Source organism: Neltuma alba, unplaced genomic scaffold (genome assembly GCF_004799145.2).
Source record: "Neltuma alba isolate B1F8T4 unplaced genomic scaffold, ASM479914v2 tig00013172_pilon, whole genome shotgun sequence".
Taxonomy (NCBI): domain Eukaryota; kingdom Viridiplantae; phylum Streptophyta; class Magnoliopsida; order Fabales; family Fabaceae; genus Neltuma; species Neltuma alba.
Genome location: NW_021637483.1, coordinates 1 through 56,533, shown reverse-complemented (window position 1 = coordinate 56,533; position 56,533 = coordinate 1). Strand labels below are relative to the sequence as shown.

The 56,533-nt window shown below is 32.4% G+C and overlaps 1 protein-coding gene and 3 pseudogenes across 1 annotated transcript; 3 read left to right on the top strand and 1 right to left on the bottom strand.

The window, feature by feature from the left end:
* Positions 1-5,435: 5,435 nt before the first annotated feature.
* LOC114735032 (putative receptor-like protein kinase At4g00960) lies at positions 5,436-11,032 on the top strand (annotated as a pseudogene).
* Positions 11,033-11,948: 916 nt separating this feature from the next.
* Positions 11,949-13,086, bottom strand: LOC114735031 (probable xyloglucan endotransglucosylase/hydrolase protein 16). Its single transcript, XM_028922683.1, has 2 exons — positions 13,010-13,086; positions 11,949-12,342 (listed from the first exon to the last, which is right to left on the bottom strand). The coding sequence occupies exons 1-2, from the start codon at positions 13,084-13,086 to the stop codon at positions 11,949-11,951; spliced, it is 471 nt and encodes a 156-aa protein (XP_028778516.1).
* A 7,099-nt stretch (positions 13,087-20,185) lies between these two features.
* LOC114735030 (cysteine-rich receptor-like protein kinase 26) lies at positions 20,186-23,322 on the top strand (annotated as a pseudogene).
* A 6,958-nt stretch (positions 23,323-30,280) lies between these two features.
* Positions 30,281-56,271, top strand: LOC114735033 (uncharacterized; annotated as a pseudogene).
* Positions 56,272-56,533: the final 262 nt, after the last annotated feature.

Sequence of the window (56,533 nt, the reverse complement as noted above, 5' to 3'; positions counted from 1 at the left end):
TTTCCTTAGCATTTCATAAAAACTATAATTAGCTTCCCTTTAATTTATTTGTATAATGCAATTATTGCTAAATTAACTCAAGACTCTAATTTTTTTTGGGCCAAACTCAAGGCTCTAATTACTTGTTAATACCTTTTCAATCATTTATAGTTAAATAAATTAAAGAGTGTTTATACAAATAAGTTAGAACATGTGAATTAGAGTTTTATATATTAAGTAGCTTCTTATGAAATGTTAAGAGAAAAAATTGCATTGAGAAACCTTTCACTACTTATAATTGAGTCTAGAACTTGATTTTTATTCCCCCCCCCCCAAAATATAGCTTAGCATTTGGTAATATTTTATTAGCATTCAAAGGCTTAATGTTATTATTTTTTTGTTAATAATTTTGTAGTTAAAGGACTAAAAGTATACTTTTGAAAGTTAAGGAATCAAACTGAAACCTTACGTAAAGTTAAAAGACTAAATATATATATTTTAAACAATAATAATGCCAGCATCCTGGAAAGAAATGTCAAGAAGGTGATAATCTGGAAATGAGCATTATCTTCGAAGGTAGATGAGACTCTTTTCCTCTCCTTTCATGTCAATTTCCACAACAAAATTGACAGCTAATTAAATATAAATGGAGAAATCTCGTGCGTCTTTTAAAAAGATAATCAGAAATATAATTATCAAAAAATATTTTAACAATTGAATGACAAATTCTGGGATAAAAATAGGAAAAATTGCAATTAGGTCCCATCCAAGAAAATTAAATATAAAAAAGTCTCTTAAAATCATGAAATTATTCTGAAGACCTTATTGTAATAAATTTATTTGTTCAGTTACCAAATTACCTTTTTTCCCCCTAAAGTTTGCATTGACAACTGAAAGAGCAGTGGTTGGCAACTTAGGGTGTAAGGATTGACAACTATTGAGGAAGGTATTGACAACTCATATATTAGATTTTGTGATATGTTAAAAAAATGTATTGTCAATACTTGCAGTGATAATTGTTAATCCATACATTTTAAGTTGCTAACGACTGCTTTTTCAATTATTAATGCAAACTTTAAAAAAAAGAAAGATAATTTGGTAATTAAACAAATAAAATTTATTGCAAAAAAGTTTCTTGGGACTTTATAAAATAATTTCATGATTTAAAGAGACTTGTTTGTATGTAATTCCCTTGGGTAGAACCTAATTGTAATTTTTCCTAACAAATAAAGACAAGATTCAAACTATTCTCTTCTATTTGAAATTTTTAATAGGACAATACTTACATTAAGTTTTTTTTTTCTTATGTCCATTATGTGAAGTTTTTCAATCAAATTTAGCCATGTCTACTTTTTTTTAAAATATTATCATTAAACTATTTTTTTACCAGCATTTTCATTAAACTATTAAACCCATATGAAAACATATATACGATACAGATTATGTCCATTAAAAACTTGGTATAATGGATATAACATAAAGAATTTGATGTAATTATTTTCTTTTTTTATAATGATATATAATATGTATGTATATTTTCTTCTATCATCTCACAGTGATTCTTCCAATATATGAAAATACATGTTGATGAGATGAGACAGCTCCCTTAGACGTAGGACGCAAGGCATAATGGTTTTTCCATCTAAGAAAATTGACTTCACAAATCAAAACGGAAACATTGTGCCTCCGCATACCTGTAATGGGTCCACCAAGCTTAATTTCTTCCCATAAATTAATTAGTCTTTTTACCCTACTAATGCTGGGACAATGATATATGAAGACCTGAGGAATGAATTGATATAAGCAAGGTAGCGTAATTTTTCATCTCAGAGAGATTCTTCCAATATGAAAATACATGGTGATGAGATGAGACAGCTCCCTTAGACGTAGGACGCAAGGCATAATGGTTTTTCCATCTAAGAAAATTGACTTCACAAATCAAAACGGAAACATTGTGCCCCCGCATACCTGTAATGGGTCCACCAAGCTTAATTTCTTCCCATTAAATTAATGTAGTCTTTTTACCCTACTAATGCTGGGACAATGATATATGAAGACCTGAGGAATGAATTGATATAAGCAAGGTAGCGTAATTTTTCATCTCAGAGAGATTCTTCCGATATGAAAATACATGTTGATGAGATGAGACAGCTCCCTTAGACGTAGGACGCAAGGCATAATGGTTTTCCATCTAAGAAAATTGACATCACAAATCAAAACGGAAACACTGTACCTCCACATACCCGTAATGGTCCACCAAACTAAATTTCTTCCCATGAAATTAATGTAGTCCTTTTACCTTACTAATGTTGGAAAAATGCATGATATGTAGATCAGGGGATGAATTAATTAAAGCGCAATTTTTCAGATGATAATGAAAGCAATAAGGCAATTAGTCAACGAAATTGTTGTGATTGTTATCATTTTTTCTTGAAGTGTTTGGTATTTAGTATTTAGTATGATAGAATGAGTTGTTACTAAATTTTTTATATTGGCAGTAATACTCGAACTTATTTACTCCATCCCGTCATTATGGCAAACTTCAAATAATGTATAACCAAAAAAATTGCTAAAATTAGTTAAAAACAATAAATAAGTAAGAAATAAACTTTTATTTTCAAATATAGCCTTATAATAAATAAGAAAAATGATGAGAGAGAATATATAGAGATAATGAGAGAAAGTATGACAAATGAGAGATAATAAATAATTAAGTGTAAAACTAAAAAAAAATACATTACATGTTGAGATAAACCCAAATTGAAATTTATAAAATAGGCTAAATATTTTTTCAAATTCAAAGCTTATAAATAGGAGCATACATAGTATAAAATATTAGTTCATTATAGCTACATTCATTTATTTTCAAGGCATAGTTAACGAGCTATTATTATTGTTGTTGTTGTTGTTATTACTATTATTTTTGTTTTGATGAAACGTGTTGGAAGTGATTAACTTATAAATAAAGCAAGAGAAGTTAATTATTTATATTATAAAAGAATAAACTTGAAATGATTGAATTAAGGTCGCTATAAGTAATTTAATTAATTTGTCGAACTCCCCAACCACTCCCTCATTTTTTTTCTTGCACCCACTGAAGTGTTGAAAATGTAATCCTTTTAGAGATTGTATATGATTTGAACTGATGGAGTATATAAGTGGAAGAGCCAAGACATGAAAAAGAATTCTAGTGGCACCCTTTCTGTATTAAGCCACAGAGACATGGTCTCTGTACGGCTAAAACAAGAACCCACACAACCTTTGCAATAAGTCAAGGCTCAGTGAAAAGTGACAAGTCCATCCAATTAGGTAATTTGGACTTAGTCATCCCATTAATTAATAATTGGTGGCATCTTTTCTTCCACCCATTAATTAATAATTAAACCACCCAATCGGGAACTGTATAGTCTCTATGAGAAGACTCAAATGTCAAGTCTCTAAACCTAATCACGAATTATTGATTGAGTTTTAATCTTATGTTGTATAATGACAAAAAGAAAAAAATTGTACTATGAGATTTTCGTTTCCCTTATATACAAAGGCCAGCCACCACGCACTCTCTTTGTACGTCTCTTTCAATTGTAGTGAAGAAGAGGCTGAAAAAACGCAAGGCTTGAATTTATTAATTACCCCAAGTGCTTGCTATCTTTGCGCCTCTCTTTCAATAGTGAAGAAGACTTTAAAAGTGCGTAAACATCATATTGTGCCGTATTTCTCACAGTGAGGCATCTATTTTTTCCTACCCTTTTATTCTTATAGACTAATGTGGAAGTAACGAATTATTTAATTACCCGAAAGGAATCTAAACTCAAAATGACTAGTAAAAGTCGCATTAATTAAGTTTGGAACTTTGTCATTATCCCTAACCACACTTTAGTTTACTTCTGACCAACAAGTCATCATTTTGCTAAATGACAATTCTCAAACATCATATCCCACTGCCCTTTTTTTTTTTAATGGAAAGGAAAATATCATTCAAAGAAACGAAGCAAGGACAGTCAACGGTACTAGATTAAAGGCCAAAAAAAAAAAACAAGAAGAGAACAGTAAGCAATACACACGAGACATGGCAAAACAAATCATAGGCAAAATTAAGTTTACATATCAATTGAAGTAATAAGATTAATGGTTTTCAGAGTATGATTTTTTTTTTTATCTGAGTTTTCAGAGTATGATTAACTATCGCTTCAGTAGGTGCATAGAAAATATGCACAATCATCATCATATTAACCCAGGTTGCTTAGTCTGACTAGTGAACTAATAAACTAGTTTTTTTGACTAACCTCCCCAAATTTTGGATAGATCGATCAGCTTAGATTTTATGTCTTTTATTAAGCTTGAAATGGCATTTGTTGGATCATGCATAATTTATACACGGATATTCTATATACTTATGGATTAATGTTCTTGATATGAATATTATTTTAATTATGATTGGTCTAATTCTGGTAAATCATCATAATTTAAATTACTGTCTTCATGAGTTTATTAATATTAATCGATTTTGTTTTTAGTACCTTGACCTTAACAATTACCATGGCTAAGCCTAGTTCCTTTATTTTACTTTATTTTTCCTCACCCTAATTCTGGCACCAAGACCAACAAGGCTTCCCAAAAATCTTCTGTCGCTACGGCTCCCCATAGGACATAGTCCTCAACGCCCAAACGCCATGGTTTTACGTCGGAGAGAGGCAATCGTAAATGATTTTTTCTCCATGGCTTGGGACGGTTCGAACCTCTCCTATTTTCTTCCCATCTTCTTCCCTTCTCTTTCGTTGACTTAATATTTTAACAGTTCACATTTAATTTTGTTAAAACTATTATTAAAATATAAAAAAATAAATAATAAATTACAAACTATGTTAAAATTTAATTCTAATGGTTTTTCAATGCACTAAATGTTTTCAAATTTTTTTTTATAAATGGTTTATAAAAAATTAAAATCTAAACTATTAAATATTAATCCAATGAAAGAGGAGGGAAGAGGATACACACACAGGGCTACAAGGCTAGCAAATTGGGCAATGTAATAGGGTGAGTATAGGGCTATTCATGATTGTGACTAAAGGTTTCTTTTTTAAATAAATCAATGCCATCTTTGTTTCAACAAGAATTTAAACGTCCAGAAAAATCATTATAGCCTACTATTTCTAATTTAGTGGGGGCGTCTTCATTTTCATATCTCCTTCTCATAACGCTTTGTGTGATAAATTAATTACCCTGAAAAATCTAGACTCAAGAGATTTTTTTTTTTGATAAGACGGAAAGAAGTCTAGACTCAAGAGATGACTACAAGTCGTTCTAAGTAAAGTTTGGGCATTGTCACTCTCAATTCCCAAATTACACTTGGTACCATCTTCTAACCTAAATACAAAGAAAAGAAAAGATTACAGACCTCAGTTAGACAATTCTCAAACCTACCTTTACTAGGCACAGAGAAAACAAGTACAATAACCATGCATAGGGTTCCCTTTCTCTTCTTTCTCCTTTACCTAACCCTAATTTCTCATCATGGCACTATCGCCCAGCAAGGCTTCTCAAACAATTTTTGTGGTGAAGGCCCTGCGGACAGCAATAGTTCCTTCCGATCCAACCTCATGAACCTTTTACAAAACATGTCTTTCAACACACAAATCGACTATGGTTTCTACAACTTCTCCTCCGGCAACAACTCCGACAAAGTTTACGTCATCGGACTATGCCGAGGAGACATTACTGTACAAGATTGCCGCAGTTGCATCCAAGATTCGAGGGTGATTATTCTCCAAGTATGTGCACCTAATGCGAGGGAAGCAATCGGGTGGTATGACAAGTGCTTTCTGAGATACTCCTTGAAGTTAACTTGCCCTTAATTGTCGCTTTGGGGTTACTCCAAAAATTAACCGAATTAATGCAATATAGTGCACAATCCGGGTCGTATTTACTTTGAGGAGCCGAAAATGAAATTAAACCCTAGCAAATAAATGCAAGTAACCTAAACTATAAAAAGGATTTTTGATTTTTGAGGAATTGCTAACTAAATGCCTTGAATTAAACTGAAATTAAAATATATTTTTTGTGTGTTATTTTTATATAAAAAAATGATTGAAATAAATGAAGATGAAAGAAATGAAAATGAAACACACAAATAACAATGATAATACTCAATTCTCCAATTCAACAACTCAGGCAATCATCACTCTAAAAGATGCGGGAGTTAAAACAATGAATTAAGAATTATAATTAAGCTTTTAATCCAACAACCGAGCCACCTCGAATTGCCTCAAAATATTTTCCCAAAAATTCAAATTACTAATTGCAACCAGAATAGTAAAATGAAATTAAGGATACTAAAAACCAATGCTTAATTAATTTCTTAAATCCACAACAATAGACTTAAAGCTAGCAAGAGACAATATGATCCAAGATTCCAAGCCACCTTAGAAAATCACAATATATTAACTCCAAAATCAATACAAATGTCATAACCACAACATCATAATTGAAATCAAAGCTATAAACAACCCAATGTCAAATGCTAAACAATAATCCAGCCACAATAATTTCCACAAATAATCAGATTTAACAATACAAATTTTTTTAATAATTAGAATAACTATCCTAAGACTTAGGAATTGTTAAACAATTATAGACAGGAAATTAAAGCAACTAAAACTCCCCTTTGATGATCTAAGCTCCTGCTATTGTTGTTGAATTAGAGAATTATTAAGCTCTAGCCACGGATTGCCATAAGAAATGCCATAATCAGAGCTCTGTTACGGTTTGCCATGGAAGCTCGACGGTGACGGAACTGATTTCGTTGTCTCACTCCTTCTGGTTCCCTCGGCAACGGCGTGTTCGTGCTTCCGTCTCCAGCTCGTGTTTAGCTTGCTCTGTTTCGTATGCGTCTCGTGTTCAGCTTCGGTCCCCTGTTTTCATTTTATTTTCTCTGCCGCCCCCAAGCTCCTCGGCGTGTTCTCCCTCCAGCGCCGCTTTATGAAGATGATGAATAGTGCTTCCTCGGCGTGTTGCGTCTGCTCATTCTGTCCGCCGCACCTCAGCTCTGTTTTCAGCGCCGCTTGCGTCCTCTCCTCTGTTTTCGTCTCAGCCGCCGTCCAAAGCTTGCTCCCAACGCTTGCTCCGCCTCCCCGCGTCTTCTCCCTCCGCGCCGTCGGCCCTCTGCTCCCTGGTTCGTGCGTGCGCCTCCTCTGCTGCCAGCCAACCCGTTCGGTCTCCGCCTCAGCTCGTGTGTGTCCGTGGATGAAGAAGATGAATAATAGTATATTAGGTTGGAGGGCAAAACGCAACATTTTGCTCCCTTTTTTTTAAATTATTTTTTTATTATATTTTTTTCTTTTTCTTTTTTTTATTTTCATTTTTATTTTTAAATCTTCTAAAAAACCTGCAAACAAAATTCAAAGATAAGGTAGGATTAATTGTCCTCAAAAATCAATTAGTCACAATTAAACTAAAATATGACAATTTTGCCCCTATAAAATAATAATTCAAAATAAAATATATTAAATCAATTAATAATCAATAAAAGCCAAAAGGACTAATTAAGTTGACAAAACACATATAAAAGATATCAAAATATATAAAAATAATTGAGTTTGTCAATACTCCAACCGATCGATATTTGGTGTGATGGAAACATTTGGGGGTTACACTTCGTCAGACAGCTCTGATGCTTTGGAGAAAGATGGGTTCAAGAATGTGTTGATGCAGATGATGAGTTATCTAAGAGAAAGGGCTGCTTCTGGCGACTCGCTTCGGAAGTTTGCGGTGGCGAATGCTAGTGGCCCGGGAATCAAACCATATACGGCCTTGCACAGTGCACACCGGACTTGTCGAACAAGGACTGTGACATTCGCCTGAGTGGGGCAATCTCTAATATTTCTAAATGTTGTGATGGAAAGAGAGGTGGTCAGGTCGTCCGACCCAGTTGCTACATTAGATTTGGAGCCAATAGCTTCTTTGAGGCTTCTGCGTACAATAATACACAACCATTTGTGCAGTCACCGTTGCCTCATCCCACCTTCAAACAAGGTAAACTTATATGATCAAGGCTTTTTTTTTTAAAAAATAAACTAGATCAGGAGAATATAATTCTAAAATTGCAAATTACTGCCTATAGTTTTTGTTTGGTGAGAAAACTTAACCAACATCTTATATTATAGACCGGAGGGAGTATGTAAGGCCCAAAATTAAAATTCTCCTCTCTTTCTCTTGCATTTAAAGCTCTCCCCTCTATGTAATATAATGAGAGGTAAAAGTAAAAAACTATTATTAATTACTTTGTCAACATCTTATATTTTGGATTAAAATTTTCTTCTAGAAGACTTCTTATATTATGAACAAGAAAAAGTGTGTGAAAATAATTTTGTCTCACTTAAAGAGGGTTGAGTTTAGCAGAAGAGATTAATCTCTTACAATATAGCGAACCAATATTAGAATCCCCATTTTAAAAAAAGTTCACAACTAATACTAAATAGTGTCTCAAACAGGTTTCCAACGAGAATGAGAATATGCCTGTGCAGTGGCGTTTGTTACCCGTCATAATTCACGGTTGTTACCCCTTATAATTCACGGGGACTTGCATTTCAAAATATCGTAACGCTTTTAAAAGACATATATCAAAGCTTTTTTTTTTCTTTTTTTATTTCCTTTTGGAAAATTTATTGAATTTAACTTATCAGGATCAACTTGTCGCAAATATAAGTGCAAATTTTGCTTTGTGCAGGAAAGAGAAACAAGTCATCAAGGATTGCCGCGGTTGTTGCCTTCACCGCAGGACTCACCTTACTCGTCTTCATGGTTGTAATATATTTAAAACCAATGAGGAGACCCAATAAAATTGGAAGTAAGTCAACGTCTCATGTTTATAATATTATACTCCTCCGTTCCTAAATACAAGACCCTTTTTGTACTATAATTTATACTACAAAAAGGGTCTTATATTTAGGGCTGTAGGAGTAACATGAAACATATGAAAATATTTCTATACAAGTATATATCGTCTTAACTAAATACACGGTTGCCAACAATTTGATTAAATTATATTTATATATTAATTATTTATATTTTATTGAAAAGTCAAATCACCAATTTTTTTATTAATGCTATTTTTGTCAAAAATTTAAATTTAGATTAAAATATATACTTTGAAAGTAAATAAAAATGTATGTATATTCTGCAGAAATAATTCAAAATACATAATTTATTTTTTTTAATTGAATTTTAAGATTGAATGATAATTATTGTCCAAGTTCAAGGTCGAAAAATTATTATTCATTTTTCAAATTAGTTATTAGAGGAAAATATTTTCATATGTAGTTGATATATAGTTATTAATAATTAATCATAACTCCCTGTACTATACTACCGTCCATGCTTATATAACTGAAGCTAAGGATGCTGCTGACTCATTGCGAATGGACTTTGAAACCATCAGAATGGCAACAAATGATTTTGCTGATGCAAATAAGCTTGGACAAGGTGGATTTGGCGCTGTTTACTTGGTGAGATACTAAATTGTGTGTGTATTAAGTGAGACTACTCCGGTCTTAAATACAAAACCCATTTTATAATATAAATTACATTATAAAATTGGTCTTATTTAAGAGCGGTGGAGTATATGATTAAGATGTTTTTATAAGAAATAACAATAAAGTCAGATTCCCCCCATGCATTGCATTACTCAAACTCAATGGTCTAGTTTCGTGTGTGCGCTTTTTTCTTTTAATATATAATTCCAGGGTAGGTTGTGTAATGGACAAGAGATTGCCGTAAAAAGGTTGAGCAGGAATTCTGGGCAAGGTGATGTGGAGTTTAAGAATGAAGTGTTTCTAATGGCCGAGCTACAGCATCGGAATTTAGTCAAGCTACTTGGTTTTTGTCATAAGAAAGAAGAAAGGCTTCTTGTTTATGAGTTCCTTCCTAACAAAAGCCTTGATTACTTCATTTTTGGTATGTTAACTAATGCTAATCTTCCATGTCTTCCTGTCTTTTAATTTCTAGATCATAATAATCGATATATATTCGAAGAGGTTAAATTTCTAAAATATTCGTATCAAGGTTCTCACGTGGGTAAGTTTACTTCAATGGATTATTACTTTAAATCATGGAATTTGTTGTCCATGACTTAATGCAGACCCAATCAAGAGATCATATTTAAATTGGCAAAAAACGTGTCAAAATCATAGAAGGCATTTCTCGAGGTCTTCTTTATCTCCATCAAGATTCTTGAGTACGGATCATTCACCGTGATTTGAAGCCAAACAATATACTTTTAGATGAAGACATGGATGCTAAGATCTCAGATTTTGGTATGGCAAGGTTATTTGCAATCGATCAAACTCAAAGCAACACAAGTAAAATTGTTGGGACTTAGTAAATTTATATATATTCTGGATTATATACTATCGCTAGAGCTATAATTAGGTTAATTAAGTTTAAATACTAATTCTCTTTTGACATGCACATGCAGTGGATACATGGCACTAGAATATGTAAAACATGGAATCTTTTCAACAAAATCAGATGTTTTTAGTTTTGGAGTATTGGTTTTAGAAATTATAAGTGGCCAAAAGAATGGTGAATTCCACAATGGGGAGAACATAGAGCATATAGGAACTGTTGTAAGTATTTCCCTCTATCAATACTTGAATCATCTTTGAATAATCATTCTTTTTTTTTTTTGGGTTCCACAACTCTACAACTAAAAAAATAATTCTTGCAGGCTTGGAAAAGTTGGAGAAAAGGAATATTGGCAAATATTGTAGATCCAACATTATTGATTGAAGAAGGAGACTCTTCAAGAAGTAAAATGATGAGATGCATCCAAATAGGGTTACTGTGCCTTCAAGTAAACACAGCTCATAGGCCATCAATGGCTTCCACTGTTACGTTGCTAAGTAGCTCTTCCTGTACCATCCCAGTTCCTTCAGAACCATCCTTTTATAATTGGACAAGCATGCCAAGCATTGATATTATTCCATCATCATCATCTGGAGATCAATCTGCTGAAGAATCAAGAAATGAACTTACTTTTACAGAGCAATTTCCTCGCTAGCTAGGATCACTTGCAAGTATATATGGGGGCCAGGGGATTTGAGAATTTTCGTTATACTACTCATAAATATACAACTAGCTTTTTAAAGCTTTGTGTTAGAGAAGAAAATGTGCAGGAGATAAATTAGTTGTAAAGTGGTTTCAAAATGCGGGTGGAAATCTTGAGCACGCTACTTAAAGCAAGATTTTTCTGCACAAAATATGGCAGTGACAATTATTTAAAAAAATGGTGAAAAATTCTGTTTAAAATTTTTATTGTGGTTAGAAGGACTCTAAGAAGACTTTCATTGATCTTTTATAATTAAAAAAATTCCTGAACCAACGCTCATGTTTTTCTTTCATGCAAGGCTGCGATCCCTCAGGAATAATTTAGTAAGAAACAGTTTAAAAAATTGATCACAATACACACACACACACACACACACATATATATGGATCTCAGTATTTAAAAAATGTATGTAAAATACAGCAAAGTGAACTTTTGGTTCTCTAATTTTATATAAAATTTTAATTTGATTCTTTAATTTAAAAAAAAGCATACTTTTATAGTCATTTAACTTTAGCACAGTTAATTTTAAATAATAATCTTTTGGTACATTCATTATTATTTTAAAAATTAAATTTAACATGTCTGTATTTGAGATTTTTTTTCTCAATATATATTTTAAATTTTGATGTCCGTTTTTTTTATTAACATTATTAAGATTAAAAAAACTAAAAAAATACGTATAAAATTAAGGAATTAAAATGAGAAATTTTTTCATGTAAAATTAAACAACTAAATATACACTCCTTAAGTAACAATTAACAAATACTCCTCCGGTTCTAAATATAAAATCTAATTTTTAATGTACATTATAATATAAAGTGGGTTTTATATTTAAGATCAGATGAATAGTTTGCAATAAGGTATGTGTTTATCGAGGTATTAGATTGGCTTTGCGGCATTCCCAGGGAAGCCCATGAGCATAACGTCTAAAGTCATGGCAATAATCATAAACCACCCATTTTTGCTGCACTTGTTGCATCTTCATCTTGTTCTCCGGATCTATGTCTTTGGTCTGTTTGGCTACACTGAATCCCCGGCATGACGGCTCTGGGCTCACCGTGCAGGCCCCGGCGGTGAAGTTCCGGAAGGACGCAATGAACGGAGCATTGGACATGTCGATCTTCACCTGCCCCCACCTAGTAGCCCACGAGTCTCCATTCCAAAGAGTTGCGAAAACCCTCATGGGTTGCCTTGTAGGGAAATGCACTTCAATCTCATGTCTGTTTCGCATCACTCTTATGGGAGTATTATCCACTAGTATTCTGCATTCAAATTCAATTCAAAAATTATACACTTGCACATGAAAATCCAGACACACCCGAATTCGATGCTTAGAATGGAAGGAAGAAAGAATGATTGGTATACTTTCTCCGGTTTTAAATATAAGAATTGATCATAGTATTTGTTTTGGTTCTAAATATAAAACCTCAATCTTTATGGTTTCTCAAATTTATAATTTTTTTGCAAACAATCTTAATAACTACACATGAAAAGAGCAAGGTTTTCATTAATTGGGTGGTTATTAATACAAAATGATTAGAGAATTGACTTCTATTATTAACAGGTCATTAATAATATGGCTAAAATATAAAACTTCCCTAAATTTAAAACCATGTACAAATAACTTCTTTATCCTTTACAACTTGATCATTAATCTCAAACTAATCAATTTTACACTTCTTAAACTTTATTTTTGTATGCATATACAATCCACGCAAACTTTGAGTTATACGCAATACCCCTTAAATTTCAACTCATTTGCAAATAATTAAACAATATGAAGTTATTTGCATAAATATAATGTAAATGTTCAGAAAAGTTTATTGTGAAATTTCAAAGATTAAGAATGTTATTTACGTATGACATGAAACTCTATGCAATGTTTGAACCTATTGTGATGGATATGGGAGCACTAATAATGTAACTTACATGATACGTTGAGAGTTCCAATCAATAGAGTAAGTGTGGAAGTCCTCAGTGGGATCAAACCAAAGGTAGAGTTGCATTTCTCGACCACCTTCGCCACATGCAAAAATATTAGCGGACAACAGATAAGGATCTCCCGACAAGTTTCCTAGGAACTGTGTCTATCTCGCCGTGGTGTGGCCCCTCCGAGCTTAACTTCGTACATTACACATGCACACAACATTAATCACACCAAAATTAATTAGCCTCCCAAACCAATCCCAATCCATAAAACATATAGGCGCATACATATACATACATACATAAACATCTTCATGTTACGAAGTAAAACATCGTATCATTATAATTATGCATACATAAAAAGCAGTGACGGTTCCTGCTGAGTTTCCTGGGACGAGTTTGATTTGCACATCAAATCTTCCGAACAAAAACTCACTCTTGGAAACGACGTCGGAGCCAGAATATTGATCCAACGTTTGGAATAAGCTTTTGCCTTCATCTTCGATTCTGGCTCTATTCTCTCCGAAAAGAGTGTCAATATTCTCTGAAATTCCCATCCACACCAATACTCGTACCAACAAACGCTAGAAACACACAAACAAAAACAAGATTGGAACTACAAGACAACATGGATGAAGATAAATCTCTTGTCCTTTAGATGAAGTGAAGGTTTCAGATTGCTTCGCAGGAACAAAACAACAACAACGTTCTTGTTGGGGTGAGATTAATAATGTGAATGTTATAGATCCATGGGGATGTAATTTTTTTATCAGAAGCTGTTGTGAAGACAACGGCCATATGGCTTAGGGTGATTGATTGGGATCATTATGATGATGATAATATTTTGTCACAAACTGAATATCATCTAAGCCTTAGACTTTTACTTTTTCTGGGAAAAATTAATTGGAGACGGATGGACGAAAAGGAGAATCAGTTTTGATCCATGGATGATAAGAAGAATAATGGTTTAGGAAGTTAGGTCAATGGATACGGATGTGTTTTTGGAATTTGAGGTTGAACGATAGTCGAAGAGCTGAATTTGGGATTGTTTTATTCTAATACTAGGAATCCTAAAAATATACGAAGACTGGACCAGAAACTTAACCCCTCCATATTCTAAGGATACTGTCTTTTTTTTTTATTTTAAACAGGATAAGAATTTAGGTGCCTTGGATAAACGCAAATTCAAAACTCAAAAGAATGTTTGGAGAAGTAATTGCAGAATACCTATCACTGAGATTCTGACATTCGCAATGAAATTTATACTCTTATGAGCTTTTTTTTTTTTTGGGCCCGATATACTCTTCTGAGCTATTAATCGTACTTTTATCGATTACTCCTGACCATATTCGGTATTTATTCGCTATTTTATAAACATATTCGGTGCTACTTTAATGTGTGTTAGATTATTTTTTTCAAAAAAAATTCAGAGGTTTGAACTCTTGACCATTGTATATTTATATCTACACCTCACCTCACTCTGACCACTTGAGTTAACCCCACGTAGCATGCGTCAGATCATGTGGAGGTATCTTTTTAATGCGTATAAATGTTATTTGATTTCACGAATTTGGATCCCTGAATAGAGGCTTTCGCAGGTGAAACAATTAATTGATAGATATTAATCATCATATATATCATGATATCTAATAGTGTTGAGGGGGGATCATTGCTGTTAAACTCAAAGAATTGACTATCCGAGTTTAATATTTTAAAATTTTCAGCTTATAAAGTTATATCGACTTGCTCTTAAACTCATGATAATTATAAACTAGGTTAAACTTAAGAGTTTGCTTACTGAGTTTACTGTTTTTACGTTTCCAGCTTATAAAATCATGTCACCTTACACTTAAATTTGTGTTAATTTTTTAATTTGGTTATGTTTAATAACTTTATATATATATGAATTTGTAAAAAAATTTTTTGTTAAATATGGCATATTGTGAACGTTAATAAATTTAATTTCAATTATTTGGATTTAAAATATATGTAAATAATATTGTTGTTATTTTTTATATTTTAATTATTTAATTTTATATTTTTAATACTAATTTATTAATAAAAGTAAATTTTTACAATTTTATGATTCGAGTTTATAATTTGAGTTCACATATTTATCACAAGTGTATTTAAACTCATGAATTTGATAACTTTGGAGGGAATTACAAATTTATTTTTTTTTTAAAAAAATAAATAAAGATCTTTATGTCAACACTATTAGAGGGCATCTAATAGTTAATATCCGTTAATTGAGACTTAAATGAGAAAGCTCAACTAAAGGGTTCCAATCCTCATTTCACATGGTCCTTTTGGCTGAAATTAGCTCGCATAATCTATACCTCTTATGGCTGGCAATTGATATTTAAAAAGAAATTGATAGGAGTTTTTTGGTTGGCCAAAGATGAGAGTACTGTTATAATATTTAAACAAACATTTACCATATTTATTAAGGTTATAATTTTACTTCAAAATGGTATAAGTGTGTTCTATTTTAATTATTACCCTAGAATAAAAACAGTACTCTTATCTTATTAGAAAAATAGGCAATAATAATAAGAAAAAGGATATCAGTATTACTATTAGTCTTAATACATTTTTATAATATTTGATCAAACTATTCTTAACATTTTAGGTATTAACATTATGAACTATATAATCTCCGGTCTTAATTATAAAATCTCGTTTATAGTTTATAAATGATATCTTATAATTAAGACTGAAGGTAGTATATAAATCTTAAGTATTGTTTATTCTTGTCTTCAAGATTTGGTTTTATTTTAATACCAGTATTAATTATCTGTCATGTGAGCTCATTAATTATGCACACTAGATGTTTCCGTGGCTTGCTCTCCTTTTCACTATAAACAATACACTTTTTCTGTTATATAAATGGAAGCACCTTGAAATGGGACCCAATTTCGGTGCTAAGCAAGACGGTGAGCACTGAGAGCTCATCATTTATGCGCACCGTTTTAACAAAGTCAAGGACGAGTTCCCTCTATTTAATTGCCATGCGACGTCGTTCTCTGAGATAAAGTCAACGAAGTTCCCTCCATTCAAGGCAAGTTCTATTTTTTTCTATTTTAATAATATGCAAGTTCCAAATTTTCGCTTCTCTTCCTCATCGAAGAAAAATACCAGGGCCAGTCTTCGATCGAAGTCCCCTGGGGAAAGCTCGAATGTTTCAACAGAAACCTCCTCCGCTGTTGTTTAAGGGCAGGTTTGGTTTGGATACCAACTCTCCTTTTCAGGAGGCAGCCATTCAAAAAAAAAAGGGATATTTTCTCAATCAAAAAGCAAGTCTCAATCTGCCGCAAAGCACAATCACGGGATGTTATCGTCTCGGACTTTCTGCAGCTCTTAGACTTTTACTTTTGATCTTTTTAAAGTAGCTGCTTCGGTTAGTCCTGTTTTTTTCTAGTGTAGTGAACCTTTAAATCTGTATCTCTATTTAATTAATGCATTTTGCCTTTTCATTAAAAAAAAAAAGGAAAAATACCAATGGCGACTGTCTCAGCAGAAGCAGGAGCTAAATTAAAAAAAACAAATGTCTCTAAAAGATCAAGGCAATGAATTTTTCAAGTCAGAGAAGTCAAAGTCGCAGCACTTTACACCCCAACTATCAAGCAAGATCCTTCAAAACCTACTCTTTATAGGCACCTCCTGAAGCATCTTGCTGAGATTATTGATCAGGTGTTTACCTGCACATGAAGATGATGCCGAAGAAGAAGGGGGAACGAAGAGAGAGGATTGAAATCGCCCACACCTTCAGCATTTTATGTTGCTCATCATCCAACGGTGAAGATCAATTCGAACTTTAATGAAACGGTGCGTTGCGGTGATGAGCTCCTTGTGCTTATCAAGCCGCTTCGCACTGAAACTCGTTCCGAAAGAATAGATAGACCCTACTGGAAAAAAAAGAAAGTCAAGGGTGATTTTTAGTTGGAAACTACTACCTTCAATTTTTAATATGAGAGTTAGATAACTAATTCATGAATATTAAAAAAAATAGTTAAGTTGGTTATTTGTAATAGATATGTGTTGTTTTTCTTAAAATACTTTTGTTAATCATTTGTATTAGAATAATAAAAATTCTCTAACTTGTATAATCATAATTTTGGTGAGTTGATCAAAAAGTAATCATAATTATTGTGGGAAAAAACACGTAAAATCATAATGGGGACTATTTTGAGAAAATAAATAAATAAATATGGAAAATAAAATAGATTAAGTTTTTATATTCAGAACCAAATTAAATCTCAAACTAATTATTATATTTAGTACGAAAAATAGTATTAAGGAACTGTATGTATCTACAATTTTTTTTTTCTAAACTTAATATCATTTAGGAGGAATGGTAAAAAAAAAAAATCACCCAGGAAGAGTAAAAACATAAAAAAAAAAACAATATTGTCACCTTTTCAGTTAAAAAATTGATATTAACTGAAATATGGCGATATCATTCATTTTTCAATACTTTTAGGACCACATTGAATAAATTTTTTAATATATTTATAATTTTTGTGTGTGAATATTTTGAGAACAAAATTACCTTTCACCCAGAAAATGATTTTTTCTTTTGGAAAAAAAAAAAAACTAGATAGACTTGTGCAGATTCCTCATATGGCGTGTAAGACGGGGCCGTCCTTACCCTTGTCTTTTTCTCATGGATTATGGATTATTGACTACTGACTAGGTCGTCCTTGTCCGTCAAAAGCGCAATAAATTGGGAAGGTCACATAGGAGACAATTTTATCGGAAAGAAAAGTCACTGAATAACAAATAATTAATTAAAATTAGTTAAAAATAATAACTGAATTAGAAATATATTTTTATAATAAATAAGAAAAATAATGAAATAGAATGTATGAGAAATCAAAATATGACAAGAGAAAAATAATTTAGAATAACATTAAAAAATACATTAAATATTGAAACAAATTCAAATTGAAACTTATAAAATGGATTATACTCCTTCCTAAATTTGGAACTTATAAATAAGACAGAAGTAGCACTTACAATCAACATTGGAAACCTTTCAACTTCCCTCCCCCTCCACTTTTTATCTCTGTCATTAGATGAAATTTAAATACTTCCTCATGTCGTTTTTATAATAGCTTAAAATTTGAATTATCTTGGTTTTTTTTAAAAGATTACACCTATGTTTGTTAAAATGTCTAATGTTTTTTTTAATTTTTTTCCTAATTAATTTTATATATTGCACTAATTAAAATGTTTACTACATTCTCCTCCATATGTTTTATCTCTTGTAATTATAAATAAGGGTATGCTTAAAAAAAGTTCATTTATTACATATTATTACTTTTAACTCAATTTAACTATTTTCTTAAACCAAATAATTTAGTTATCAGGCTCTTATAAAATGATCAGAAGGAGTAATTGAGATCTAATATCTTATAAAAAATATTATATTATGAAATAACAAAAAATATATAAATAAATTTTTTTGATAAAAAATATATATAAATAATTTTATACTGTTAAAATATGATTTTTACGGGTGAATATTTTTGTTGATTTTTTTATCCCTTGTAGTTTTGATAGGTAATATTTTAATAGTTTAATTATATAGATTATTCAATGTTATAATAATGTTTTTACATGATATTAAATTTTGACCGTTTAAATTAATCTAGCAATGAAGATAAGAGGTGAATTGGTTCTCTTTTGAGCAACCTTGGATCTCATTTAGTGGAAGGACAAAAGGAATCTTATTTATTCATACGAATTTATTAATATCACTCGAGTTTGTTTAAGAATTATAAGTGAATTTTATAATTTTTTTCTATACAATTTTACATTTGTTATTATCCTACTTTCCCCCAGTTCGAATAAAGGATATGATGAATTTGTAACCACTCAAATTTCGCCAAATTTTTTCCTTTTTATCTTTTTCTCCTATTTTTACTAGTGACATTTGTGTTTGTTATCAATACATGCGTAAATGGTTACTCATTAATATTTTAAAATATGTAACACTCATTTAATTCTCTAACTCTATATAAGATTTAAGTTTGATCCCTTAATTTTTAAAAAGATTTTTTTCGGTTATCTAAGCCTAACTTCATTAGTCACAAATGTTGATTTTTGTGACAAATAATATTATTTTGAAAATTATAATTAATATGATAATTTTTTTTGAACCTTTTGTTGGTGTTTAAAATTTCAGTATCTGAATATTTTTTGTAAAGTGCATTCGGGTTAAAAAAAATGAAAAGATAGCTTATAGAATTAAGAGATCAAAATGAAATCTCATGTAAAATAAAACATAAAAGGACACTTTTAGTTTTCAAATATGTAGATTAGTCCTAGTTTTTGTGTGACAATGAATATTTGAAATGATTTTAATTTTGATTGTTGATTTATCTTTCACAAGTCAGAACCTCATTTTATTGATGTTTAAAATATTTTTATGTATTATTGAAACAAATAAACAAAATCTTCTGTTAAACATAGCAACCACATGCAATAAATTATAATAATACTAGCTAGATCCCCATACAATAATGTGTGTCCGCGCTTATTATCGAGATTGCTAACATATTTCATAATATAATTAATATATTTGAAATATAATTAATATATTTTGTCTAAAGTATCAATCTTTTACACATTGCATTTCTAACTAATTATAAAACTTGGTGACTAATTAATCAAAGTCTTCATTCTAACTAATAACTTTTACGGATGATAATTTTAAAATTTTGCAAAAAAATCTAATTTTAACTAATTTTATTAATTTATATAAAGTTGTTATTACATGTTTATAATAAGTATCCGGAATTAATACACACAAATATAACATTTAAAAGGAAAATTAAGGTAAACTCTAGAAAGGTTGGACTTAGTCAATGCTTGATCTCCCCAACCACAGGGTTATGTGGAGACAGAGGCATTTACGATATATTGCCTCACGTCCTTAATGTTACCTCCGGTTTTAATTATAAGACCTTATTTATAATTTGCAAATAAGATTTTATAGTTAGAACTAAAGGCAGTATAAGATTTAATTGATTAATTTAGGGCCCAGAGATAATATCTTATAAATAGAAACAACACAACACAAACCTCGTCACCAAATCTCAAACACTTTCACTACTACTCTTAGTTCTTACCATTGTCACAATGAGGCTCTTCTTTCTCCTTGACCTAACGCTAATGTCTCATCACGGCACTATTGCCCAATCAAACTTCTTAAAATTCAACTGTACTGGGACTACTGATGATAGCAACAGTACCTTTCAGACTAATCTCAAAAACCTTTTGATGTATATCTCCAACACGCAAATCGACTATGGCTTCTACAACTTCTCTTCCGGCAGTAAATCTGCAGGGTTAACGCCATCGCACTCTGCCGAGGAGATGTTAAGGAACCAGATTGTCGCAGTTGTCTCGCAGATTCAAGGGTTGTCCTTCTCCAGGTGTGCCCTAATGTGAAGGAGGCGATCGGCTGGTACGATAACTGCTTCCTGCGATAGTCCAACCGAACCATATTCGGTCTCATGGAAACATCGCCATATTTCTACTGGTCGGACACACATGATGTGTTGGAGAAAGACCAGTTCAAGAGCGTGGTGACAAAGATGATGAATCTTTAAGAGACAAGGCTTCTTCAGGCAACTCTATTCGGAAGTTCGCGGTGGCGAATGCGACAGGTCCGAGCAATCAGACGATATATGGTCTAGTACAGTGCACGCCAGACTTGTCACAGAACGCTTGCAGAGCTTGCTTGAATGTAGCAATCTCGGAAATTCCGAAATGTTGCAATGGAATGAAAGGTGGCGGAGTGGTGCGACCCAGTTGCAGCATTGTATATGAGACTTACCTCTTCTTTGATCTTGCGGCTGCACAACCATTCATATCATTACAGTCGTCGCCGTCTCCTCTTCCGCCAATTGCTCCTCCAACGGCACCCAAGAAAGGTATCAATATTTGCATGCAGTTCTCACACACACACACACACACACGGGGGTAAAAGATGATCAGAGTCAATCTCTAGCAACTTACATATCTCTCTAGAATTTGCTTGAATGTGGCAATCTCTGATTTACATGTTATACTTGTGAGCAGAAAATCTTTTTTTTTTTTCCTGTACAGGAAAGAGAAACACAACAGGAATTGTTGTTGCCATAGTTGTGTCAACTGTTGCGTTCATCGCACTGGTCATCTTCATCGTTATCATTAAAGCCAGGAGGTTAAAGAACACTATCCGAAGTAAGTCAACGTATTATAAATTACGAAAAATTAATCTTTTATCTGTTAAATGGGTTCATAGTTTTAGCTTGACTTAGTTTTTATACATTAAATGGGTTCAAGTGACTCCCTAAAGTTTTGACTCGACTGCAACTCAATTCCTGAGTCACAACCATTGCCCTAAACTTCAAGAAATATTAATTTTATTTTTCTAAAATATGTGGACTAATTTTTTAATAAATTGTTAAATTATAGAGATTGAGTAATAACCTAGTCAAAATTATAAGGACTGTGTTACAACTGAGATTGATTTATAATTGAGTTGAAACATTGATTGATTATACGTATAAATCTCAATTCAATATAAAATATTAAAGTATAGAGAAGTGATATTTAATAAAAACATACAAAACAAGGAGTCTTGGAAAATCATGGCCAACATTATTTTAGTTGAAAAATATTTTCTTATGTCGTTTTAACCTTCTTACGTACATATACTTGCGCTGCCATGCGTAACGTAGCTGGAGAAGATGAAGATGAAATCATGACCGTTGAGTCATTGCAAATGGACTTTGAAACCACCAGAGCGGCAACGAATGATTTTTCTGATGCAAATAAGCTTGGACAGGGTGGATTCGGACCTGTTTGCTTGGTAAGAAATTAAATTATACAGCACTAAATTAAATATTATTCAAACGGAATATTCCAGTGCCTGTATTTTATATTATATCAAAACTCATGTATTTGATTTTTTTTTTTAAATACATAATTTCAAGGCAGGTTATATAATGGACAAGAGATCGCTGTAAAAAGGTTGAGTAGAGATTCTGGGCAAGGTGAAATGGAGTTTAAGAATGAAGTGTTGCTGGTGGCCAAGCTACAGCATCGGAATTTAGTGAGGTTACTTGGTTTTTGTCTCAAAAAAAAAGAAAAGCTCCTTATTTACGAGTTTGTTTCCAACAAAAGCCTTGACTGCTTCATGTTTGGTAAGTCAATATTAGTGTTTGATTCTGTAATGTCATCTATTTCTTCTGATTTCAGATTACCCTATTGCCAAGTTTCTTTGACTTCTTTTAGACAAGTCGAATTCAAAGCACCACTAGATATATAGAAGTCACCTTGTAACGTGTGTATTTATGTATATTCCGTCAAACGGGTGAAATTGAATTGGGAAAAGCGCTACAAAATCATAGAAGGCATTGCCAAAGGCCTTGTATACCTTCATCATGATTCTCGAATAAGAATTGTTCATCGTGATCTCAAAGCAAGCAACGTGCTTTTAGATGAAGAGATGAATGCTAAAATATCAGACTTTGGTATGGCAAGATTATTTGTGGTAGATCAAACTCAAGCCAAGACAAGTACAGTTGTTGGGACCTAGTAAGTTTATTGATTTATTAGATTAGTGTTATAACACTGGAGATATAACTTGACCTTGTTTTTTTCTTTGCCAGCGGAGACATCACTTGACTAATCAAATTTAAATATACTCATTATTCTTATAAAATATCTGACAGTGGATACATGGCACCAGAATACGTGATGAATGGAATGTTTTCAACTAAATCAGACGTCTTCAGTTTTGAAGTATTGGTTTTAGAAATTATAAGTGGCCAGAAAAACTGTCGATTTCAGAATGGAGAAAATGAGGAGCACGTAGTAAGCGCGGTAAGTACATGACCTTTATCCATCTAAATCTAATTTTAGTACTAAAGTCAAAACTAGCCATGAATTTCTCAATAATGTTTAACTGAAAAAAAAAAAAAACTGGATGTGGTAGTAGCTAATTATCGAACAAGTTGTTTCAGGTTTGGAAAAACTGGACAAAAGGGACATTGGCAAATATTGTGGATCCAACGTTGATGGAGGATGCTGGGTCAAGAAGTGAAATAATGAGATGCATCCACATAGGGTTACTGTGTGTTCAAGAAAATGCAGAACACAGGCCAACAATGGCTTCCATTGTTCCAATGCTGAGTACTCATTCCATCACTCTTCCTGTTCCTTCAGAACCTTCATTTTATATCTGGAGAAGTTTACCAGGAATCAAATCAGCCGGATCAGTAAATCAGCTTTCAGTTTCAGAGCAATATCCTCGGTAGCTATAGGAAAAATTACTATGTTGTCCCAAAGAGAAAAAATATAATTATGATATATGTATGTGTGTATATTTTGATTTCCTGTGTAACACTACTGTGAGTAAAACATATATGGAGTGGTTTTATATAATTCATGCATCTCAATATACTCATGATTAGCTTTTGTGAATTATGATATGGTTTGCGTGTGTGTGTGTGTCGGATTATAAATATAACTAACGAACAATAGCGTTTTCTTCTCTCACGAAAAGTTTGTTATTCATATAATTGATAAATACCGAAAGTAACGGGGACCCCTTAATTTGAATTAAGCCAAAATAAAAGGATAAATTAAACTAGATAAAAATAACAAAATGAATAACATTCTAAAATAAGAAGTGAAATGTTTGGGGTGATGATTTCCTTAGCATTTCATAAAAGCTATAATCAGCTTCCCTTTTAATTTATTTTTGTAATGCAATTATAATTAACTCAAGACTCTAATTTTTTTGGGCCGAACTCAAGGCTCTAATTACTTGTTAATACCTTTTCAATCATCTGTAATTAAATAAATTAAAGAGTTTTTATACGAATAAGTTACAACATGTGAATTAGAGTTTTATATATTAAGTAGCGTCTTGTGAAATGTTAAGAGAAAAATTGCATCGACGAACCTTTCACTACTTATAATTGAGTTTAGAACTTGATTTCTATCCCCCGGCATAAATAGCTTAGCATTTAATAAAGTTTTATCAGTATTCAAGAAATTAATATCATCATTTTTTTTTTGTTAAAAGTTTTGGAGTTAAAGGACTAAAAATATTTTTTTTAAGGTTACAGAACAAAACTGAAATCTTACATATTAAAAGACCAAATATATACTCTAGCCAATAATAATGTTGACATCATGGAAAGAAAAGTCAAGAAGACGGTAATCTGGACGTCATCAGTTATCTTCAGACGTAGATGAGACTGTCTTTCCTCTCCTTTCATGTCAATTTCCAAACAAAACTGACAACTAATTAAATATAAATGGAGAAATCTTGTGCGTCTTAAAAAAGATAATCAGAAATATAATTATCAAAAGTTATTTTAACAATTGAATGACGAATTGTGGGATAAAAAATAAAGACAAGATTCAAACTATTCTCTTATATTTGAAAATTTTAATAGGACAAGACTTACAATAAGTTTTTTTTTCTTTGGTCCATTATGTGCAGTTTTTCGATCAAATTAAACCGTGTCTACTATTTTTAAAATATTATCATTAAACTATTTTTTTACCAGCATTTTCATTAAATTATTAAACCCATATGAAAAAATATATACGATACATATTCATGTGATTGAAAAACTTGATATAACAAATATAACGTAAAAAATTTGATGTAAGTATTTTCTTTTCTTATAATGATGTAAATATATATGTATATTTTCTTTTATCATCTCACAATGATTCTTCCAATGTGAAAATACATGTTGATGAGATGAGACAGCTCCCTTCGACGTAGGACGGAAGGCATAATGGTTTTTCCATCTAAGAAAATGTACATCACAAATCAAAACGGAAATATTGTACCTCCACGTACCCGTAATTGGTCCACCAAACATAATTTCTTCCCATGAAATTAGTGTAGTCCTTTTACCTTATTAATGTTGGAAAAATGCATGATTTGTGGAGACCAGGGGAATGAATTAATATAAGCAAGGTAGCGTAATTTTGCAGATGATAAAGAAAGCAATGAGGCAATTAGTCAACGAAATTGTTGTGATTATTATCATTTTTTCTTGAACTGCTTGGTATTTACTATTTAGTATGATAGAATGAGTTGTTACTAAATTTTTTATATTGGCAGTAATACTCAAACTTAACTTTTTTACTCTATCCCGTCATTATGACAAACTTCAAATTACGTACAACAAAAATTTGTTAAAATTAGTTAAAAATAATAAATAAGTGAGAAATAAACTTTTGTTTTCAAATATAGCCTTATAATAAATGAGAAAAATGATGAGAGAGAATATATAGAGATAATGAGAGAAAGTATGACAAATGAGAGATAATAGATAATTAAATGTAAAACTAAGAAAATACATTACATGTTAAGACAAACCCAATTTGAAACTTATAAATTAGAATAAATATTTTTTTAAATTTAAAGCTTATAAATAGGACTATACGGGGTATAAAATATTAGTTCATTATAACTACATTTATTTTCAGGCCAAAAAAAAACTACATTCATTTATTTTCATGGCGTAGTTAATGAGGTTTTATTATTGTGAAAATTACACTCAGGTCCTATAGAAGACATTTAATTTAGAAAAAGTTCCTAGAAATCCCAAAATGATTCCTAAGTCCCTAGGGACCTGTGTGTAATAGATTATAATTGTGAAATTATCTATTTCCCCCTATTAATTTGAATCCAATGCAATTCATTTATAATCTCAATAGTGGTTATTGAGAACTCGAGGAGAAGTGGTTAACAACCTCGGCAATGCCCCTGGCATTCCACAGAGTGAGTTGTGAGGGACATTGCCGAGGTTGTCAACAAGTTCTTCTTAAGTTGTCAACAGCCACTATTGAGGTTGTAAATAAATTGCTCCAATAAAATTAATGGGGATAAGTAAGTAATTTCATAATTACAATTTATTACACACAAGTCCCTAGGGACTTAGGAATTATTTTGGGATTTTCAGGGACTTTTTCTCAATTAATTATCTTCTGTAGGACCTGATTGTAATTTTCCCTTTATTATTGTTATTATTATTTCTGTTTTGATGAAACATGTTTGAAGTAATTAACTTATAAATAAAATATAAAAAGCTAAACTTGAAATGATTGAATTAAGGTCGCTATAAGTAATTTAATTAATTTGTCGAACTCCCCAGCCTTTCCCTCATTTTTTTTTGCACCCATTGAAGTGTTGAAAATGTAATCCTTTTAGAGATTGTGTGTGATTTGAACTGATGGAGTATATAAGCGGAAGAGCCAAGACATGAAAAAGAATTCTAGTGGCACCCTTTCTATATCAAGCCAAAGAGACAGGGTCTCTGTACGGCGAAAACAAGACCACATGCAACCTTTGCAATAAGTCAAAGCTCAGTGAAAGGTGACAAGTCCATCCAATTAGGTAATTTGGACTTAGTCATCCCATTGATTAATAATTGGTGACTTCTTTTCTATGAGATTTTCGTTTCCCCTATATGCAAAGGTTGGCCAAGAAGCACTATCTTTGTACGTCTCTTTCAATAGTGAAGAAGACTTTAAAAGTGCGTAAACATCATATTGTGCCGTATTTCTCAGTGAGGCATCTATTTTTTCCTACCCTTTTATTCTTATAGACTAATGTGGAAGTGACGAATTATTTAATTACCCGAAAGGAATCTAAACTCAAAATGACTAGTAAAAGTCGCATTAATTAAGTTTGGAACTTTATCATTATCCCCAACCACACTTTAGTTTACTTCTGACCAACAAGTCATCATTTTGCTAAATGACAATTCTCAAACATCATGATATGAGGGACGGATACGGATCGGCTAGAAACAAGTTAGGGAATTAGACGAACGATCAAAGGTAAGACCTTAAGAGAACCTGTCTCTTACAACCCTAGCCATGGAGACACCACAAGGATGATCAGTCCTTGATACAGTCGAGTATTCCCACGAGAATACGAGGCGGCAAGCAAAGCTCACTCAAGAGAAATAAAATTCTCTAAAATTCATTCATTCAAATCTGATCCCCAATTACAAAAAACGTAGCCTTATATAGGCAACCAAAGAACAATCTAGAATAAAAAAGCCCTAGGTCATAAATGCCATAAATGTGCCTTAATGATGATTGACTATCTTGGTTGGCACCAATTAAGGCTAAAGGAAATAGGAAATTACCTTTTCTTGAAGAAAAAGACTTCTACCTAAAAATAGGAAACTAACCTAAAATATTCTTATGCAATCTTTGACCAAAAGGCCTTATTTAATGCAAATAAAAATGGAAACCTAAAAAAAACGAAATTAAACCATAACTAATACATAAAGATGCCTTCTTGATGCTTCTTGAATATTCTTGGATGTCACTTATGCTCCTCCTCCAAGGCACATGCTTGTCACATGGTATTTTGAGTGAATTCTTCAATCTGGACTGCACATGGGCCTTGTACATCATCTTGTTTGGCTTCTAACAATGTAATCACCATGTTTGGACCCTTGATGGGCTGATTGAGGGATGCTTCTTCCAAATAAATGGGCTCTAACTCTTTAAGATCTTTTATCAAACAATTCAGTGCCTCTTTCATAGATTTGGTCTTTGCTCTTGTCATTGGGCCTACAATGCCTTGTAATGGGTCTTTTAGAATATTGGACTTCCATCTTTTAGCTTGGGCTCCACGCTCCGTGTTTTGGTCTTCCTTTGATGCTTGATCATGCCATGCTCCTCTATCACATTATATCCCACTGCCCTTTCTTTTGAATGGAAAGGAAAATATCATTCAAAGAAACGAAGCAAGGACAGTCAACAGTACTAGATTAAAGGCCAAAAAAAAAAGAGAATAGTAAGCAATACACACGAGACATGGCAAAACAAATCATAAGCAAAATTAAGTTTACATATCAATTGAAATAATAAGATTAATGGTTTTCAGAGTATGATTAACTATCCCTTCAGTAGGTACATAGAAATCTTCATCATATTAAAACCTAACCCAAGTTGCCCAGTCTGACTAGTGAGTCTGATCAAATTTTGGACAGATCGATCATGCATGTTAGATTTTATATCTTTTATTAAGCTTGAAATGACATTTGTTGGATCATGCATTGTTTATACACGAATATTCTATACACTTGTGGATTAATGTTTTTGCTATAAATATTGTCTTAATTATGATTGGTCTGATCCTCAGTAAATCATCGTAATTCAAATTACTATCTTTAATCAGTTTATTAATCGACTTGGTTTTCAGTACTTTGACCTTGAAAATCACCACGGCTAAGCCTAGTTCCTTTCTTTTACTTTCTTTTTCTTTGGCTCACCATAATTTCTTATCATGGCACCAAAACCAATAAGACTTCCCAAAAATCTTCTGTCGCTATGGCTCCCTATGGGACAGAGTCCGCATGAGGTGCTCATCGAATTCATGCACGATCACCTCATGCTCAGTGCCCAAATGGCTTCTTTTTATGTAGGAAAGAGGTAACTTTAAATGATTTTCCCCCCATCCCGCGTGATGCCTCCATTTCCCCATCTCTCCTTTTTTCTTAGGCCATTATTAGCCATACTTTTTCTTAGGCTGTAATTATTTTTATAATTAACACAAGTATATATTACCCTTCCGATCCTTAATATAGGACCTAATTATTGAGTTGATTTTGATCCTAAATATAAGAGCTATTTTTCATATTTATCAATTTTTTCTAAATTATCCTTATGGATATTTCATCAACCATAATCAAATAAGTGAGGAAAGAAGTATATTAAGGAAGATGATTATGGTGTTTTGAAAAAAAATGTCATGTTTTTTATAATTAACTAACTTACTTAACTTCCTTAATTTAATCAAATTAGTTAAATAGGTCTTATATTAAGGACCGGAGGAGTATATGTGTTTAAAAATCATATTTAAACTAAAATTAGGCCTCGTACAATGTTTCACGCAAAAATTCTAACTACCTAGTTTGATTGTCCATAGTTTTTACAGGGATTAAAATGCACCCAACATCTTGAAGTATCTTTTAAGCACTGAAAAATGTTTTAGGGTGTTGAATAAATCACCGATTAATTTAGTATACTAAATACTCCTTAGAAAATACTTGTTTAAGTAGTAAAAAATGTTTTGGGGTGATGGATGAATCACAAATTAATTTAATATACTAAATACTACTGAGAAAATACTTAAGATTTTTGGGTGTGTTTTTCTATACTTAAAAGATACTCAAGATGTTGGATGTATTTTAACTCCTAAAAAATTATGGATAATCAAACCATTTTGTTGGAATTTTTTTGTGAAATATTATAGGAGGCCTAATTTTCGTGTAAATATGATTTTAAAATACATGTAATATATATTTGTGTTAATAATAAAAATAATTGTAATATTTGATTTTTTTTAATTTTTAAAGATGTTAGAAGAAAAACTGGGCGACACTTTAAAAACAAGAGAAAAAATTCCGGAAAAAAAGCCTTGAAATTATTATTTCCCAATTCAAGTATTTAAGAGTTGAAAAATGAGAAAGAATGAAGTGGTATCTGATATGGTATTTTGTAAATATAGTTAAATAACTAAAATACCTTTGTATTAGAAAATATATTAAATTGATAAAGTTTTTTAAATTTTATTTTTATCAATTTTTTTCTCAATTTACAAATCATTTTGATATCTCTTTCTTTTTTTCTTTCTAATAAAAATTAAATAAGATTAAATTAGAAAACAAGCATTAAATATACTATAAGTAACTTATTTAGAACCAAAAGTTTTTTGATAAGTAACTTATATTTAGGATCAAAGTAATACACACACACTGCAGCATAAGTAAAATTGTATGAGAGTTATATATACATATATATACACACACACCTACAAGGCTGTCAAATTGGGCAATGCACTAGGGTGAGTATAGGGCTATTTATGATTGTGACTAAAGTTTTTTTAAAAAAATAAATTAGTGCATTCTTTGTTTCAACAAGACTTTAGAAGTCCAGAAAAATCATTATGGTCTTCTATTTCTAATTTAGCGGGGCGTCTACATTTTCCTATCTCTTTCCCGTAACACTTCGTATGATAAATTATTTACCCTGAAAAATGTAAACTCAAGAGATGACTATAAGTCGTTCTAAGTAAAGTTTGGGCATCGTCACTCTCAATCCCCAATTACTCTTGGCACCATCTTCTAACCTAAATACAAAGAAAAGAAAAGATTACAGACCCCAACTGGACAATTCTCAAACCTACCTTTACTACGCATAGAGAAAACACGTACAATAACCATGCCTAGGGTTTCCTTTCTCTTCTTTCTCCTTTACCTAACCCTAATTTCTCATCATGGCACTATCGCCCAGCAAGACTTCTTAAACCATTTCTTTGGTGAAGGCCCTGCGGACAGCAATAGTTCCTTCCGATCCAACCTCAGAAACCTTTTAGTAAATATCTCTTTCAACACACAAATCGACTATGGTTTCTACAACTTCTCCTCCGGCAACAACTCCAACAAAGTTTACGTCATCGGACTATGCCGAGGAGACATTACTATACAAGATTGCCGCAGTTGCATCCAAGATTCGAGGGTGATTATTCTCCAAGTATGTTTACCTAATGCGAGGGAAGCGATCGGGTGGTACGACGTCTGCTTTCTCCGATACTCAAACCGATCGATATTTGGTGTCATGGAAACATTGTCGGGTTACAATTCGTCAGACAGCTCCGACGCTTTGGAGAAAGACGAGTTCAAGAATGTATTGATGCAGATGATGAGTTATCTGAGAGAAAGGGCTGCTTCCAGAGACTCGCTGCGGAAGTTTGCGATGGCAAATGCTAGTGGTCGGGGCAATCAAACCATATACGGTCTTGCACAGTGCACGCTAGACTTGTCGAACAAGGAATGTGACATTTGCTTGAGTGGGGCATTCTCTGATATTTCTAAATGTTGTGATGGAAAGAGAGGTGGTCGGGTGGTCCGACCTAGTTGCTACATTAGATTTGGAGCCGATAGCTTCTTTGAAGCTTCTGCATACAATAATGCACAACCATTTGTGTAGTCACCGTTGCCTCATCCTGCCTCCAAACAAGGTAAACTTATATGATCAGGGCTTTTTTTTTTTAAATTAAACTAGATCAAGAAAATATAATTCTAAAACTGAAAATTACTGCCTATAGTTTGTGTCTGGATTGGCTGTGGAGAAATAATTTTGGACCGTATATACTCCCTCCGGTCTATAATATAAAATGTTGGTTAAGTCTTCTCACAAAACAAAAAAGTTAGGAAAGTCATTAAATACGTTTTCAATTGATAAAAGTTATTTATTTTATCTTTATTAAAGAAAGTGATTGGAATATTCTCCCCTCTTGCATTTAAAACTCTCCCCTCTATTTAATAAGAGGTAAAAATGAAAAACTATCATTAATTACTTTGTCAACATCTTATCTTTTGGATTAAAATTTTCTTCTGGAAGACTTCTTATATTATGAACAAGAAAAAGTGTGTGAGAAGAATTTTGTCTCAATTAAAGAGGGTTGAGCTTAGCAAAAGAGGTTAATCTTTTATAATATAGCGAATCAATATTAGAATTCCCATTTTTAAAAAAGTTCACAACTAATACTAAATAGTATCTCAAACAGGTTTCCAACGAGAATGAGAATATGCCTGTGCAGTGGCGTTTGTTAACCGTCATAATTCACGGTTGTTACCCCTTATAATTCACGGGGACTTACATTTCAAAATATCTTAACCCTCTTAAAAGGCATATATCAAAGCTATTTCTTTTTTTTTTAATTTCCTTTTGGAAAATTTATTGAATTTAACTTATCAGGATCAACTTGTCATAAATATAAGTGCAAATTTTGCTTTGTGTAGGAAAGAGAAACAAGTCACCCAGGATTGTTGCCGTGGTTGTTGCCTTCACTGCAGGACTCACCTTACTCATCTTCATCGTTGTAATATATTTAAAGCCAATGAGGAGACCCAATAAAAGGGAAAGTAAGTCAACGTCTCATGTTTATCATATTATAACTAAATACAAGGTTGCCAACAATTTGATTAAATTATATATATTAATTATTTATATTTTATTGAAAAGTCAAATCATCAATTTTTTATTAATGCTATTTTTGTCAAAAATTTAAATTTAGATTAAAATATATACTTGGAAAGTAAATAAAAATGTATGTATTTCTGCAGAAATATTCAAAATACATAATTTATTTTTTATATTGAATTTTAAGATTGAATGATAATTATTGTCCAATTTCAAGGTCGAAAAATTATTCATTTTTCAAATTAGTTATTAGAGGAACGTATTTTCATATGTAGTTGATATATAGTTATTAATAATTAATCATAACTCCCTCTACTATACTACCATCCATTTTTATATAGCTGAAGCTAAGGATGCAGCCGACTCATTGCAAGTGGACTTTGAAACCATCAGAATGGCAACAAATGATTTTGCTGATGCAAATAAGCTTGGACAAGGTGGATTTTGAGCTGTTTACTTGGTAAGATACTAGTTGAAGATACCATTTCGATCTTAAATATAAGACCTATTTTATAGTATAAATTATACTATAAAATGGGTTTTATATTTAGGAGCGAAGGAGTATATGATTAAAATGTTTTATAAGAAATAACAATAAAGTTAGGTTCCTCCCATGTATTGGGTTACTCAAACTCAATGGTCTAGTTTTGTGCGTGTGCTTTTTTCTTTTAATATATAATTCCAGGGTAGTTTGTCTAATGGACAAGAGATTGCTGTAAAAAGGTTGAGCAAGAATTCTGGCCAAGGTGATGTGGAGTTTAAGAATGAAATGTTTCTAATGGCCAAGCTACAACATCAGAATTTAGTCAAGTTAGTTGGTTTTTGTCTCAAGAAAGAAGAAAGGCTTCTTGTTTATGAGTTCCTTCCTAACAAAAGCCTTGATTACTTCATTTTTGGTATGTTAGCTAATGTTAATCTTCCATGTCTTCCTTTCTTTTAATTTCTAGATCATGATAAAAGATAAATATTTGGAGAGGTTACATTTCGAAAATATTAGTATCAGGTTAAACTTCAATAGATTATTGCTTTAAATCATGGAATGTGTTGTCCATGACTGAATGCAGATCCAATCAAGAGAGCATGTTTAAATTGGCAAAAACGTGTCAAAATTATAGAAGGCATTTCTCGAGTCTTCTTTATCTCCATCAAGATTCTCCAGTACGGATCATTCACCGTGATTTGAAGCCAAACAATATACTTTTAGATGAAGACATGAATGCTAAGATCTCAGATTTTGGTATGGCAAGGTTGTTTGCAGTCGATCAAACTCAAAGCAACACAAGTACAATTGTTGGGACTTAGTAAGTTTATAAGATTATATACTATTGCTAGAGCTATTATTAGATTAATTAAGTTTAAATACTAATCATCTTTTGATACGCATATGTAGTGGATACATGGCACCAGAATATGTCAAATATGGAATCTTTTCAACGAAGTCAGATGTTTCTAGTTTCGGAGTATTGGTTTTAGAAATTATAAGTGGTCAAGATGAATAATGAATTCCACAATGGGGAGAACATAGAGCATATAGGAACTGCTGTAAGTATTTCCCTCTATCAATACTTGAATCAGCTTTGAAAAATCATTCTTCATTGTTTTTTCGGTTCTGCAACTAAACAAAGTACTCTTACAGGCTTGGAAAAGTTGGAGTGAAGGAATATTGTCAAATGTTGCAAATCCAACATTATTGATTGAAGAAGAAGGCTCTTCAAGAAGTGTAATGGTGAGATGCATCCAAATATGTTTACTGTGTCTTCAAGAAAACGCAGCTCATAGGCCATCAATAGCTTCCACTATTACGTTGCTAAGTAGCTCCTCATGTACCATCCCAGTTCCTTCAGAACCATTCTTTTATAATTAGACAAGCATGCCAAGTATTAAGATTATTCCATCATCATCAACTCGAGATCAATTTGTTGAAGAATCAAGAAATGAACTTACTTTTACAGAGCAATTTCCTCACTAGATCATCATTTTCAAGCATATATAGGGGCCAAGGGACTTGAGAAATTTGTTATACTACTCATAAATATACACCTAGCTTTTTAAAGCTTTGGGTTATTAGGAGATAAATTAGTTGTAAATGGTTTCAAAATGCGTGTGGAAATCTTGAGTACGCCACTTAAAGCAAGATTATTGTACAAAATATTGCAGTGACAACTAATAAAAAAAATTGATGAAAATTTTCTGCTCAAAAATTTTATTGGTTAGAAGGACCCAAAGAAGACTTTCATTGATATTTTTTCCCCCCAAAAAAAGGGTCAAATCTCTGTGTGGATTACTCATGCTATTAGACAGTTGTGTAACAAAAGAAAAAAGGTTGGAATTTGTTTGCACCGCAAGTGCACTGGTCGTCACAAGTAATAAAGTGATAAGTAGAGTATCGTTCTCACGAGGATTTGGTTTCAAAACCTGGTCAAGTATTGATTATCACACTTTCATATAATTTGAGCAATATAAATATCAAGAGTAAAAGCAACTCTTTATAAAATTAAACATTAATAAAAACGAAAAGTGATTTTCAATTCTAATGATTCAAAGGGACCTAGGATTATTTATTCCTCTTATATTTCAAAAGTACTCAATTAAATCCCCATTATAATTGCTTCTTAATTATAGATTATGTTAGCCAAGGATACTAAATTACCTATAAGTGCTTTCTCAAGTCTCCAAATAGGTGTTTAGCTCAATTAATTCCTTAATCTATTAATTAATTAAGCCCCAATTTTAATTGCAAACCTTAGGTAACTATGTGAGGTTAACGAGTATATCTCTATCTCATTAACAAAACCATCCATCCAACTCATGATTTTCAAGTTCTCACACTATTAAGCCCAAGTTCTACACTCAACCTAGCCCTCTCAAGCATCAATCAAGTGAACCCAACAACCTCATTGCTGGCCAATCAAGAAGAAGCTTTAAGCATAGAGTAAAATCAGCACAATCATATAATTAATCACAAATATAAAGGGGAAATGAGTACTTAATCCATACAGGAGTTCAAAATAACCCTAGAATCAAAGTATTTAGCCATACATACTTAGAAAATCCATGTGAACATATATCTATATCAGCACAAACATGAAATAAGAGTAGAGAAAGCAAGATAGAGAGGAAAAACCAAGGAAAGAAACCCAAATCTCTTCAAAGCTCTAACTCCTAGCTCAATCTGCTCGAAGGAGCAAGCCTTAGCACAGCCAAAGACTCCCAAGAACCACCCAGAATTGAAGAATGGCGGCTAAAGTCGAGTTTTGGGGCTTAAAGCCTAGAATTTTTTAGCTTAGTTGAATTGTGAATTTTGCTGTCAGCGACTGCGCTGTGGCCAAGTTTTCCTCTATTTTAGTTGAGCCGCAACCAGGTCAGAGTGCGCCGCAACTCATTTTACCTCTGGAAAATTTTGTACTTCTAGCTCAAATGAGGAGTTCTACCTATGATTTGGCCTCTATTTGTTCTTTTTTTTATCACCATAATGTAATTCCTAAGAAACCTTGATCTTTAATTCCTTTCAAAGTACTTCCAAGTGGCTTGAAACTTTAATTCTTAGACCAAAATAACCTTTCAAAAGTGACAAAATTTATAAGCTCAAAAATAACAAAGATAAATGCCAAAATATGAACAAATACATCTAAGAGTGCATAAAACCCAAAGAAAAAGTGCTGAAATGACATGAAATTCTAGAGATTAACAGAATTCTTCATCTTAACTTCTTCCAGATCCTTGCAAATAGAAGTGAGTTGAGAATTTATGGTTGCTTTATCATTGTCCATTTTCTACAGTACTGAATTCAACGAAGAGGTGCAGAAATTTTTGTCTTTTTTCATTTAATTCAGCAAAGATTGCTTGTCTACAGCCATTTGATTGTTCAACTGAGTCATCAATCCCTTTAGGAGTAGGTTAGTATCCTCATTTCTATTAGGGTTGTCCTGAATAGGTATGAGCTTTTTAGATGACTCAACCAGATTTTGATTTGTGTTTTGAAACTGTGATGGTCCAGCATTGTTGGATGAGAACTTACTACTAAAGTTCCTATTCTCACCACCTCCCACCGTAAATTAGGATGGTCCCTCCATCCTTCATTGTATGTGGGTGAAAAAGGGTCCCTTTTTTGGTATTGGTTAGGCTTGTTTTGGTAGAAGGCATTGACCTCTTCAAAGTTGGAAGGACAAACAGTAGGGAGATGCATCAAAGATCCATAAAAATCATAAGAGGGAGCTACAATTTTGTTGCAAGGTGCTTCTGGTCAAGAGGAAGTATGATAAAGAGTAGAAATTTCAGTTTTCAAACTCTCCATTTGTGCTACCAAACGTTGTAATACAAAATCAGAGGGAGGTCCATGGCTCACTTCTCCCATATCATAAATGTCTCTTGAACTAAATTACTGATTGTTTCTGGCCATTTTCCCGAGAAGATCCCATCCGGGTATAGGTGTTAGATCCAAAATCAAGCGATTGGTAGCAGCATCTGTTGTGGCTTTCATTTGAGGAAGCATGCCCTTATAAAAATATTGGACTACCCATTGTTTTGGTATTTGGTGATGAGGGCAACGAGTTAACATTCCCACAAATCTAGACCAGTAGTCATATAGAGATTCTCCTTTGTTCTGTCTGGCACTATAAATTTCCTTCTTTAATGTTGTTGTTCTAGAGGCTTGCAAATATCTTTACAAAAATAGCTTCTATAATTAGGACCACGTGAGCATAGCATAGTGTTGAGGAAGAGACCTTAACCATTCCTTAGCATCAACCAAAACTGAAAAATGAAATGCCTTTTTCAGAACTTCTTCAATTGACACAGTGGGTGGCTTGAAGGAAGAGCATGCCATATACAAGTCTTGCAAGTATTGATGTGGATCATCCCCTACATAACCACAGAATTTAGAAATTGCATTCGATAAAGAACTCTTAATTTCAAAATCACAGCATTATTCCATAGACCATATGGATCATAATCAACTACAGAATTATTTAACTCCCTAATGCTTCTATTTTTGGCTTTAAGATTAGCATTTAAATGTTCAGGCTTGTTTTCAACTTCCTGTTCTTGAGCATGATTGACATTATTAGGATCATTAGGCTTAGGATGATTAGGATCAAGATGTGGATTCATGATGAAATGATGATCTAGGAAATGCCTAAGGAAGATTCTGTATCAGATATATGCTTTGGGTCAGAGTTGACTGAATTGGTTGACTGAATTAGTAGATGAAGGTATAAGAGGAATAGATGATGTTTCTGGTGAAGCACTAGTTGCCTGAAGCTATTTGGCTTTTTTTAGATTTCTTAAAGTTCTATTAATTTCTATATCCAAGGGATAAAATTCTGCAAAGTCATGGCTCATACAAGAGTATATTATTCAGATGGAAATAAGATAATCACCACAGATTGGAACTATCAAGAGAAAATCAAAACAAAGCAAAAGAACAATGCAACAATCAGAATGAATCTCTAGGAGTTAAAAGGCCGGCAACAATGCCATTTGATTTACCCTTAGTCGTATAGGCAATAAAAAACAATAGAGAAGAGGTATGCACTACAATGATGAAGCCTAGGTGTCAAATCACTTGGTCTAATAACTCTCTGAATTTCTAAGCAAAATTGTCACAACTTACTTGTAAACAATGTAGGGATAGACTAACACTTCAGATTAATGGAAAAGATTCTTTATTGATTTCAAATGCAGTAGCAAAATGGCAATGAATGAATATGTAAATAATGCCTTGGAACTTAAGGGGAAAACAAAAGCAATCAGAGTATTAATTCTCCCAAGAGTTTTGCTTCATCTTCATCGCATTATCTAATTCGGAGCTAAGTACCATTGAATGTGCAAATAACTGATTCTTAATCAAACAGAACTTCCATTCGAATGATTCTCTAAATTGAAACAAGAATCTAATTAATTTCTAACTCAAGAATAAATTACCAAATTCTCCACAACATTGGGTTACATAGCATTCAATTCAATATCTAAACAGAGTACAACTGAACTCTATTCTAATTACTCTACAACTAATAAAGCAATTGAAGAAGATAGATGAATGTAAACTCCCTCTACAATCCAATAGCTCAAATTCGGCATTGCTCTTGGAAGAATCTACAGAATTAGCTACACATGATGTCGACTTCTCCTCTCTCAAACTCAGACTATAGCTTTGCCATGAAAATATCAGATTCGACAGTAATGACCAGTGATTGAGCAGGCATTGTGAGAAGATAGAGATGAATAAGAACCAGTGAACAAAAGATTATCTCAAGTGTATGAGCCTATCCGAGCAATCAAGTAGCCAGAAAATGAAATCGTTCAGTTCTCCCCCACTTCCTCTTCCTCTGCTATTATTAATCTTGTTTTTAGGTTCCAAGTTGCTGTAACTAATTTTTTTTTCTGTTGGCTCCTTGATGGCTTGGAATGAATTTTTAACTATTTTCAGTTTTCCCACTTCTCAATTGAAATTTCTGAAACTAAGTGTAGGTGTTTTCGGTGGGAACTCTTTTCCATTGGTGATAGAAATCAGTTTCTATCAGTGATGGAATTGCTTTTCCTCTGGACTCCCCTTTCATTCCTCACTGGAAATGTGTTTCTGCTACTTTATTTTTACCATTTTGCCCCTGAATTCAGAACAATAAGCCAGAAGTAATATCCAATTGTGGAATTTCATAAAAACTATTAAACTATCACAATTGCTTAATTCTTTTACTCAAGTGTATCAACATTTTATTTATTTATGCAATTAATGGTCAATCTATTCCTTAAAATAGCCTACAATATACATTCTAAGCATATGAAAAACATGATTTATCAAATTCCCCCACACTTAAGTTTTGGCATTCCTAGGACAGAATGATGGAATAAAGCAAAGTCTCAAGCACATTATCAATGAAGAGTGCTAAATCATGCTCAAGAGTGAGATACTTGTATTCATCAACCATTCCCTTTAAATGCCATCAATAAAGAACAAGCGCATGTCAAAAGATCAAATCACAATCAAGCAGTTTAGTCACGGCAAGCAAATAGAAAGATAAGGTTTCTCTTAAGGTAAAGTGTTTTTCTCACTCTCAGAGATCAAGGTAATTTCTCTTAGGACCATCTAGTTTAGGCTTCACCATAGGCTTATAACCATCCTACATCTCCATCATTCACTTGCTACAAGCTTTTGTGAATCAAAGGGGCTTGCTAAAGTTGTAATGTTCGAAAGGCCAAATGCTGGAATGGAAAATGAATGTCAATGATCAATGAACATATGCATTTTACTAAATTGCTTAGCACACGAGAAAATTTTCTGTTCAAAATTCAAGATATGTTCACACATGAATCCAAATATGAATTATATCAGCAAGCTGACATAATCATGAACGAATATATTTCCTCAACCTTGCCAATTCAGCTGCTTATTTATTTCTCTTTCCTTTTTTTCATATATATTTTTTCTTTTCTTCTGTCTTCATTGGTACCTCTTCGTTTATTATTTCTGTTTCTTTTCTTCAAAAAAAAAAATTCATCACTGCAGCAGTGATTGTACGGTCAGACAAGTAGGATTATATCAAGCTTTCTATAATAGATTTTTAACTTCTATCAACACATATACCATCACAGAACTGAACCATCATGTCAGCAACTCATATTCTCACAGTATCCAAAATATGCAATGTTCATCAATCATGCTGAAATTTTTAACGAACAGTGAAAAGCTCAAGGGGTTAAGCAACGGATTAGTGTAAATGGCTGTTGTTTGGTCAAAAGGGTTTTGAATGAAATGCCCTTATCATATTCACAATTCCAAGTGCTAATGTAGTCTTGAATTAAAGATAGAAACAAGTTCTAGGAAGTTACTACACTGGATGGCTTCACACATGATTTAAGACATGAATTAAGGCCCAAAATTCTTCCAACTGGTTTGCTCATCCCGATTCACTTACCATGAACAAATTGTATGAGGATTTGAACTTGATGCATGAGAAGAGTTATTTATAAAATCGCGTCACCTTACACTTAAATTCGTGTAAATTTTTAAATATGGCTATGTTTAATGATTTTATATATATGAATTTGTAAAAAATTTTTTTGTTAAATATGCCATATTATGAACGATAATAAATTTAATTTCAATTATTTGGATTTAAAATATATTTAAATAATATTGTTGTTATTTTTATATTTTAATTATTTAACTATATATTTTTAATACTAATTTATCAATAAAAGTAAATTTTTACAAGTTTACGATTCAAGTTTATAATTTGAGTTCACATATTTATCATAAGTATATTTAAACTCATGAATTTGATAACTTTGGAGGGAATTACAAATTTATTTTTTTAAAAATTAAATAAAGATCTTTATCTCAACACTATTAGAGGGCATCTAATAGTTAATATCCGTTAATTGAGACTTAAATGAGAAAGCTCAACTAAAGGGTTCCATTCCTTATTTCACATGGTACTTTTGGCTGAAATTAGCTCGCATAATCAATACCTCTTATGGCTGGCAATTGATATTTAAGAAGAAATTGATAGGAGTTTTATTGTTGGCCAAAGATAAGAGTACTGTTATAATATTTAAACGAACATTTACCATATCTATTAAAGTTATAATTTTACTTCAAATGGGATAAGTGTGTTCTGATTTAATTATTACCTTAATAAAAACAGTACTCTTATCTTATTAGAAAAATAGGCACTGATAATAAGAAAAAGGATAGCAGCATTAGCATTAGTATTAATAAATTTTTATAATATTTGACCAAATTATTCTTAACATTTTAGGTATTAACATTATGAATTATATAATCTCTGGTCCTAATTATAAAATCTCATTTATAGTTTATAAATGATATCTTATAATTAAGACAGAAGGTAATATATAAATCTTAAGTATGTTTTATTCTTGTCTTCAAGATTTGGTTTTTATTTTAATACCAGTATTAATTATCCGTCATGTGAGCTCATTAATTATGCACACTAGCTGTTTCCGTGGCTTTGCTCTCCTTTTCACTATAAACAATACATTTTTTCTGTTATATAAATGGAAACAGCTTGAAATGGTGATGAAGCCCTGATACTCCTCCGGTCCTTAATATAGGACCCAATTGTTGAGTTGGTTTTGGTCCTAAATATAGGACCCATTTCTCATATTTATCAATTTTCTCTAAATTACCCTTATAGATACTCCTCAACCATAACTAAGTAGAAGAAGAAGAGAGAGTATTAAGAAAGATAATTATGGTGTTTTAGGAAAATGTGTCACATTTCTTATAATTAACTAACTACTTAACTTCCTTAATCTAATCAAATTAGTTAAATGGGTCTTATATTAAGGACCGGAGGAGTATTTTCGCTGTGTCACATTTTATGCTAAATGAATAATCTGTGATTTATGAATAGTATAACTTGTTATAAATTAAAATAAAATATAAAAATTTGTATTTAAATTAGATCTTACTAATATGTAATTCAGCTATTCACTACCTACGAAAATTAAAAAAAACAATGATTAAACATAACCTTTATAAGCGACAAAAAATATGAGAACAATCTTTTACGTCGGCCAACAGTTGAGCCATCATTACGTCATGTTATTTATAGTAGTGAACAAAAAACTGGTTTGGACCGGCCAATTCAACCAGTAAACTGATGAACCGGTCAGTGGATGGGTTCGGTTTGGATGTTAAACCGGGAAAGAGTTGAACCGGTAGAGAACTAGTCAAACTGGTGTGAAAATTATATATATAAATATGTCTAAATTAAACCTTTTTTTATATATTTTCTCCATCATACATTCATTTGTATGAAAATTATAAATATAAATATGTCTAAATTAAACCTTTTTTTTCCAATCAAGATAATGGATTTTTTCAACCACTCAACAGTAAAGTAAAACATTACTCCCGAAACAATCTTTCTCACAAAGATATTTCTAAATATAAAAAAAATTCTTTTTGCCTGAAATTTTTAATTTTTTTCACATTAAATGTATGTCACTTATATCACTTATTATCTCTCTGCAATAAATTTTAATTTATTATCTCTCATGTACTTTATTTACAAATAAAGGTATAATGAGACTATCTTATGCATTTATTGCTTAAATTAAATTTAACTAACATTTTAAATTGTGTGATTTTAATAATTGTTTCACAAAAAGAGCATTAAATACATCATATATTATATTCTCTTTGATCCTATATGTAAGCTTCAAATAATTGAATTGTTTAACAAATTAGCAGTTAAAATTAATTAAAAATAATAAATAGGTTAGAAATGTATTTTTTTTCAAATTTACCTTTATTTATTAAGAGAGTAAATGAAAAAAAAGAAATAAATAAAAAATAACAAAAGAGAATATATGAGGTAATATTAATAACAAAGAGAGTATTAAATACAATCAACTAAAGGCAAAAGAGGAAAAAAATAATAAATGCTTAAACAAACTCAAAAATAAATTTTATATTTTAGACCTAACTCCTCTTTAAAAGTAAAACTTATATATAAAACCGGAGGAGATACTAACTAATTAAATGCTAAATCCCACCAAATAGTTAGGTTACCATATCTTAAATTCATACCAAAGCAGCTGGACTTTGAACTAACCCCCGGAAACCCCAAAAAAAAAAAAATCATTTGCAGAAAAAAGTTCACCACTTTGAAAGTAGATTAAGTTATTGGCTTAAATGAGAAGAACGTAATAATAGAATATCCACACACATTAAGATTAAGGATTCAAAACGTTTACCTTGTTTTGGTTCTTTATATAAGAACATATTTGTTTTTTTAATGTCTAAGTAAATATTAGGGTTAATCGTTAAAGAATACATAATTATTACTGGTAAATATTTTAATTGATTTTCTTTATTCTCGTGATTTGGTTAAAATAATGAAGTATAATCACAAAATGAAGGCACAAAATGCTTAATTGGGATAATAGTCAAGGTATCACACACACACACACACGTATATATACTCCTTCTATGCTTACTATACTAATTTACACACATCAATCAATCATACACATTAAAACTATGTCTTAGCTTATAAAAAGTATTGAGAATTTCTTTCATCAGAAGGACCCCTAACTAATATAGGATATATATATATATATAGAAGCCCAAACACAAAGTCTCAAACTAGTGGGAAGAGTCAAAATCTCAAAACACTCCATCCAGAAAAATACGTACATTTGCAATAGCTATGCTTTCTCCAAGGCTGATTTCTCTTCTCTTCTTCTTCTTTCTGATCCTCAACCTAACGCTAATATCTCATCACGGCACCAATGCCCAGCAAAACTTCTTGAAATTCTTCTGCAGTAACAGCATCGTCGACGATGATACCACTAAGAGTACCTTCAAAACCAACCTAAAATCCCTTTTATTTAACGTCACTTCTGACACAAAAATCAATTATGGCTTCTACAACTTGTCCTCCAGCCAAAACTACGACAAAGTCAACGTTATCGGCCTATGCCGAGGAGATGTTAAGGTACAAGATTGTCACAGTTGTCTCGCAGATTCAAGAGTTGTTCTTCTCCAAGTTTGTGCCCCTAACGTCAGAGAAGCAATCGGGTGGTACGATAACTGCTTTCTCCGATACTCTAATCGAACCATATTCGGCGTCATGCAAACACAGCCATATTTCTATCTGTGGAACACACAGGACGTGTTGCAGAAGGACCAGTTCAACTTTGTGGTGACAGAGCTGATGAAGTTCTTGAGAGAGAAAGCTGCTTCCCACAACTCTGTTCAGAAGTTTGCAGCGGCGAATGCGACGGGACCGAGCAATCAAACGATATACGGTCTTGCACGGTGCACGCCGGACTTGTTGAACAAGGATTGCAATAATTGCTTGAATGGGGCAATCTCTGAAATCCCGAAATGTTGCGATGGAATGAAAGGTGGAAGAGTGGTAAGACCCAGCTGCAACATTAGATATGAAACCTACAGCTTCTTTGATCCTACTGCTTCACAATCTTTCGCATCACCGCCGTTGCCACCATCTCCTCCGGCAGTTCTTGATTTCGTACCCAAACAAGGTGTGTAGATATTTATATGAAAAATCACTTAACAGTTCACTCAAAGCAAAATCATTTATCAGTCCCCTTTCCTAAATATATGAACCATTTTGTAGTACAAGTTACACTATAAAATTGGTCCCATATTTAAGACGGGAGAGTACGATGTAGATAATCTAATCAATTAAATGAGCAGCATGCAACTGTTGTCATTGTTTTGTATATCGTAAGTTGTTATTGCAGACTACCCACTTGAGTTGAGGCGTGAGCTGCGTTTTGTTAGCCGCCTCCTAGCTACCCGTTGATTTTGGGGTTCTTTTTCAAAAAAATTTTAGTTTCTTTTTATCATTAGATTTTAAATAAAATGAATGACATTTTGATATCTTATTTGTAAAAAATAATTTAATTTTTTTTTTTATAATTTTTTAAAGATTTAATACTTTAAGCTAAAAACAAACCGAACCATTTAGAGTATTAATCTTAAAAAAAATATAAAAAAATTAAAAATTAAACCATTTTTTTAATAAATAAGATACCAAAATGTCTGTAAAATCTAATAATAAAAAAAAGGCTCACAAAAAATATCTGGGAAAAATTATAAAATTAAGAGGTAGCTGACACCCTAATCCCGCCACCCACTTCTTGTGAAACTTTTTATTGATTAAATTGTTTGCGTGTGATTGGCGATAAAGGCCTCTTATGACCACTCTCTAATGCAATAAGCTTACACACACACACATCACTGATCATTAGATTTTTTCATAAAATAAGTTACCGATATGGAATGCTGTAATTTTGAGCTTTTTACAATTTTTTAAAAATCAAAACTGCATGCTTTTTCAAAGTATTTTTCTTCCAAAAATCATAAATAAAAATTCAAAACTGTATTATTTCATATTTATAACATATCAAAATGTTTTTGATTTCATATATAATCTAATCATCAACAAGAAAAAGAAATGTAACCCAAAGTTGCTTTGAGCAGGAAGGTGCAACTCATCCCGAGCTATAATTGCCGTGGTAGTCCCAATTATTGTGTTGCTGGCAGTGCTCATCTTTGTGGTCCTACTTAAATCCAGGAGAGCCAAAAATATTGAAACTAATAAGTCAACAAATATTTCATGTTCTGGTGAGTTCTATACTTATTTAATTTATTTTATATATGTACTTTTCTCTCTTAATTTAAATGTTGGGGGTAAAAAAAAAAGGTAATTTTGCTACAAAATCTATATATATCCTTTTTATTTTGCAGAAATAATAAAATAAATTGGAATGAAGTAGACTCAAGTGACTATAATGCAAGAGGTCCCAATAATTTATATATATTGCATGTTTTTTTTTTTTTTTTTTTTTTTTTTGGTACAAGAGAAGGCTATAAGCCCAAATTAGAAACTAACAGGATTGGATCCTGTACACTCGTGATCCGCTAAAATCCGTAAATTCTCAGGACAAGTATCCCAATATGCAGAAAGAGAAATACCCATCTTTGCAAGTCCATCCGCCACTTTGTTCCTTTCTCTTGATACATATTTCAGCACCACTTGCCAGTTGAATCTCAGTAGCTCACGGATCCTGACAAGAACGAGACTTCCATATTGAGTCTCCTCTTTTCTCAGAAGCTGCTCAATCAGATCCTTGGCATCAGATTCCAGAATCACTTGCTTGAATCCACAGTCCCAAGCTAAGTTCAGTCCCCTAAGAATCGCCCACTCCTCTGCTTCTGCAGCACTGCACAAACCAATTGAAAAGCAGAATCCCACAATCCAGGTTCCGAACTGATCTCTGATAACCCCTCCACACCCCGCCTTATTGGATCGTTGAGCCATAGCCCCATCAACATTCAATTTCACCCAATTTTCCGGGGGGGATATCCACTTCTCATCCTTCCTAACAGCTTTGCTCATCCGCTTATTGCTCACTTCCGGATTGACAGCAAAGAAACGCCAACAATTGGAGATATAATCACCAGGATTCCACGGTTTGCCTTGTATATTGTCACCGAAAATTGTCTGATTCCGCCAATTCCAAAGTTTCCAGACTGCTACACCCCCAGGTAATGTCCCAACTACTAATTTCCGACTTCCCCAGCTTTCCTTTTAGATTCATTGCAAACCAATCATTGAGAGAGACAGTAAAGAATTCTGCAACATATTTTTTATTAATCAGTTGTAACCAAAGTTGCTTAGCATACGAGCAATCCCTTAGCACATGAAGTGTATCCTCAACTCCATTATGACAGTAATTGCAGTCTGCTGTAGTTGAGCACCATCTACTTCTCCATAGATTCGTTGGGAGTCTATCATTAAAAGCTTTCCAAAGGAAAACTCTAATTCTCTCTGCCCCATTCCATTTCCATATAAGATTATAAATTGGATTAAAGAGAGCCCTATTATTCTCTTCTAACAGAGAATAAGCACTTTTAATACTAAACATGCCATTATTTGTAGCATTCCATATCATCAAGTCATTCCCAGCATCTTCTCGGGGAGGAAGTACACTAATCAGTCTTTGAATAACTTCCCTGTTGACAACCGTATCTAGCTTCTGAAAGTCCCATTCTCCATATTTCGTCCATTCAACTACAGTGCTAGCTTCCTCCTCTTTGGTTAGAGGTCTAATACACAGGTCTTTAATTCTCTTTCGTGGAAAAAGCCATAGGTCTGTAAAGAAGTTTACAAACACACCATTTCTGACTTGCCATTTTGTTCCTTTCTCTATAATGTCTACTTGATTACAAACAAAATTCCAGAGCTGTGAGTCTCCCGGAATAGCAGTTAGTAGACTCTCCCCCTCACGCAACATATACTTGTGCTGTAACACATCCACCCATAAGCCTTTTTCACCAATAATCAGCTGCCAAGCTAGTTTTGCTCCACATGCCCTATTAACCGAAGTTAGCTTTTTTGAAACCCAATCCTCCATGGGACTTAGGTAAAGTCACTTGATGCCATCCAATAGGGTGATAGCCATGAGAGTTCTGACTTCTGCCCCATATAAATTTCTTTGCAATCTTTCTACCTCCTCACAAATCTTCCTTGGAAGTAGAGCCACTTGCATAGGATAGAGGGGAATAGAACTCACTACAGATTTAGCCAGAGTAATTCTTCCTGCTAGTGAAAGACTATCAGCTTTCCAAGCTGACAGTTTAGACTGTACTTTATCGATAATATAATGAAACTTTTCAACTGGTCTCCTAGTATTAGAAAGAGGAAAACCCAGGTACTCCCTATTTCATCAGAAATCCTCATTTGAGCTATGTTTTTTATTCTGCCTTTCATTCCACTATCAACCTTTGGCGAGAAGAATAGGGAAGATTTATTTCTGTTGACTAGCTCCCCAGAAGCTAGGGAGAAACTTTGCAGGCAATCCATCATGCACCGAGCTTGTCTCTCCGTGGCAACTCCAAACAAGAGTAAATCATCTGCAAAAAGTAAGTGGGATATACCTGGACCCTGTCTAGTCACCTTTATGGGTTTCCATTTCCCCTCATTAACTGCATCTGTAATTAAATGTGATAATTTGTCCATGCAGAGTACAAATAGAAGAGGAGATAACGGATCCCCTTGTCTAAGGCCTCTTTGTGGCTGGAAAAACTGAGTTTTAGAGCCATTCCATAGAACATTATAAGAGACTGAGGTTACACAAGACATAATCAGATTAATTGTTTGACTATCCATTCCAGTTTCCACGAGCACCTGTTGTAGAAAATCCCACCTTATCCTGTCATAAGCTTTCTCCAAATCTATCTTCATTGCCATCAAGCCCTTCTTGCTCTTATTCTTCTTCATAGTATGCATTAACTCCTGCCCAATTATGATGTTATCTTGAATGTGTCTCCCCTTGATAAAACTAGCTTGGAATGGAGAGACCAGTTCATTTATCACAGTCTTCAATCTTTGGGTCAGCACTTTAGTGATACACTTATAATGCACCGAGCACAAAGCAATAGGTCTGAATTGAGTCACCCGTTCAGGACTGTCCATCTTTGGTATAAGTGAAATCAAAGTTTTGTTAGAATCCGCTACCTCGATTTCCTTTTTGAAAACTCCTTTAACAAAGTTACAGAGGGCAGGTCCAACTATTTGCCAGTTAGACTGAAAGAAAATAGGGGAAAACCCATCCTCTCCAGGGGCTTTATAGGGACCCATAGCAAACACCGCATTTCTAATTTCTTCATCTGAGGGAGTTGCACATAGACCATCCAGGGAGCCATTAGTTTCCGGAAAACAGGTTGAGGTTCTTAGCAAAAATTGGTCACAATTGTCAGCCATGTATAGCTTCTTAAAATAATCTACCACCATCTCCTTCAGCTTATCTTCCTCCTCAATCCAGATTCCATGATCATTTTTTAGAGCTAAAACTCTATTTTTCTTCCTTCTAAATCTGGTTTTTAAGTGATAAAACCTTGTATTCCTATCCCCTTTAGTAATCCAGGTTGTTCTAGATTTCTGGAACCATTTAAGTTCTTCAAGTCTTAAGACTTCCTCTAACTCCTCTTGTAGATTCAGTTCTAGCTTGCAAAGGAAGTGTGAATATGGGTAAGCATCAATTCTGAATTCCTTTAGTCTGGCTATATTGCATGTTAAATTCGACAACTTTCATAAAAAAAATTCCTGGGTTAAGTTCATAAAAGCCCAATAACAGGGCCTACCGCCAAGATTTTAATCCGTTTGGGCTAAAGACATCTAGGCCTTAGGTGAGCTACCCAGGTCATTTCAATTGGGCCAAATCACATTTCACATTCACACCATAAAAAGTAAATGGGCCCACTCGAACAAAATGTCATAAAATAAATGAACATTAACTGCACTTATCGGTCATGCCATTTTTAGTTTTATTTGAGAACATTCATGTATATTTACATAAAAAAAATTTATAGCATCAAATACGTATGAGGGAATAGTTCACAGGTAAGATTTGTATATTTAATCTAATATTTTTGCCATCTGAGTGTGCTAAATCTAACCATAAATGGATCATAATTATTGACTTGTTACGAATGGAGATAAGTGAATTTCAGTGTTTGGCACATTTAAAAAGTGTTTCTATACAAATCAAAATAAAATTCCTCTCACATGTTTTTTTTTTATACCATAAAATCACTTTTAAAATTATATTTTGGTTTTTTGCCAAATACCTAGAATTAAGTTTGAGTGTGTTGTATGCAGAGTTAGAGAATAAAGTACAGAAAGTAAAAACGCAAAAAGTAAAAGCGCAACAAGAACAAACAGAATACAGTAGAAATAGATGAATGCAGTTTGGCATTCCTGCTCCAAAACTTTGAGGGACAGCTGCCATCTGAGCTTGTTACCATGGTAATTAATGTCATATTATAAAACTAATTCAATCTTTTACTTTTGTTACTTATATTAATTAATTAATGTATATTCTTATTTATAGGTGCAAGATGGTCGATACCGTGGAAATCCAGGAGTCAATAAAACCGTAATACTAGTAAGGACTTTAACGTAACTCTAGCTGTTGTAATGGAATATATATATTTGAGTTTTATTACTAGAAAATATTGCAGAACATGCACTGGCCATTTGAACCGATGCGAAGCTAAAAGCTTCCAATGTTTAATTACGGTTCTTGAAGTGTGACCATTGGGCTCGATTGGGATAATCATCTTCCCCAATAATTATTTCTTGTGTTTTTCAAATAACCCAAGGAAAAGTGGGCGAGAGAGAATACGTAGGAAAAAAGGATAATCAATGCTAAAAAATTAGTTAAAATTTTGGATATTTAAGCGAGTACATTTTTTTTGAGTGAAAATAAAATTATTATTGCTAAAAAAATTTACAGAGATTTAAAAGTGTATATTATGAATAGGACTATGCTTGTCACCTTTTCAGCTAAAAAATTAACATTAACTGAAATATGGCGATATCATTCATTTTTTAATACTTTTAGGACTACATGGAGTAAATTTTTAAATATATTTATATTTTTTTTGTGTGAATATTTTGAGAACAAAACTACCTTTCAGAATCTCCAACTAATTCTTATATTTAGCATTAGAAGTAGTATTAAGAAAGTGTATGTATCCAAAAGTTTTTTTTTTTGCTTAATATTACTTAGGAGGAATGGTAAAAAAAAAAAAAAACCAATGTTGTCACCTTTTCAGCTAAAAAATTAACATTAACTAAAATATGGCGATATCATTCATTTTTTAATCCTTTTAGGATTGCATTGAATACATTTTTTAATATATTTATAATTTTTTGTGTGAATATTTTGAGAACGAAATTACCTTTCACCCAGAAAATATTTTTATTTTTGAAAAAAAAAAACTAGATAGACTTGCGCAGATTTTTCATATGGCGTGTAAGACGAAGCCGTCCTCACCTTGGTCTTTTTCCCATGGATGATGGATTATTCACTAGGTCATCCTTACCCATCAAAAGCGCAATAAATTGTGAAGGTCACACAGGAGACAATTTATGGGAAGGAAAAGTCATTGAATAACAAGTATTCCTCTAATTCTTAATATAGGATCTAATTATTGAGTTAATTTTAATTCTAAATATAATATTTATTTCTCATATTTATTAATTTTTTCTAAATTATTCCTATGGACAACTTCTCAACAATAATCAAATAGAAGAGAAAGGAGAATATTAAGAAAGATGATTATGGTATTTTAGAAAAAACATGTCATATTTTTTATAATTAACTGACTTACATAACTTTCTTAATCTAACCAAATTAGTTAAATAAGTTTTATATTAAGTACAAGAGGAGTAATTAATAAAAATTAGTTGGAAATATAATTTTATTTTTAAATATATTTTTATAATAAATAAGAAAAAGAATGAAACAGAATGTATGAGAAATCAAAATATGACAAGAGAAAAATATTTAAAAACAACATTAAAAAATACATTAAATATTGAAACAAATTCAAATTAAAACTTATAAAATAAATTATACTCCTTCCTAAATTTGGAACTTATAAATAAGATAGAAGGAGCACTTGCAATCAACATTGGAAACCTTTCAACTTCCCTTCCCCTCCACTTTTTGTCTCTATCATGAGATGAAATTTAAATACTTCCTCATCTCGTTTTTATAATAGCTTAAAATTTAAATTATCTTGGTTTATTTTAAAAGATTGCACTTATGTTTGTTTAAATATTTAATTTTTTTGCATTTTGTTCCTAATTAATTTTATATATTGCATTACAAAGTCCATTTATTACATATTATATTATTTTAACTAATTTTAACTATTTTCTTAAACCACATAATTTAGTTATCAGGCTCTTACAAAATGATTAGAGGGAGTAATTGAGATCTAATGTTATAAAAAAATTATATTATGAAATAACAAAAAATATATAAATAAATTTTTTTGATCAAGAATATATAAATAATTTTATACTGTTAAAATATGATTTTTACGGGTGAATATTTTTGTTGATTTTTTTTTAATCCTCTGCAGTTTTGATAGGTAATATTTTAATAGTTTAATTATATGCATTATTCGATGTTATAATAATGTTCTTACATGATATTAAAGTTTGACCGTTTAAAATTAATCTAGCAATGAAGATAAGAAGTGAATTGGTTCTCTTTTGAGCAACCTTGGATCTCATTTAGTGGAAGGACAAAGGTAATCTTGTTTATTCATACGAATTTATTAATATCACTCGAGTTTGTTTAAGAATTATAAGTGAATTTTATAATTTTTTCTATACAATTTTACATTTATTATTATCCTGCTTTCCCCCAGTTAGAATAAAGGATATGATGAATATGTAACCACTCAAATTTCACCAAATTTTTTCCTTTTTATCTTTTCCTCCTATTTTTACTAGTGACATTTGTGTTTGTTATCAATACATGCGTAAATGGTTGCTCATTAATATTTTAAAATAGGTAACACTCATTTAATTCTCGAACTCTATATAAGATTTAAGTTTGATCCCTTAATTTTAAAAATATTTTTTTCCGGTTATCTAACCCTAACTTCATTAGTCACAAATGTTGATTTTTGTGACAAATATTATTATTTGAAAATTATAATTAATATGATAATTTTTTTGAACATTTTGTTGATGTTTAAAATTTCAGTTTCTGAATATTTTTGTTAAGTGCATTGGGGTTAAAAAACTGAAAAGATAGTTTATAGAATTAAGAGATCAAAATGAAATCTCATGTAAAATAAAAGATAAAAGGACGCTTTTAGTTTTCAAATATGTAGATTAGTCCTTTTTTGTGTGACAATGAATATTTGAAATGATTTTAATTTTGATTGTTGATTTATCTTTCACAAGTCAGAACCTCATTTTATTGATGTTTAAAATATTTTTATGTATTATTGAAACAAATAAACAAAATCTTCTGTTAAAAACAGCAACTACATACAATAAATTATAATAATACTAGCTAGATCCCCATACAATAATGTGTGTCCGCGCTTATTATCGAGATTGCTAACATATTTCATAATATAATTAATATATTTGAAATATAATTAATATATTTTGTCTAAAGTATCAATCTTTTACACATTGCATTTCTAACTAATTATAAAACTTGCTGACTAATTAATCAAAGTCTTCATTCTAACTAATAACTTTTACGGATGATAATTTTAAAATTTTGCAAAAAATATCTAATTTTAACTAATTTTATTAATTTATATAAAGCTATTATTACATGTTATAATAAGTATCTGGGATTAATACACACAAATATAACATTTAAAAGGCAAATTAAGGTAAACTCTAGAAAGTAGGACTTAGTCCGCGCCTGATCTCCCCAACCACAAGGTTATGTGGAGACAAAGGCATTTACGATATTGCCTCACATCCTTATATTACCTCTGGTTTTAATTATAAGACATTATTTGTAATTTGCAAATAAGATCTCATAGTTAGGATTGAAGGTAGTATAAGATTTAATTGATTAATTTAGGGCTGAGAGATAATATCTTATAAACACAAACCTCATCACCCAAATCTCAAACACTTTCACTACTACTCTTAGTTCTTACCATTGTCACAATGAGGCTCTTCTCCTTTCTCTTCTTTCTCCTTGACCTAACGCTAACGTCTCATCAGGGCACTGATGCCCAATCAAACTTCTTAAAATTCAACTGTACTGGGACTACTGATGATAGCAACAGTACCTTTCAGACCAATCTCAAAAACCTTTTGATGAATATCTCCAACACGCAAATCGACTATGGCTTCTACAACTTCTCCTCCGGCAGTAAATTCGACAGGGTTAACGCCATCGCACTCTGCCGAGGAGATGTTAAGGAACCAGATTGTCGCAGTTGTCTCGCAGATGCAAGGATGACTCTTCTCCAGGTTTGCCCTAGCGTGAAGGAGGCGATCGGCTGGTACGATAACTGCTTCCTGCGATATTCCAACCGAACCATATTCGGTCTCATGGAAACATCGCCATATTTCTACCGGTCGGACACACATGATGTGTTGGAGAAAGACCAGTTCAAGAGCGTGGTGACGAAGATGATGAATCTTTTAAGAGACAGGGCTTCTTCCGGCAACTCTGTTCGGAAGTTCGCGGTGGCGAATGCGACAGGTCCGAGCAATCAGACGATATATGGTCTGGTACAGTGCACGCCAGACTTGTCACAGAACGCTTGCAGAGCTTGCTTGAATGGAGCAATCTCGGAAATTCCGAAATGTTGCAATGGAATGAAAGGTGGCGAAGTGTTGCGACCCAGTTGCAGCATTGTATATGAGACTTACCTCTTCTTTGATCCTGCGGCTGCACAACCATTCATATCATTACAGTCGCCGCCGTCTCCTCTTCCGCCAATTGCTCCTCCGACGGCACCCAAGAAAGGTATCAATATTTGCATGCGGTTCACACACACACACACACACACACAAGGGGGTAAAAGATGATCAGAGTCAATCTCTAGCAACTTACATATCTCTCTAGAATTTGCTTGAATGGGGCAATCTCTAATTTACATGTTATACTTGTGAGCAGAAAATCCTTTTCTTCTTCTTGTTTTTTTTTTTTCCTGTACAGGAAAGAGAAACACAACAGGAATTGTTGTTGCCATAGTTGTGTCAACTGTTGCGTTCATCGCACTGGTCATCTTCGTTGTTATCATTAAAGCCAGGAGGTTGAAGAACACTATTCGAAGTAAGTCAACGCATTATAAATTACGAAAATTAATCTTTTATCTGTTAAATGGGTTCATAGTTTTAGCTTGTCTCAGTTTTTTATACATTAAATGGGTTCAAGTGACTCCTAAAGTTTTGACTGGACTGCAACTCAATTCCTGAGTCACAACCATTGCCCTGAACTTCAAGAAATATTAATTTTATTTTTCTAAAATATGTGGACTAATTTTTTTATTAAATGGTTAAATTATAGAGATTGAGTAATAATCTAGTCAAAATTATAAGGACTGTGTTACAACTGAGATTGATTTATAATTGAGTTGAAACATCGATTGATTATACGTATAATCAATCAATCTCAATTCAATCTAAATATTAAAGTATAGAGAGTGATATTTAATAAAAACATACAAAACAAGGAGTCTTGGAAAATCATGTCCAACATTACTTTAGTTGAAAAATGTTTTCTTATGTCGTTGTAACCTTCTTACGTACATATACTTGCGCTGCCATGCGTAACGTAGCCGGAGAAGATGAAGATGAAATCATGACCGTTGAGTCATTGCAAATGGACTTTGAAACCATCAGAGCGGCAACGAATGATTTTTCTGAGGCAAATAAGCTTGGACAGGGTGGATTCGGACCTGTTTACTTGGTAAGAAATTAAATTATACAGTACTAAATTAAATATTATTCAAACGGAATATTCCAGTGCCTGTATTTATATTATATCAAAACTCACGTATTTGATTTTTTAAAAAAAAAATACATAATTTCAGGGTAGGTTATATAATGGACAAGAGATCGCTGTAAAAAGGTTGAGTAGAGATTCTGGGCAAGGTGAAATGGAGTTTAAGAATGAAGTGTTGCTGGTGGCCAAGCTACAGCATCGGAATTTAGTGAGGTTACTTGGTTTTTGTCTCGAAAAAGAAGAAAAGCTCCTATTTACGAGTTTGTTCCCAACAAAAGCCTTGACTGCTGCATCTTTGGTAAGTCAATATTAGCGTTTGATTCTGTAATGTCATCTATTTCTTCTGATTTCAGATTACCCTATTGCCAAGTTTCTTTGACTTCTTTTAGACAAGCCGAATTCAAAGCACCACTAGATATAGAAGTCACATTGTAACGTGTGTATTTATGTAGATTCCGTCAAAAGGGTGAAATTGAATTGGGAAAAGCGCTACAAAATCATAGAAGGCATTGCCAAAGGCCTTGTATACCTTCATCATGATTCTCGAATAAGAATTGTTCATCGTGATGTCAAAGCAGGCAACGTGCTCTTAGATGAAAAGATGAATGCTAAAATATCAGACTTTGGTATGGCAAGATTATTTGTGGTAGATCAAACTGAAGCCAAGACAAGTACAGTTGTTGGGACCCAGTAAGTTTATTGATTTATCAGATTAGTGTTATAAACACTGGAGATATAACTTGACCTTGTTTTTTCTTTGCCAGCAGAGAATATCACTTGACTAATCAAATTTAAATGTACTCATTCTTATAAAATATCTGACAGTGGATACATGGCACCAGAATACATGATGAATGGAACGTTTTCAACTAAATCAGACGTCTTCAGTTTTGGAGTATTGGTTTTAGAAATTATAAGTGGCCAGAAAAACTGTCGATTTCAGAATGGAGAAAATGAGGAGCACGTAGTAAGTGCGGTAAGTACATGCCCTTTATCCATCCAAATCTAATTTTAGTACTAAAGTCAAAACTAGCCATGAATTTCTCAATAATGTTTCACCGAAAAACATTCAGGGAAAAAAAAAACATAAAATGGATGTGGTAGTAGCTAATTATCGAACAAGTTGTTTCAGGTTGGAAAAACTGGACAAAAGGGACATTGGCAAATATTGTGGATCCAACGTTGATGGAGGAGGATGCTGGTCAAGAAGTGAAATAATGAGATGCATCCACATAGGGTTACTGTGTGTTCAAGAAAATGCAGAACACAGGCCAACAATGGCTTCCATTGTTCCAATGCTGAGTATTCATTCCATCACTCTTCCTGTTCCTTCAGAACCTTCATTTTATATCTGGAAAAGCTTACCAGGAATCAAATCAGCCGGATCAGTAAATCAGCTTTCAGTTTCAGAGCAATATCCTCGGTAGCTATAGGAAAATTACTATGTTGTCCCAAAGAGAAAAAATATAATTATGATATATGTATGTGTGTATATTTTGATTTCCTGTGTAACACTACTGTGAGTAAAAACATATATGGAGGGTTTAATATAATGCATCTCAATATACTCATATTAGCTTTTGTGAATTATGATATGGTTTGTGTGTGTGTGTGATAGCGTTTTCTTCTCTCACGAAAAGTTTGTTATTCATATAATTGATAATACCGAAAGTAAAGGGGAGCCCTTAA

Bases quoted from the DNA above. Each gene is read 5' to 3' on its own strand.
- LOC114735031 (XM_028922683.1), bottom strand. From the start codon at position 13,086: ATGCAACTCTACCTTTGGTTTGATCCCACTGAGGACTTCCACACTTAC. The intron at 12,343-13,009 runs GTAAGTTACATT...ATTTGAATGCAG, and splicing joins TGGAACTCTCAACGTATCAT to AATACTAGTGGATAATACTC.